This window comes from Lissotriton helveticus, chromosome 3_1 (assembly GCF_964261635.1).
Source record: "Lissotriton helveticus chromosome 3_1, aLisHel1.1, whole genome shotgun sequence".
Taxonomy (NCBI): Eukaryota; Metazoa; Chordata; class Amphibia; order Caudata; family Salamandridae; genus Lissotriton; species Lissotriton helveticus.
In genome coordinates this window covers 1,622,380,530-1,622,452,618 of record NC_136061.1, presented here as the reverse complement: position 1 = coordinate 1,622,452,618, position 72,089 = coordinate 1,622,380,530, and positions in this window count along the sequence as shown.

Here is a 72,089-nt window from a genome sequence, read left to right as displayed (position 1 = left end):
GCCTTCATCAGCCTGGATAGCTTGACTCCAGTGGTGTGGAGAGCCTGGGACTCACGTCTGAGCAAACCCAGCCCACTCGGGGTGAAAATTGCAAAAAACACAGTTGATGGACAGAATGTAGAACAATGTCATACATTCACCCCAGTACAAGGATCTGGGCCTAAATCCATCGTTTTTTTGCACTCCACACCACCCTGGGTTAGACACTGGCTATATGCAAATCAGCTCTGACCCTGTGCCTCATGGGAACAGTCCAGTCCGAACTACCAAGCCATGTCTTTCCCAGACCGGAATCAAGCTTTCAAGGACCGGTTTCTGGCTATCAGCCTTCATCAGCCTGGATAGCTTGACTCCAGTGGTGTGGAGAGCCTGGGACTCACGTCTGAGCATACCCAGCCCACTCTGGGTGAAAATTGCAAAATACACAGTTGATGGACAGAATGTAGAACAATGTCATACATTCACCCCAGTACAAGGATCTGGGCCTAAATCCATCGTTTTTTTGCACTCCACACCACCCTGGGTTAGACACTGGCTATTTGCAAATCAGCTCTGACCCTGTGCCTCATGGGAACAGTCCAGTCTGAACTACCAAGCCATGTCTTTCCCAGACCGGAATCAAGCATCCAAGGACCGGTTTCTGGCTATCAGCCTTCATCCGCCTGGATAGCTTGACTCCAGTGGTGTGGAGAGCCTGGGACTCACGTCTGAGCACACCCAGCCCACTCGGGGTGAAAATTGCAAAAAACACAGTTGATGGACAGAATGTAGAACAATGTCATACATTCACCCCAGTACAAGGATCTGGGCCTAAATCCATCGTTTTTTCGCACTCCACACCACCCTGGGTTAGACACTGGCTATATGCAAATCAGCTTTGACCCTGTGCCTCATGGGAACAGTCCAGTCCGAACTACCAAGCCATGTCTTTCCCAGACCGGAATCAAGCATCCAAGGACCGGTTTCTGGCTATCAGCCTTCATCAGCCTGGATAGCTTGACTCCAGTGGTGTGGAGAGCCTGGGACTCACGTCTGAGCATACCCAGCCCACTCAGGGTGAAAATTGCAAAAAATACAGTTGATGGACAGAATGTAGAACAATGTCATACATTCACCCCAGTACAAGGATCTGGGCATAAATCCATCGTTTTTTTGCACTCCACACCACCCTGGGTTAGACACTGGCTATATGCAAATCAGCTCTGACCCTGTGCCTCATGGGAACAGTCCAGTCCGAACTACCAAGCCATGTCTTTCCCAGACCGGAATCAAGCATCCAAGGACCGGTTTCTGGCTATCAGCCTTCATCAGCCTGGATAGCTTGACTCCAGTGGTGTGGAGAGCCTGGGACTCACGTCTGAGCAAACCCAGCCCACTCGGGGTGAAAATTGCAAAAAACACAGTTGATGGACAGAATGTAGAACAATGTCATACATTCACCCCAGTACAAGGATCTGGGCCTAAATCCATCGTTTTTTTGCACTCCACACCACCCTGGGTTAGACACTGGCTATATGCAAATCAGCTCTGACCCTGTGCCTCATGGGAACAGTCCAGTCCGAACTACCAAGCCATGTCTTTCCCAGACCGGAATCAAGCTTCCAAGGACCGGTTTCTGGCTATCAGCCTTCATCAGCCTGGATAGCTTGACTCCAGTGGTGTGGAGAGCCTGGGACTCACGTCTGAGCATACCCAGCCCACTCTGGGTGAAAATTGCAAAATACACAGTTGATGGACAGAATGTAGAACAATGTCATACATTCACCCCAGTACAAGGATCTGGGCCTAAATCCATCGTTTTTTTGCACTCCACACCACCCTGGGTTAGACACTGGCTATTTGCAAATCAGCTCTGACCCTGTGCCTCATGGGAACAGTCCAGTCTGAACTACCAAGCCATGTCTTTCCCAGACCGGAATCAAGCATCCAAGGACCGGTTTCTGGCTATCAGCCTTCATCCGCCTGGATAGCTTGACTCCAGTGGTGTGGAGAGCCTGGGACTCACGTCTGAGCACACCCAGCCCACTCGGGGTGAAAATTGCAAAAAACACAGTTGATGGACAGAATGTAGAACAATGTCATACATTCACCCCAGTACAAGGATCTGGGCCTAAATCCATCGTTTTTTCGCACTCCACACCACCCTGGGTTAGACACTGGCTATATGCAAATCAGCTTTGACCCTGTGCCTCATGGGAACAGTCCAGTCCGAACTACCAAGCCATGTCTTTCCCAGACCGGAATCAAGCATCCAAGGACCGGTTTCTGGCTATCAGCCTTCATCAGCCTGGATAGCTTGACTCCAGTGGTGTGGAGAGCCTGGGACTCACGTCTGAGCATACCCAGCCCACTCAGGGTGAAAATTGCAAAAAATACAGTTGATGGACAGAATGTAGAACAATGTCATACATTCACCCCAGTACAAGGATCTGGGCATAAATCCATCGTTTTTTTGCACTCCACACCACCCTGGGTTAGACACTGGCTATATGCAAATCAGCTCTGACCCTGTGCCTCATGGGAACAGTCCAGTCCGAACTACCAAGCCATGTCTTTCCCAGACCGGAATCAAGCATCCAAGGACCGGTTTCTGGCTATCAGCCTTCATCCGCCTGGATAGCTTGACTCCAGTGGTGTGGAGAGCCTGGGACTCACGTCTGAGCACACCCAGCCCACTCGGGGTGAAAATTGCAAAAAACACAGTTGATGGACAGAATGTAGAACAATGTCATACATTCACCCCAGTACAAGGATCTGGGCCTAAATCCATCGTTTTTTTGCACTCCACACCACCCTGGGTTAGACACTGGCTATATGCAAATCAGCTTTGACCCTGTGCCTCATGGGAACAGTCCAGTCCGAACTACCAAGCCATGTCTTTCCCAGACCGGAATCAAGCATCCAAGGACCGGTTTCTGGCTATCAGCCTTCATCAGCCTGGATAGCTTGACTCCAGTGGTGTGGAGAGCCTGGGACTCACGTCTGAGCATACCCAGCCCACTCGGGGTGAAAATTGCAAAAAATACAGTTGATGGACAGAATGTAGAACAATGTCATACATTCACCCCAGTACAAGGATCTGGGCCTAAATCCATCGTTTTTTTGCACTCCACACCACCCTGGGTTAGACACTGGCTATATGCAAATCAGCTCTGACCCTGTGCCTCATGGGAACAGTCCAGTCCGAACTACCAAGCCATGTCTTTCCCAGACCGGAATCAAGCATCCAAGGACCGGTTTCTGACTATCAGCCTTCATCAGCCTGGATAGCTTGACTCCAGTGGTGTGGAGAGCCTGGGACTCACGTCTGAGCATACCCAGCCCACTCGGGGTGAAAATTGCAAAAAACACAGTTGATGGACAGAATGTAGAACAATGTCATACATTCACCCCAGTATAAGGATCTGGGCCTATTTTGCAATTTTCACCCCGAGTGGGTAAAGAACCACTGTGAGTATGCTGAGCTGTTTGCTTTTGTCCTCTCTTGGAGCACAGCATCATCAGCCCTGGTATAAAATTGCTGCTACTTTAAAACTTCCCTAAATCAACTATTCCCCACACACTGTACCTCAGTAGTTACTTAGTTGATCTAAGTTTGTGTTGTCAGGTAGCAGGAATAGAGTGCCTGAAGAGAAGGGTGTTAAATCTGAGACACAAATTGTAAATACATAAGGAGGCAAGTGTTTTCTCTTAAGAGGCCATTTTTTAACTGATGAACCGAATATTTCAGTGGTGCCATTAGGCCACGCTGGGCTTCTAACTTCTGCTTGCCTGAAACTGTAGGAGTAGTAACAAAAATTGACATTGAAACCAACCTCTAATTGGCGTTGTGCCTTAACTGCGCAGGGGAGTTGCTCTGCTTCAGAAGTTATTGTGTAAGAAAAGGAATGAATGCAGGCACTCCAAAGTGCAACATGAGGGCTGCGTTCCCAAATATTCCTGCTTGATTGTTTTCTCTCCATCTCCTGCGAATGTGGACCTCCTGCACCACTTACAGCCCAGATGTCTCTGGAGGATAGTTAAAGGATTGTGGACATTGTGGTGTATGGTTCTGATAAGCCCTTTCCCACTGATCTTTTCCATAAGCATTTCTGAGATGTGGTGGACCTACAGCATTTCTTATTTATTTGTTATGTCCTCATTTGCCTCAGAAACTCCTTCCATAGCACGTTCTTGTGTAACTTGCCCTTTTGCTGGAAGAAAGAAAGTTTAAAACCGCCCTTCAATAATGAACTTTACTTCTGCACACCATTATCCTCCAAGCTTACTCTACCCGGTAAGATAAGTGCCAAACTGAGGTAAAGTAGGCCTAATCATCTGACCCCTAAGGATATATGACGGTACCACGCGTACTTTTACAACGCGTACCGTTACAATGCTACTTTTACCACGCAAGTCGTTACAACGACTTGCGTGGAGGGGCGCTGGATAGTACATTTTTTAATTTACTATTCCAACTCCAGTCCCCGTGGACTCTAGGGAAAGGAGTTGGATAGTAAATTAATCTATTTACTATCCTGGAGCGCCCCCCAGCGCAAGTCGTGGTAACGACCTGCGTGGTAAAAGTAGCATGGTAACGGTACCGCGTTGTAAAAAATGCGTGGTTACCGTTGTATACCGACCCCTAACCTATCCTGTTCTTTCTGAGTCCAACCACTTGGTTAGTGGTAGCCAAAAATCGTATCTTCTCTTCCTATGATCTGTTCTTTATCAATAGTATCCAATCCTTATAGTCTTGGGGGTTTGGTCTATCCACTCCCTGTAGATTTCCCTGCTTGCCAACAGTATTGCATAAAATATCAGCTTCCATTGCTCTTTATTACCTTTTAACTGTACATCCAATAATCCAAAAAAGACCAAAGAAGTGCTTACCTGAAGTTGTATCTTCACGATCTTAGATAAAGCCCTGCTTACATCTTCCCAAAATGTCTGTATCCTAGTGCATTGAGTAAACATGTGTACATCATCTTCTTTCAGTTCCTCGCATTTAGGACATGCCATATCTGCTCCATTCCTAAATTTCGATAATCTTAGTGGAGTCCAATATGCCCTATGGATCGAAAACAAATGGTTTCTTCTTAAAACGGCAGGTTTTACCACTGTGTAAAGCATAGTCATAGACACTTGCCATAAGTTCTTTAGCGGGGACTCCTGCAAGCACTTTCCCCACAACTCCTGTGGCAACGTGAATGCCCCATCTGTTGAGCCGATCACCATCCAGTACCAAGCTGTGGACCTAAAGCATGACTCTCAGGCTCGGTGACTTGTTCTTTAAACTTGAATGCTAAGCTTCTTGCTGCACCTCAATGTAATTTCCATTGAAATTAATGGGCACTCCATGATGAGCTGAGCTCGTCATGAGCGTCCAAGGGGTTAAGGAATGTGGAATAGGAGCCAAGGAGAAGTTCAATAAGGAAGAAGCGATTAAAAAGCTGAGGACACAACTTAGGACCAACTTTAGTTTTCAGCATTTGGTCTTTTGATTTTAATGTTCCGATAGTCTTCGTAAGGAAAATGTTTTTGACTGATGCCAGCAGTCCACCATGATTACTTAGGTTGTTGGTCAGTCATGTAATCTGCAAGTTGATTGTTGCAAGAAATGTAGTCTCATGAAAGGCCTTCATTTCTATGTACTTGAATAGACTACAACCTGCCTATGGGATTGTGCCCTTGATCACTGACAACATTGAATTAAAATACTCCGTTCAAACTTTGCAAGCCACACTCAATGAGCATGAAGGTTTCAGCACCTGCGGACTGATGTGACTGATAGACTGAAACATGAAAAAGGCACCTGGTATGTATCCTCCGTCCACAGTCCACAATATATTCCTATTACACTTTTCTGTCGTTTGTGAGGGATTTTCAAATCTTGACTTGACACTGGAGAAGTGTTGACAATCTAACCCACTGAAGGGATTCAACAAGAAAAAAACATGTGTGTAACAATACCTGGACTGCAATGATCCAGTGATAAAGTGTTCTCTACTAAAAGTCCTAAAGGAGACTCAAGCGGTACACAAAAACGTGCATAACAAAGCTGTATGACATTAAAGACATCAAGCAAGATGAAAACAGCTGAAGAATTTCAGTATGAAAGGCAGAAGGACGTTTAAGCAGCTATAGGCTGAGTCACTATAAATGCAGGAAAGATTCACTCACAGCCAAAATTGTAGTCTGAGAATGCAAAACAATGAGATGAGAGATGAGGTTGTACGAAAATGAGACTAAAATGGAATCAGATGCAGTAAAATATTGAGGCAGGTTTCCAAGCCAAACATCACAATAGCAAAAAGTACAATGGACTTGGGCCAGAGACCTCAGTGACTAGCAGTAGAAGAGAAAGCAGATAAAATCGAAAAAACATGTTCTTTGATCAAACAATGGTGCCCAAATCTGATATCACAGCATCATCATCAGAGGACCCTTGGCAAGGGGCACCACATCCTACTGCAATGGCCCAAGCTAAAAACAGTAACAGCTGCCAGATAGTGCTACCCAGTGGCGGCTCCTCGAGGGAGTGCTGCGGGCGATTGGGTGGGGGAGAGGCAGGGTGGCGTGTAGTAAATTACGGAATTAGGCAGAACGGAGTTGAGTAAAGTAATTAATAAATAAAACTAATTACATTGCGTGCGCTGTAATGCCAAATCGGCGATGTAGCGCGCAATGTAATTCATTTTATTCATTTATTCCTTTACTCAACTATGTTCGGCCCAATTCCGGAGTTTACTACCTCCCACCCACCTCACCACCCTGCAGCACTTCCTCGAGGAACCGCCACTGCGGCTACCATTTTACCAGAATTCTGGGAGAAAAGTAGAAGAGGAACCAAAGAAAAGTTTATCCATGAAGAATAAAATCTCCCTTGGAAAATAAAAAGAGCCCAAATCCAAGATGCCTCGGCGAATTCTTTGAAATTCTGAGTGGTGTTATAAAGGCTGACAATATTTCACAAATACAGCCAAACAAAACCTCTTTCCACGGGCATCATGTAGGGGAGTCTACTTCTGTTTTGAAATCTATTAAGAATATTAATCAGTACTACATTAACACACTATTACTGGATCCCTAAAGTCATCCTAAATTATTATTACCTATCCATGATAGAAGGAACACAAATATTCAGAGATTATATCAAATTTTTGCACAAGTGATGTCTACAACTTCGAAAGTTTTCGTCATATTTGCCCAAGGGCACGAGCCTGATTCTTAATAAGAATTAGAAACTTACTGCCGCACTCCCTCGCCTATCTTTTGAGCATATTTCAGATATTTTTGGAGTTAGGTTAGGAGCACCGCTGGGACCTGAAGGAGTCACTATTGCCCCGCTGGGGACCTGAAGCAGTCACTACTTTCCATGTGTTCTCGTACGCATGCATGTTTAACTTTTGGAAACATACAAAGTGTACAATTGTGAATGCATAAATATAAAAGATCAGTGCATTTGTACAGTATCGCCCTTTTTTTCTTCTCCAGGGGTTACATATTTTTGAAAGTGGAGAAACCTCTTCCATCATTGATTTGTGGTTTTACATTCTCCCAACATTAGCTTTATCGAAAAATAGCACATAAAATTTAAGTATGGATTCTGTCATCTAGCAGTCTTCTATTTAGCACTTAAGTTTACATTCCATATTTACTTTTAAAGGAGCAACATTGTTCATATCATACACTGCCAAGACATATCTGTCAATATAATGCACGTTTTTATTACTAAATAGCTATAAAATATATAACACATGCATTGATATTATCATAAAAACAGAGATTGCAGTTCAACCTGATTTTACATTGTGAACTACACTAAACCTTTCACATAAAAAGTTACATTATCGTAAATCCTTGTTTTTAAATTATGTGACTTGTCTCGAATAAAGGACACAAAGTCACTTATGCACCGTGCTTCAATAACATCCTCCTGAATAAATATGTACATGCAGATAAAGTCATTCTCTATACTTTTGTGGTCCGACACTCGATACAAAACTGCTTGCTTTGTCACAGTAAAAGCACTATCTTATTTCTTTAGAACCTCCTTTTTCTTGTCATGTCAATTGTCCAAGTTCTCCCTACATTCAAGTGATCAGGAAACAGTCCTTTTCATCAGGTTTATCTGACCTCAAATCTTGGACTGTGTTTCATGCAAACACGCCAGTGTCATTCAATGTACAATCACTATTCCTACTTCAGCAGTAAAGTGAACACATTAGGTGTCATGTCAATATATTCACATTTTATTGTTTAGTTTTCGTCATCATAGCTCGCCAATGCTTTTCAGTTTGACAGCCTTGCTCACAGCCAACATAATAAATCATCACCATCACACCCTAAGTACACTGTGTCAAACATAAAAAACAAACTAGTATAACAGTCTTAATTTGTACATGTCTTGGAAACTTTTAAATAATGTTGAAATCAGATGTATTTGTAAAAATGTCATACATTCAAAATAGGTTCGTTCTGTGAGTGTCTGCGCACATTGATCAGTCAGTTGTTTTGTAGGAGCAAATTATTCAGTCATTGCATGGCGCTTCCATAGTTACTCTAATATCACAACACATCAAGTCAGTTCAAATGAAATATGACAATATTCATCATGCTGGCACTAGTAGAATTAACATTAATTCTCCAGTGGGCTATCGGCATAGAAACATTGCTGCTAGAAAAAAGGTAAACATAGGATATTCTGTCTGTGCTGCAAATGCAACATATGTTGTGTACTACCCCAGTGGGCTCATGGACATATTTTGTTGTAAAAGGTGTTCACCAAGATATGAATGATTTAATGCCTTTTAACATTCAAAAAGGCCCGCTTTTTCAACCCTGTATGCAAAGAATAATACACCCAGTTGAAATACTTCATATGCTTGTCCTCATCCTCAATTGACTAACTATTTCAACAACAGTCCATCTAATTTCTCCTTTCATTGCCCTAAATTAATGCTTAGTTAACCTTCAGTGCTGAGCCCTCCTGGAGATTTGGTTTCAAAATCTGTAATGTGTCTGAATTATAATCATCCTAATTGTAGTTTTCTATTGCCTCTTCATTTATGTGTGGGATCCTGTCTATGACAAAAATTGCAAGAGTTCTTAATTTCCATAATTCAAGTAATAGGAATGCTTCGTCGCAACATATTTTCTATCATTGTTTATAATGTCTCCCATATTCCAATACCCTTTTCTTAACTGCCTGTGTATCTGTTCCTACATGATCAAGTACACTCTCTCCTTCAACCTTTTGATTGTAATCTTCTGTTCTACTTTAAATAACTCATCACTGCTACACTTTCTTCCAACTCTTAGTAGTTCACCATATGGGATACTTGATGGCTGCTGAGAGAATAAAGTATTCAGTTGTCTGCTGTGCATTTACAGTGTAGTTTGGTGGATAATAAATGATAATTGGTCCTATGTCAATGTTTCTCTTGAACATCCACATCCCTTTTTTCTCTCTTACAACTGATCAGCTCAACTCTCTTAATCTATATTACTAACATTTATGTTTCTCACTCTCTGTCTTTACAGCGCCATTCCAAGCCTCATTCCCTACACTAAAGATTCACCTCTAGCAAATTCTTGAGTGGTCCTTCATGCAGCAGTCAGGGACTGCTCTCCTCCATCCCTCCTTACATTTGTGTGTCATGGTTATTCCAGCTGTCCTGCATCTAGAATCACATACGGTAGCATGTCTTCTAATTTCTTTCATCTTCTCAACCTCTCTTCCTCTATAGCACATTGTGGGCAAGCTTGATGTTATTACCCAGTAACTTTCCCTCCTAACTCTGATTTTTATTTTCATACCTCGACTATATCACCTTTCTCTGAATACTATAATAACCAATCTACATACTAAATGTTCTCCAATTATGACTTGTATCACTGACTCTTCCCTGGCCCTTCCTTCTCTGATTTTTCCATCACCAATTTCCTTCCTTCATCTTTCGCTCATCATACTCGCCTAATTTGAGTATTCCAGCATGCATTGAACACCACTCCTCTGGTGGAAATCTCTGTGCTAATATTCTCATCAGGAATAATGTCTCTCATATAACCTCCTACGCATACTCTAGGCTCCCTTGTATGCTAGCCCATGTCCTTCACAACTGGAGATGTGCAGCGTCTAACTATCCTAATATTTCTGCTACCATTCTGCATCATGATCTTGATATTCTCATTCTAATCAAGACTTAGCCTAACCCTTTTTGACTGATCTATAAATATTATTTCTGCTAACTATTACATAATCAGAAAGGATTGCATGAGGACATTTGGGGTGATGTTGCTGTCACCCACACAAATAATAAACCTCAACCACAGTTACTGTGGATTAATACTAAAAGGATCATATATGGTGTTGTGAGCACTGGCTTGTACATAGTGAGATTATGAGATCCTCAATCTCCTCACTTGCTTCGTATGACATCAAATGACTTTTTGAAGTACACAACTCTTCTTTTAAAGACATTAAAGATCATGCCACTCTCTACTAGAAAATCCCTGAACAACAGCTCTGCTTCCCAGTGTTTCTGAACCAGCCTCAGTTTTAAAAGGTACTGTGTTAAAAGACATGAATGATATTGGGAGTTGTAAAAGCGTACTTATTTAGCTCAACCTTAAATGGAAATACTACGTCTTCAATTCTCTCAATGAAAGCAGCATGTCTAAATTCTCAAATAAACATCAACATTAGACCAAAGGAACTGTTTTAAGTTGTGTAGCCTCAAACAAATAACTCCTTGACTTCTTGTCCATGTGCTACTTTAATTAAACAAACAGAGACAATTATCAAGTTTCATAAGCAGCTTTAACGTGAGTCACAGGAACATAAGCTAGGCAGTAGCATTTCCAATTTTCTGGAACTTTCACTGATTGTTTTATACATGAAAACCAGGAAATCAAAATTAGGGCTCCCGGTTTTATGGTATTTTTTTTGGGACATTTCTGTCTGTATTTATCCATATTTATTTTTGGGCCATTTTATCCGTGTATATTCATATTTATTTTGTGTTTTGCACATAAATGAAGTTGTAAAACTGTACATTGCCATATCTATTTAATTGATAGTCGCACACTCATATTTTGATGTCTGTCGTATTTTAGCTATTTAGGATGCCAAATATCACACAACAATATATACACTGGTAAATATTAGGATCATACCATGAATGTATGTTGTCCTATGCTGGTATTTAAAGAAATGTCATCCTGTTTTTAAATTTCCCATGCTGTCCTTTAGCTCAGCTGTTGGCCCATAACTCATGAAAGACAGCATGGAGAGTCACTTAAAAAAACATGATATTCTGTATTTATCCACTTTTAAAAATAAATGCCAACAGAAAAAACAAATTGCTTTCTGTCTGTATTTATCTGTAAAAAGCCATAAAAACGGAAAACAGAGAGCCTTAATCATAATACAGAAAAGGCTATTTCTTCAACTTACTTGATGAGTTGCAAACCAGCGAAGACAGAAAGTTACACAATCATTAAGCATACAACCAGTTACTGTAGAGTAACATCTGATGATATAATACGGTGGTAGGTGTAATGACCAGATGCTGACTCCGAACCATCCAGTGCATCACCAGACAGCATTTGCACAATAACTGTCCAATCAAATACAGGAACTTGTGACTTAGTCGTTTCTCAATCCCTTGCAGTTACAACTAAAGTACAGACAATTCGAGTTTATTCAAAGGCCAATGACCAGTGCACCTTATGCAGGCTTGCTCCTAATAAGTATCACTAAATGGAACCTGATATCAAATGGATTCCACATTCCCTCCTCTGACCTCTGACTTTCATTCCTTCCCACTGGAGTGTGTAAATGTATGTAATGTTGGCAGATACAATTTTCCATCTCTATATTTCTATCCATACTTTTCTTTATAGTTCAGTGCATTAATTAATCAATAATGTTGCATTTCTGATCTTTTTCCTCTGACAATTTTAGGGAGATCTTGCAGGGGATACAGGTGACCACTGGGGTAGCTGGTATACACAGTGGTACTACCTCTTCCTGTTCTATTCTAAATTTTGGAATCTCACGGTTGTTCTCAAGTTTCTCTAACATCCCCACAACTCACAAATATTGTTAAAAGCACCCCACTATATGTCATCTGCTCTTCAGTACTGAAAGGGAGATGTGTGCAAACATAATATTGGAAACATTGAGGACAGCAGAAACTTTTATTAACAATCTAACAAACATATTTCATCCTATTTGTGGCTCAACTGAGCCTATTCCTGAGAAATACCATTAGATATTTCAGATGCCTTCAAAGTTCCTTCCATGTCACCAGTCTCTGATCTTTTCATGTGATCTTTGAACACGATGAGTAGTACTGTGGTTATTGGTGGTGATGCCACCACCCCGATACACTTCCTGGCCTGTCTTGCGGAGGTGTTAGATATTACGCGTGTCAGTGGTCAGTCATACTTTTATGCACACTCTATTGCACTCCTATCCGCTCATTGTTTGCAAAAGAGAAAGCTTTCCAGACCTTATGTTGTAACCTGTTTTTTGTCCAAATGAGCAGGCAGCTCTTCCATGGAAATTCCGATCTGTTGTTGCTGTGCCAATTGAACAGTGCGCCAGAGCAGCCTGGCAGTGCCTGCAACACCTGGTGATGAAAACAATGCCGTACCTCTGTTAGTTCTTTGCAGTACTGTGGGAGCACAGCATCAATCATCAGTGACAGGGATGGAGAATGAACAGTTTAATTAGGATGCGTCTTATTGCCAACAAAGTCAATGAACATGCCTCAATTTAAAATGGTTAGGCATTCACCTATCCACTGCATCCAATGCTTGTGGGTGATAGACACAGTGGAGCTTCTGCATCACCCTCTGCAGATGAGAAGTAATTGTAGAACCAGTTGTCTCAGTTGAATCAGTTCTTTAAAGAATCATTTGGCAAGATCTAGTGTAAATCGGTTCTCTTGAAGAGCCTTTCAATTCTGGGGCTGAACAAATGAAGCTTGACAAATGAGTCCTTGATAGAAAAAGAGTCATTGGTAAACATAATTCTACCTATCCCCTATTCTGTTTGCACACATCCTCCTTATACAATGTGGTGTATGTATCTCATAGAGGTCAACCTATGTATATTTTGGCAGTATAGAAGTAATTTCTCCCTATATTATTCAAATTGATGCTGGGAAATATTGTATCCCTAATTATAGAGCAATTGCCTAATATGTAAATACATTACAAATGTGTGGACAATGCGTTAGTTGCACACTTCATTGGGACCGATTGGATTGCAATAACAAACCATGTAGAAGGTCACAAAGAGCCATGTGTACTATCTATATATTTGTCTTCTCAATATATTGTTTAACATGACGAAACACATTTCATAATTATCTTCCACAGTGGGGGGCAAAACAACAATTTACAAATCGAAAATGTATCAAATGCATTATTTTCTTGTCTTGGAACCACATTTGCGTACTGCAAATGTGGTTCCAAGACAAGAAAATAATGCACTATTGGGCACCTGAAAAACTCAATAATGTTGAGATGGTTCTCAAGATATCCAACAAAAGGTACTTAGGGAGGGAAAAAACTGGAACAATCACCAAACCATCCTCTTATAATGTATGTTTAACATAGGACATTCATTTGGAAATGACATTGGAAAAATCCACTGATACTTTTATGGAAATATTTTTGTCACAGTTCTTGAGCCCAAAGTCATCTTTCATGACATCACCGATGCATATAATAATCGGGTTTAATACATTTCATATCTGAATGGCTAATTTAGCACAGAACAGTTGCATTGTTTCCTGTAAAAAAGCAAATTACTAAAGTTGCAGTTCGATAGCCTTGCTAATTACGAAAACTAGTATCATCTAAAAGGAAATCAGCATACCAGAAATAAACAGATGAGAACACTCTGTAATAGTCAAATATTCACACAAATCATTTCAATAAACAAATGGCAACCCCAAATGTCAGTAAAAAACAAATGTGCTATGTGTATATAGTAAGTACAGTAGGAACACAGTATGGCATCTCATTTATTTTCTTTAGTACGCTCCTGCCTAGTGAAAGTATTCTACCATTCTATCATCCAGCCTCCTCCCTTTCAATAGCTTTGTTCACTCTCATGTACTTTCTTCTTGCTATTGCGGACCGTGCCGTAGTCTTAATAGTTGCAATGAGGCTAGACGGTCTGGGGAGAAACAGGCATCATTAGTCTAGGAAACAACTTCTCCTTTTCTGCAAGCATGACGGTGTGAAACCAGTTTAAGAAAGGTACGAGCGAGGCCGGGGGACGCACCAGTCTTGGCTCATTCCCCATAGTCTGTGGTTGTCATGTGGTTAGACTTTTGCATACTACTAGAACAGAAAAAAGTAGTGGTAAGCGGAACCTCACGCTTTATATCCTTACTGTTACCAGTGGGTGAATTATTGCTTAATTGTAGTAGCACATTTGCACATCTTGAAAAAGCAGTAGCTATTTTGTTTATTTATTTTTCATATAATGTATAGTTTCTGAACCCACTGCCCAGGTTCACAACTGCCACACATCACTACTTTTACTTCTTCCCCAATCTCAACATGAGAAAACAAAACAGTGCAAGCAACACAACAGCCAAGAGTGGCCAGTGCAGGTAAGCGCGGTGGGCTGGAGTCAACAGATGATGGCGAGGTACAGTTAAAATAAAAAAAAGGAAACCACTTACCTTGCCCCTTGTTTTTATTTTTTTATTATCTTTACCATGCCGTCATCTGCTGACTCCCCCCACCCCATCACGCTCACTTGCATGGGTCGCTCCTGACAAAAGCAGATGAAGCTTGACATTTTGAAGAGCCAACCGTCATTGCATAGTCAGTGTGTAAGAAATAATCCCCATCCTCCACTCCTGTTATCATATGTGAATTATACATGCAAGTATATTCAGTGTCACTGGCACTTCAAAGCCTTTTATGATTTAGGGAAGAAGAAAAATTCTAATGGGGAATGAAAGTGAGAAAGAAAAGTTAAAGATAAGCATTTTCTTTTAACTTCAAATCGTTTTTTTTATTGAGGATAAACAAAGGAAAAAACAATATGGTACAATAAAAAAGATGACAGTAATAATCATAGAGATAATCATAGTAATGTAATACATGACAACAATGATATTAAAATGATTCTAAATGAGGATAGTTAGAATAAAATAACAGTAATAATAATAATAATAATAATAATAGTAATAATAACAATAATGACAGTGACAATAATAATAATAATAAACAATAATGACTGCTTTAGTGCCAAGTAAGACTTCGTCGCCAAGCGCATGCTTAGTAGTATCAAGTGGTCAGGACAGCCAAAATCACACAGTAGGCAAAAGTTAAGTATGACTTCAACTTGTGAGGAGTATGAGGCCTTCTATGCATCACCGTGATCGCAGGCTTATGAAGGGTTATAACATGAGTGCGAAGAGTCAAGGGAACCCCACAGTTTTCTATGCGATTTACGCCATTGAGAAGTATGCAGAGAGTCATTATCAGCACCTCTCAAAGAGAATAGCCAATCTTGCCAAATTCTAAATGCGACTTCACCAGCACTTTTCCATTTACTTAGAATGACTTTACATGCTAGAGTGAGCATGAGGTCCATCAGATGCCGGTCCTGTATGTTTACCGTGTGAGGGTCCAGGGCCCCCAATAAAATGTAGGAGAAATCTCTTGGAGGTAGGTAGTGAAAGGTTTTGTGTATATAATTATAGACTTGTCCCAGTAGGATTGCAAGGAATGTCAATAGTAGAGCATGTTAGCCAAGTTACCTATGTGAGATTTACAGTTCCAGCATGTGGGGCTATCACTGAGTTTAAGCTTTAAAATTTTCTCAGGAGTCCAGTACGATCTGTTTATTAACATTATCTTGATTTGTGAGAGTATAGGCAAAATTTTGTTAGAGAAAGGGGTCAGGTGAATCTTTTCCTAATCAAATGTGATCCTGGTGGAGTTTACCTCACTTTACCTCACTTTCCCTCACTTTCCCATGTCGACTCACATTTCCTATGCGATTTTCATGAGTTAGGAGAAAGGATTTTATATATCTTGGAGACGGTGTGCCCTGATTGTACGAGGTGTGCTAGCTTTCCAGCTAACAACGAATCAGATGGTGTGATGGAGCGTAATGAGAGGAGCGATTTAAGTTTAAGGAATTTATAAAAGTCCAAAGGTTTAAGCCCATGTTGGTTCTGTAAGTCGGAGAAGGGTAGAGGTAATGAGCCTATAAAGAGATCTTTGACTTGATTTAATCTGTTTTTAGACTAGTGATCCCAGTAAAGTGACCTGCCATCTATCATTAGACTCGGGTTGTACCATAAGGAAGCTAAGTTGGATTTATTAATTTTAATTCTGGCTTTGGATACTCGTTCTAGTCTCAGCAGGGCTCTCTTAGTATTGAGCAGAATGTATTTTGAGTGAGGAAAAGCAGAAATATCAGCTGTTAGAGGAGCGGAGAGAGGCATGTTATTAATGGTCGACCTTTCTATGTCCAACCAGACTGGGGTAAAGTCTGTTTGTGGGAGTAACCAGTTAGATCCCTGTTTACATAAATAAGAAGTTTGATAGTTACTAAAGTTCGGGAGACCTATGCGTCCTTTTTCCTTGGGCAGTTGAAGTTTACTCAATGAGATTCTGGGTTTCTTGCCTTGCCATTAAAACATATTAAAAAGTTTATAAATCTTCTTCAAGAAGTCATTCAATAGTAACATTGGGAGCATGCTGGCAAGGTAATTAACTAGAGGGGTTATCATCATTTTCAATGTTTCTGCCCTGACCCACCATGATAAGAATTTCGGAGACCACCCATCCAGCAGCGTAGATATCTTTTTGTAAAGAGAGTTCTCATTAGTTTTAAAGGTGGTGATCAGAACTTTTTCGAAGTCCAGGCCCAGGTACTTGAAGCATTTAGGTTGCCAAAGTAAGCCTGAGTCACCAATAATGTCTTTGTCACCAATGTTGTTCAAGAGTTTCACTTCCGTCTTATCTTTATTTAATTTGTAACCAGATACTATGGCAAAGTCTGCTATTGAGGACATTAGAGCCGGTATTGCGGTCTCTACATTTTCAGATATCACTAATACATCGTCGGCGTAGGCCGTTATTTTGACCGTGCAATCGTCAAAACATATCCCTTTAATCCGATGATTATTCCTAAAATGGTAAAGCAATGGTTCAATAGAAGGCAGGAATAAAGAGGGGGAAAGGGGACAGCCTTGCCTAGTGCCTTGTTCTAGCTTAAAGGAGGATGAGAGACAGCCTCTCGCTCTAACTCTGACTGAGGGAATGGAATAGAGTGCCATCACCATACGAATGAAATTCTCCCCTAATTTGAATTTATTTAACGCTGCTTTAAAGTAGGACCAGTTCACTTTATCAAAGGCCTTTTCGGCGTCTAGTGTTATTGCAACTGTTGGGGAGTCGGTGAATTTCCTTATCTAGTATATGGGCTAACATGCGCGTGTCGTCGCTAGAAAGTCTCTTTTTTAGGAAGCCCACTTGTGAAGGGTGGATGAGTTTGGGTAAGAATTTCTGAATACAATTAGCGATATTGGCATTTTCAATAGCTCACGCCAGATGCTCAGTCCAGCTATTATAAAAACATTAAACTGGCAAGGAAGAACAGTCTCGCCCAGCAGCTTGCTGAGGCTGGCAACTCCTCCAAAGAATTGTACAAAATCTTACAGGCCTTTGTAAAACCGGCAGCTTGTGAGAGTCCTGATGACTTTTCTCAGTCTCTCTGTGATGATATCTCTCTATTTTTTGAGAATAAAATAGAGTTGATTTATGACAAAATCACGAAGGCTTCCAGTCAAAGGAATAATACCTCCATCCCCACTCAAATGTCCATACATAGTGACAACTCACTAATGATGTTTCCCGCAGTCAATGATTCTGACTTTGCCTCCCTGATCAGTTATATTAAAACAGGGTCCCCTGATGACTTCCTGCCTGCTAAAATGGTTGCCTCCTTGAGCACTCTGCTTGGACCTGAGATTCAATCTGTAATAAATCTTTCCCTCAAGGAGGGACAGGTGCCTCTGGAGTGGAAGAAAGCGGTGGTGAATCCCATTCGGAAGAACACGGCACTGCCATGGACAGACCTCTCCAACCTCCGACCCATCTCCCTCCTGCCTTACCTTAGCAAGATGACCGAGAAACATGTGAACACCCATTTGTCTAAATACATCGAGGCAGCGGAAGGTCTGGACTTTTCTCAATCTGGGTTTAGACCTTATCACAGCACCGAATCCGCCCTCCTCTCCGTGACCGATAACATCAGGACGGCACTGGATGGAGGGGGCTCTATGATTCTGGTGTTGTTAGATTTATCAGCTGCCTTTGACACAGTGTCACATGAGATTCTTCTCGGCCGTCAAAGGGAGGTGGGTATAAGAGGCGTTGCCCTGCCCTGGTTGGAGAGTTTTCTCTCAGGCCGGTCACAAGGTGTCAGATTGGGCTCCCTCCATTCCATCTCTAGGGAGCTCACCAAGGGAGTGCCGCAAGGCTCATGTCTAAGCCCTACACTTTTTAATGTGTATGTGGCCCCCTTGGCTGACATTGTGAGAGCATATGGGTTCACCCCGGTGTCGTATGCAGATGACACCCAGCTTCTGTTCCCCTTTCAGTCCCTCACACCTGTAATAAAAAAATCTTTTGCTGATGGTATGAGGGCAGTATCTGATTGGATGGCTTTAAACTGCCTCCAATGCAACGTAGGCAAAACAGAGGTTATGTTGTTCGGGGAGGCCCCTCTTTTGTGGTCCCCAGAATGGTGGCCCCTGGACTTAGGGCCAGTACCAAGTCCTAAGCAGATAGTAAAGAACCTTGGTGTGCGGTTAGATCAGGCATTATTGCTTAAAGAACATGTTAATCAGGTAACTGGATCCTGCTTCCGTGTTATCGGACTCTTGAGGCGTGTGTTCCCATTCCTGCCCGATAGCCACAGAAAGACACTTGTCCAGACTCTTGTAGTCAGTAGGTTGGACTACTGTAATGGCCTTCTCATCTCGGCCAATGAGGAACAACTTAATAGACTACAAGTGGCCCAGAACACCGCGGCAAGATTGGTTCTTAACGCTCTGCCCAGGTCCCCTTCACGTCCCCTGCTGGCTAAACTGCACTGGTTGCCTGTTCGCCAACGGGTTAAGTTTAAAGTTTGCTGTATAATACACAAGTGCCTCTTTGGTTCAGGCCCTAAATATTTGGTTGAAAAATTCAACCTCTATAGTCCTGGTCGTTCCCTGCGTTCGAGCAACCAATTGCTGCTCCAGGTCCCCAGGATTAAGAGGGCTAGGCAGGGAGGTCGAGCCCTGTCCTATAAGGGCCCAATACTTTGGAACTCACTCCCCCTTTCACTGAGACAAAATATCAATTTCCAGACCTTTAGGAAATCCCTTAAAACATATTTATTCTCGATTTTCTAAGCACATCACTGTCTATAATCCTGATTGGGCACCCGTAAGCAATAGCGCAAGCACGGAGATACCCCTTCGGGGGTCGAGTCCTGCGCTATATATGAATATAAATAAATAAATAGTGCAAAGAATATACAGTTGTAATCCTTTTACACAAGGATGTAATCCATGACACTGTACAGGCCAGCTACAGGACTCCTGCAGGTCCGGCTGAAAAAGTACCTTTGATGGAGTAAGCATCGACATCAAAGACTTGATGCGTCAGTTCCGATCTGCACAGGTGATGAAGGCTTCATAAACAAACCCCTTTACGGTGCAGTCACTGCGTCGTTGTCAAGCTGCTCTGTCCATAATCATCGAGCCATGCAGTCTTTCGAAGCATGTCACACATCGGATCATGCATTGGCATCAAAAGGCAATGTGTCAGTTCTAATCCACACATAATCATCACTGCATCTATTTTGATGGTTGTGGAAGTAGAAATCCCCTCTTAAAGTCCCAGGATTGGATTGGCACCACTTGTCAGGGCAAAAAACTAAGATGGCAGAGTCCAGATGCTGTTGCAAAACTGAAGGAAGTCTTTGATGACCTTGAGACTTCATAACAGGGAGTAAGCCAGTGTCAGGCTTCAATTCTATCAAGCTTTATTGGCTTACCGATACTTGCACGGGAACAGAGATGCTTGGTCCCAAATCCCTCCCAGCAATGCTCGTAGGTCTTTAAAAGAACCTCCAAGTCATTACTTCGGGGGACGGGGGAATTGGATAAAATAACAAACAAAGAAGAGACTGGTCCAGAGCTGGCTCCTTCTGTCGGCTACTTGCTGACCTCTTCTGTCTTCTATGGAACCTAGGAAGTAATACACCGTTACTATCCTATCATTCTCTTCTCTTATCCTTGTCTTACTCTATTTCCATATCTTACCTACCCTCACTCTTCTGGACTTAAGCTTCTCTCCTGTCTTTACTCTGTGATTGGTTATAATCTCTCTCCATTAGTTGTTACTATATAGAAAGAAAATATTATTATTTTTTCCCTGTCAGTCTGCCTGGATCTTTGTTTTCTATTTATTTAAATATACTTATGGACACTTACTTCACTAATTAAATGAGTTCCTTTTTAAACTGTCTTCACTGTCTTTTTCTTCTTTCTTTTATTCTGCTATCTTGTTATTCGACTTAACTTCTTAACCTCTGTTATTTATCTCTTACTAGGTCTTGAAGTAACGTCACAATTCTAGCAGTCTCTGGTTAGTATTAATATATATACATCGTGCTGAACCGTTATTTACATTCCGTTATCTTCTCATCGACCATTGAATGGTCTCTCTCTCTCTTTGTTTTCAGAATTTATTGCAGACCAACTGTTTTTTCAGAATTTGAGGTGAGTTTAGCTCTAACTGCTCATTCTATATTCGTAATCTTTTCACTTAGCTGAATATGTCCTCTGCGCTTCCTCGCTACTCGAAAACGTCGATGCTCTCCTCAGGAAACCCTCGACACTGCTCCGGTGACTGACGCTGTGAAAGGCTCGAACTCGCGCTTGACTCTGGGCGCCGAGTTTTCCTCTCTAAAACTGTTCTACTGCCTTCAGGGTAATTACGGGGGTTGGATTATTAAATTCTAGTGACAAGGTTAACGTGGAACATGGAGCGCTACTTCATACTTCTTTACTGGCAGAAATCTTCGGTGAAGTACGCGTTTCAAAACGTGCTCGCGCTGCACCTGGATTTCTCTGCAGCTGCGGTGCAGAGACTAGACCACCTACCTGTTCTTCAAGTTTGGCGGCCATCTTAATCCTCCTACGCCGAACCCATTCGGTCCAAGTGCCATAACCTAGAGAATCTTGGCACGTACAAGGCAATTCAGCACCACACATTATTAGACCCTGTGTAGGGGTTCTGACAGCCAGCAAGCCCTTGGAGTCATTCTAAGTTCAAGAGAGAGGGGTCCAGTCCTTGTGCTCAGCAGGACAAAGATCTGCAGGCAACAGGGCAGCACAGCAAAGCAGAAAAACAGATCTTCCAGAGCGGTAGTCAAGCAGAGTGGCAATCCTTGTATCAGTCTCTACTCCTGGCAGAGTACTTCACAGGTCCAGTAGTGTACTGTCTTGTTAGGTTCAGAGCCCCAGTATTTATAACTCAGTTGTGCCTTAATGTGAGGGTGACTTCAAAGCAGGCCATTGAAGTGCATAGCCTGACTTTTATTCCCAGCCTGGCTTTGAACTATCAGTAAGGGCCTATTAATCAATCAATCAATCAATCAGAGTACTTGTAAAGCACGCTACTTATAACGTGAGGGTCTCAAGGTGCTGAGGGGAGGGGGTGCCGCTAGTGCTCGAAGAGCCAGGTCTTGAGGAGACTTCTGAAGGCGAGTAGGTCTTGGGTCTGCCGTAGGTGGGTAGGGAGGATGTTCCAGGTCTTGGCGGCGAGGTAGGAAAAGGATATGCCGCCAGAGGTTGTTTGTTGGATGCGGTGAACAGTGGCGAGGGCGAGGCTGGCGGAGCGGAGCTGGCAGGTGGGGGTGTAGAAGCTGAGTCTGCTGTTCAGGTAGGCTGGTCTGGCGTTGTGGAGTGCTTTGTGTGCATGGGTGAGGAGCTTGAAGGTGATCCTCTTGTCGATGGGGAGCCAGTGTAGGTCTCTCAGGTGGGGAGTGATGTGGCTGCGGCGGGGGACGTTGATGATCAGTTGGGCGGAGGCGTTTTGGATGCGTTGTAGTCTTCGTAGGTGTTTAATAATAATAATAATAATGCGATTTATTGAGCGCGAACAGCTACCTCACAAGGAGGTGTCCCGGCGCTCGTAGGTGTTTGGCTGGGATTCCTGCATAGAGTGCGTTGCCATAGTCCAGTCTGCTGCTGACGAGGCCCTGTGTCAACGCTCTTCTTGTTTTGGCCGGGATTCATTTGTAGATCCTGCGGAGCATGGGGAGAGTGTTGTAGCAGGAGGAGGAGATGGTGTTGACCTGTTTAGACATGGAGAGGGAGGAGTCGAGGATGAATCCTAGGTTGCGTGCATGGTTGGTGGGTGTCGGTGCTGTTCTCAGTGTGGTCGGCCACCAGGAGTCGTCCCAGGCTGAGGGGGTGGGTCCAAGGATGAGTACCTCCGTCTTGTCCGAGTTCAGCTTCAGACGGCTGTTCCTCATCTAGTCGGTGACGGCCTTCATTCCCTCATGGAGGTTGGTTTTGGCGGTGTGCGGGTCCTTGGTGAGGGAGAAGATGAGTTGGGTGTCGTCAGCGTAGAAGATGATATTGAGGTCGTGTTGGCGGGCCACTTGTGCTAGGGGGGCCATATAGACGTTGAACAGCGTCGGGCTGAGCCCTGGGGGACTCCGCAGATGATGTTGGTGGCCTCGGATCGGAAGGGCGGGAGGCGGACGCTCTGGGTTCTGCTGGAGAGGAAAGACATGGTCCAGTCAAGGGCCTTCTCTTGGATTCCAGCTTCTAGGAGGCGCGTCTTTAGAGTGCAATGTTAGAACATGTCGAAGGCAGTTGACAGGTCCAAGAGGATGAGGGCTGATGTTTCGCCGTTGTCTAGTTGGCACCTGATGTTGTCTGTGGCAGCGATGAGGGCTGTCTCGGTGCTGTCTCGGTGCTGTGGTTTCGTCTGAACCCGGACTGGGATGGGTCCAAGATGTTCTTGTCTTCCAGGTGGCGGGCCAGTTGCATGTTGTCGATTTTCGCCGACAACGGGAGCAGGGAGATGTGCCGGAAGTTCTTGAGGTCCTTGGGGTCCGCCTTGGGCTTCTTGAGGAGGGCGTTGATTTTGGCATGTTTCCAGCTTTCCAGGAATGTCGCTGTTTCGAAGGAGATGTTGATGAACTTCCGTAGATGGGGTGCGATGGCAGCATCTGCTTTGTTGAATACATGGTGTGGGCACCGGTCTGACGGAGATCCTGAGTGGATGGAGTCATGACCTTGCATGTCTCGTCGCCGCTGACGCTGGACCAGGAGCTGTTCACAGGGGAGGTGGGGTCTGGCGTAGTCGGGGTGGTCATGGTGTTGAAGCTGTCATAGATGTCAGCAATCTTGCGCTGGAAGAGGATGGCCAGTGAGTTGCACAGTTCTTGTGAGGGCGGTATGTCGTTGGCGTTGGCGCTGGGGTTGGAGAGTTCCTTTACGATGCTGAAAAGCTCTTTGCTGTCGTGTGCGTTGTTATCCAGGCGGTCTTTGAAGGAGGATCTCTTGGCTAATCTGATGAGGTGTTGATATCTGAGGGTGGCGTACTTGTGAGCAGCGTGGTTGTCCGGAGTGCGTTCGTGGAGCCATATCTTCTCCAGTTTCCGGCATGCGCATTTGGAGGTCTGCAGTTTATCGGTGAACCAGGTGGCTCTCTTGCTGGCGTGGTTGTTGGAGGGTTTCTTGAGTGGGGCGAGGGTGTTGGCACAGTTGTTGAGCCACTGTCTGAGGTTGCGGGCTGCGGTGTCTGGGTTGGTTGGGTCGGAGGGTGGGTTTTTGGCGAGGGTGGTGATCAGCTGGTCTTTGGTGACCTTTCTCTAGCAGCGGTGAGGTAGCTGTTGGGTGCGGTGGTGCGTGGTTGGTTTATTGAAGGTGAAATGGATGCAGCCGTGGTCGGTCCAGTGGAGTTCGGTGGTGTGGTCAAAGGTGACGTGGGTGCCTGTGGAGAAGACAGGGTCCAGCATGTGCCAATGGCGTGGGTGGGTGCGGTGACAAGTTGACTGAGGCCGAGGTTGGCGAGGTTGTCGATCAGGGTGGCGGAGTTGGCATCATTGTTGTTCTCGAGGTGGAAATTCAGGTCCCTGAGGAGGATGTAGTCCGTGGAGGCGAGTGCGTGGGTGCTGGCGAGGTCGGCGATGGAGTGAATTGAGCTCGGGGTCCGGGGGGGTCTGTAGATGAGTGTTCCTCTGAGGGTGGTGTTGGGGTTGGTGTGGATCCGGAAGTGCAGGTGTTCGGCGGTGTTGAGGGTGTCATCTGCGTGTGTGGCGAACTTGAGGGTGGACTTGTGGACGATGGCTATTCCTCCTCCGATTCCGTTGGCGCGATCCCTGCGGGTGATCTTGTAGCCGTCCGGGATGGCTATGGCGATGTCGGGCGCCGTGGAGTCGTTCCACCAGGTCTCGGTCAGGAAGGCCACATCTGGGGCGGAGGTGTCGAGCAGATCCCAGAGCTCGAAGATGTGTTTGCGTGTGGAGCGGGTGTTGAGGAGTATGCAGCGGAGGTGGTTGGGTCCAGTCCTTGGAGGTTTGGTGGCCCTGTCACAGGTGAAGCTGCAGGTGTGGCAGGAGAAAGGTCCGTGAGTTCGTTTCGGGGTGGCTTGGAAGCAGGTGTGGTTTCGGCCGGCATTGAGTGCATAGAGGGAGCTGGCATCGTAGCGGAGTCTGGTGTTGTGGTGTTCGCGGGGACCAGGGTTTCTGGCGTTGGGCGCGGTCCAGGCGCAGACGGGCACAGATGGGGTTGCCTTTGGCACCGCCTCCATAAGAGGGGGATATGGAGGGAGGAGCAGCTGGGAGGCGGGAGCGGGGTGACCAATGGGGATCAGGGGGGCGGCACCGCAGGGACGCAGCGGCAGGAAGGAGTGGGAAATGGCAGGAAAACAGGTGGGTGGCAGGAAGCAGGTACGAGGCAGCTGGTGGCCGTGTGGTGGCGTGGGGAGCGACCTGCCTGCGAGCAGGGTCAGAGGTCGCTCCTACACCACTGCGCGGCCTCCCTAAGAGGGGGATAGGGAGGGAGGAGCAGCAGCTGGGAGGCGGGACCGGGGTGGCCAATGGGGAGCAGGGGGGCGGGGATGCAGCGGTGGGAAGGAGCGGGAAACGGTGGGTAACAGGACACAGCCTAGTCAGGTGTAAGTGTCAACCCCCCGTCGTCTCTTCCTGCCTAAGAAGAGCTATCAGAATGCAGATGTGTTCTCTGTCACACTCACCCTTCCTATGTTTGTGGCTGCCAAAAGGGAGTGCACAATTTGTAGCTTTAGCACTAGTTAGCAGTACACTAGCGACTCAGTCTCTCTATTCATTCATGTCTTCCTTAACAATTAATCTTGTAAAAATGATGTTCTATCAAACTATCTCAGAGCTGCACACATCAAACATCTCATGAAGACAACTAATCATGATATTCCTAATGTAGAGAATTTCTGTACACAATATGGCCTCTCCAGGATCTTTAGGGCTATTGCGAAATTGTGTCTATCTCCATTGATTATACATATCCAGGAACATAACATACTGGGTATGTTTCAGTCACAGTAGAGAAACTGCTAAATTAATGGTGATCAATGACATCCTCTGCACCACTGATGATGTCCGACCCTGCCTTCTCTTCATGTTGAGGTTGAATGTGAGGTACATCAGTGTTGACCATCAAATTCCCCTAGAATCTCAGCAAATCCTATTTTTCAGAACGTCTAGGGCCTAGATGTTTTGAAAAATAGAATTTGCTTGGGGATGCAGTCCTGAAAAGGTTTCACTCTTTTATCTCACAGTTCTCCACACTTGTGATAATTGGTGCAGATCGTGCAGGGGGCCCTAGTTGCCTCTCCAAAGCAGTAGGAAGAAATAGTTCTCAAAGAAAATATAACAGAGGACGTGTCCACCATTGAAACTGGAAGTATACCAACCACAGTGAAAATATATTTCTGGACTGAATGGGGACTTTACATCTAGTAAAATGATTACATACAAAGTTACAGTGAGCTTTTTATATGAGCACTTATTTTTTACCGCCTGTGGTATATATAATATGTAGTCTGTGGCAGGGATTATATGGTCCAGTATAAAAAAACAAAGCATTAACATTTTGGGTACTGATGGAGGACTTTTGCAAAGGAGATGAGAAGTTTTATCAAATTAAATAATATTGTGAACTAGATGGCAACAGCGTGTTGCACAGCTGTGACACTGAAGGTGTTACGAAAAGGGGACGAACTACACTAATCTCACAGAAAAGAATGAGAAATAGAATATATGAAACAGTTGTTTCAACAACAACACACAGACTATGTAAAAGGATGAAAAAATTGTGTTTATGAAAATCCAGTTAACCGGAGAATGTATCCCTTACAAATAAGGTCCATGTGTAAATTCAGGTGCACTTTGGCTGCATTGCAAATGCCATCTCTCTAAAGCATTTACAGAAAATTGAATTGACATGCTAAAATGTTAACTGCCAGACAACCATTTCTAAATATGAAGGAGAAACCATCAGAAGAGATGTGTATCTGTTGAGAAATGGCCATTATTATAATTGAGTACCCAACATTAAGGTAGCTACGCTTAGTTTTCTGACGCTAATTGCTTTCCATCTCAGCACACACACCATACATGTAATTGTTTTTCATCCTTTAATTGTCACTTTTTATTGATTGCAGCCATAAACTACATCATACTTTACGTGGAATGCCTTTTGTACAGTCATCTTGAAGGTCTCCTTGTGATCAATAATAACTAATCATAAGTGGAATAAATAATTAGACAATCAAACATGGCAGGGAATAATTTATTGAGCTTGTTAAATATGACTCATCTCTGCCTTTCATGACTAGCCCTTAGTAGCTCTAAGAATAATCAGAAATTCCTAAGTCTATATTTCATCGTACAATTCAGTCCTGAGACGTTCTCCTCAGCAATGATTTTTCTCCACAGCTCGACTTTCAAAGTAAAATCTAAAAGCAGTATGTTATCTTTATAATGCATCTTCTATCACACAGCACCATTATAATGTAGGTAAGTACCACACAGCCTGTTTTAAAGGTACTTTTACAAAGTGACCTTTACCAGGTAGATAAGTTGTCTTTTGCAAATATATATGATATATATATATATATATATATATATATATATATATATATATATATATATATATATATATATATATATATATATTCACTGAAAAAACCATAGGTTTCACACCAGTTATAGTTAGCTGAACATTTTACCCATACAAAACCATTGAAATTCCCACGTTATAGTTAGTTGGACTCACTGTAACTCGCGCGCCCGCAATCCACTGCTGATGATGTCTCATATTACATCATTCATGACATGGTCAGTGACATCACTGATGACATCACTGATGACATCTCAAATGACATCACTGATGACATTATCCAGTGTCTGTGTGTTCCTGTAAAGTTAAAATATGTTTTATATATTGAAAAATGAGTGGATGTATGAGTGTCTGGATGAAGGATTTAGTAGGTGTGTGACTGACTGTATGAGTGAGTGATTAAATGTGTCTTACTGAATGCATTGGTTAGTGACTAATCTGTTTGAATGTGTGCATCAGTATGTCTGTTGTTGTGTAAGCTGCTGCATGTGTTGATCAGTAGCTATATTAGTGGCTTTATGAGTTATTGATTGGTTGCCCACGTATTTGTATGTGAGGGTGAGTGTGTGTGTGTGGGTGGCTGGGAGGTGTGTGACTCTGTGCATAGATGTGTGAGCAGTTGATTCACTTGGTATATGGGTTCAAGAGTGCATGTGGAAAGAGCTGTATGAGTGGTTGACTGTGTGCATGGGTGTGTTGGTGAGTGAATGGATATCTCAGTGCTACATGTCCAAGTAAGTCCATATGTAAAACACAGTGCATGTGAGAGTTGGCAAATATAAATGACTATACATGAGAGCCTGTGATTGCGTAAGTGACTGTATGGATCAATGTGTACTTGTATCAGTGATTGTAAAAGAGAGTAAGTATGTGTTAGTCAATGTTTGAATAAGTAAGGTTTTGTGTGTATAACTGTATAGATGAGGAAATGGGAGTGTGATTGATTCTTTGCATGACTGACTAGGTGTGTGAGTAACTCCATGAATGAGTGGCAGTGTGTGAGTGTCTGTATAGGTGTATGAGTGCATATAATAGTGTTGTATTGATGAGGGACTGTATGTATGAGTGATTGTATGGGTGAATGAGTGGATGTGTGTGTAGATTTAGGAATCAGTGAGTGCGTATGTAGTATCTGGTATTGGTGTGTCAATGGTTTCTGGAATGGTAGTCTGTATTTAACACTGGGTGTATCAAAGGTTAGATTAGAGTGTGAGGAGGTGCATCGTATTATCACATCAATGATGTCATCAGTGATGTCATCAGTGATGTCATTTGAGATGTCATCAGTGATGTCATTTGAGATGTCATCAGTGATGTCATCAGTGATGTCACTGACCATGTCATGAATGATGTAATATGTGACATCATCAGCAGTGGATGCGGGCACGCGAGTTAAAGTGAGTCCAACTAACTATAACGTGGGAATTTCAATGGTTTTGTATGAGTAAAATGTTCAGCTAACTATAACTGGTGTGAAACCTATGGTTTTTTCAGTAAATTTCAATGGTTTTTTAAATGCCAATTCCTAACTAAAACAAATGTGAAACCTATGGTTCTTTCAGTGAATTTCAAAGGATTTTTAAATGCTAATTCCTAACTATAACGATTGTGAAACTTCTGTTTTTCTCAGTGAATTTCAAAGGTTTTTTAAAAGCTAATTCCTTTGTATATCGAGTTTGTAACCTACGATATTTAGTGTTTTTTTATTAGCTGTTTTGTATAAGTATTAATTATTATTAATTTATTTTAAAAAATTATTTTTTCAATGTATTTTTCTTTTTTTTTATAATTTTTTCCTGGTGCGCTCAGGGTGAGCGCACCGGTAAGCTTACCCGTATCATTTTGACCTGGAGCGCTCAGGGTGCGCGCACCGGTAAGCTCTCCCGAGAGCGCAGCGAGAGCGCTATATCTGCGTTCGTAAAAAATATGTATGAAAAGTAAATAATAATGCACGACATTCAGTACGATGCTTATAAAAGTAGTATTTTTGATTTTCCGAATGAAAATGATTTTGCATTTCCGTAAAGCTACCAAAACGTCACTCAGGCGCGCCGCGTAAGCGCCCCCGGAAGCGCCTACGTTCCTGCCATGTAAGCGCCCCCAGGAAGCTCTCCTGTGCGTGCAGCATAAGCGCGTCAAGTCATGTGACCTTAAATTAACACTTTTCATTGGTTGCTAACAGTTTTTTTTTACAAAGAATGAAAACCTCACACATTTCCTTCACTTTTTCTTTCAATTTTGTGACTGAAAGACCTGTTTTTTGCTGCTCAACCTTTTTGGGATTATAGTGGCTGCTAGACCCACCAGTAGCAGTGAGGACTCAGATGGGTTCATAGAGGAAGAGGCTCCTCAGCCTAGAGTAAAGGAGCACTTCATTTGGAAGTTTTTCTCAATACCAGGAGATAAAAAAAAAAGTGAATGCTCCAAAGGTGGAGTGCCGAATTTGTCATACTGTCCTTTCAAGGGGTGGCCCTACCAGGAAATACTCTTTTGGAAATTCGACCATGATTCGGCACGTTCAGAGGAGGGACCCCTAGAACTATGCCCGAGAGAGTGTCAGGGTTCTGGCAGGAGAGGCTCCAAGGGATGGTGCTTCTACTTCGACTGGAGGACCAACTGAATCATCGGTGAGGGGGCGACCAGAACAGCTGATTCCAAATATTCAGCCTGTTTTTGATGGCATCACAATCAAATGCAAAGATTGTGATGAACTACTTTGTTATGGTGAACAAAGTATTATGAACATTGTCCGAACAAGAGAGAACCACCTCTGCCGTCCCCATCCCTAATTTTGATTCTTTTTTTTTGCTCCTGTTCAGCAGTTTGACATTCCCTGTTTTTGTTTTTGTTGAGAAAAAAACGAAAAAAAAGTTCTTTTTTAGAACTACCTCCAATTCTCAAAAAAGAGCTGTATTCTTGAAAAAATTAAAAAGAGTAACTGAAGTGGAGTGCAGTGAGAGAGGAGAGGAAAATGAGTGAGAAAGCAAAGAAAGGGACGAGAGGGACGAGAGGGGAAGGGAAGTGAAGTAGGGGGACTGAAAGAAGGTGAGTGTGGGAGGTGAGTGAGGAGAAGGGGAGTGAACATGGGGAATGAGGATAAGTGAAGAAAATGTAGTAAAGGAACGGGGGTATGGAAGGGTAAGAAAAGAGCAGTGATGTTGAGGAAACAGTGGAGATACAGACTGGATAAGCGTGATAGAAAAGGAGTGAGAGACTAAGAGGACGGAGAAAATGTGGATAACAGAGAGAGAGTGAGAAAAGGGGAGTGAGTAAGTTAGAGGACAGAGGGATCGAGAGAAGGAGTTACTGAAGTGGAGTAAGGGGAGTAAGGGAAGGGAAAACAGTGAAGGAGAGAAGGATGCGAAGAGAGAGGAAGGAAAGTAAAGGAGAAGGTCTGAAAGAAGGTGAGTGTGGGAGTATGGCTGAGTTATAGGGAGTGAGCGTGACAGAAGAGGAGTGAGAGACTAAGGGGACGGAGAGAATGAGGCTAACAGAGAGAGATTGAGGGAAGGGGAGTGTAGAACAAAGAGGACAGAGGAAGAAAGAGAAGGAGTTAATGAAGTGGAGTAAGAAACTGCACATTTTAGTTGGTTGTACTTTTGAACACTTTGAAAGTCACATAACATTCACCCATCCCCCCAGTGCTCATTCCCCTGTTACCATGGTAACTCCCTCCTCACCCAGCACACAGTTCAGAAGTTCATCATACTATGTTGCAAAAAAATGCAGCAAGGGTGTTTGACCTCTCAATCTACCAGCTAATCATGTGCAATGTTTCTTGAAATGACTTCTTTCAAAAAAAGCATGCACCCTAATTTTCAGTGCTGAATTTTTAGAAAGCACCAATCATTTTTTGTTTTTCAAGTGCACTGAATCTCAACCACTTTTTTACATAACTCCTACTTTCAAACTGCCATTTAATTTCCACAACTCATCTGAATACAAGCACATCTACCTTCAAGATGCCAAAAGTCTGGTTTGTGGGTCATAGCTTTGTCCACTGGAGTCAAAAATACGCAGCAAACAGAGGTATTTACAACCTTGATTTACCAAATGTGGACATTGTATGGATTGGACAGAGAGGATTGAGAAGTCACCAATTGATACCATTGGTAAAATCCTTTATGCATTTACCACACCCAGACCTCATAAATGTGCACTGTGGTGGCAATGACCTGGGCACTTTGACTGAGGTAGGTCTGGAAATGCTTTTAAAGGACATGTTATGTTAAAAATGCTTATATAGCGCATGGCTACGCCAGCAACAGGGCGTCCCAGCGCTTGCAGACAGTTTGAAACAAAACATCTTGGCCCCAGGAGAGAGCGTGTGGCAGTACTTAGGAACCTTAAGTAAGCGGAAACAGCCATGTTTTAATTTGCTTTCTAAATGACAGGTAGTTGTTAGTGGCACGCATCTCCAGGGGGATTGAATACCACAGTTTCGGAGCCAAATACCTGAAGGAACGGCCACTCGCTCTCCTCCTTCTGATTTTGATGGTACAGGCGAGGTGGAGATCCGCTGAACGGAGAGCACGTGTGGGAACATAGGAGGAACACATCTTTGGGCAATTGATGTCACTTTTTCCAAAAACTGCCTTGGTATTTTCTAATATATGCCAAAGGCAAAAATGGAACTGGTCCAACCAATTTTGTCCACAGATTGAGAAAGCAAGGAAACATGTGAATAAATCTGTTTCTGCTTTCCTCAGAGATTATGGTATGGGTTCTATTTACCACAACAAATTGCGTTACAACATGCAAGACATCTATAGGAGAGATGGTGTGCATTTTACAGATGAGGGGAATAGAGTTTTCCTCTTGAATATAAGACTCTGCATTGGTACCTACTTGTAGGTACAAAAAACACCCACATAACATAACAGCTCTTTTCAGAGCTACCCTACCTCTAAGCACTCTAAATTATTTTTTCACTCTATTTTCTTGCACTATTTTTCCCCGTGTTGCGCTCAGGGTGCGCGTACCGGAGAGCGCACCTGGGAACGCACCCAGCGCTTACCCCGCGAAAATTAAAAAAAACAACATTTTTTTTGCCCTTCAGGGTCCTTCTAGGCCCCCCTCGGAAAGCCTAGGGGGTCAGGGGGTGTCTACTCTGCCCCCTTTTACTTATTTCCCCCTTTCTTTTTCACCTCTTGTGTCTCGATTCTACCGAGACACAGGATGGCGGACTCTCCGGACTGGTTAGAATGTTGACAGACACCCGACAGCCAATCAGCTTTCCGCTCATGCACTCCCGTAGCGCGCCGGGTGCGCTCCCCGGTACACGTACTGGTGAACGCTCGGAGCGCGCCTATAGATATATATGTGTTTTTGAAGTTAATTTTCAAATAAACCACTGGAGCAATTTTCACCAAATATAGCAAAGGCACATCTGCGTACCATTCCCTACAATTTTGCCAAGTTTGGCGTAATTCCATTCAGCGGTTCGGGCTGTAGACTTGTCAGACCGTCCTATGGAAATTAACATGGGGAAAACACGTTTTGGGACCCCTTTTTTCTCAGCCCCCACTTCACGAATCCCCTCGAAACTTTCAGGGAAGGAGCGGAGCGGAGCTGGCCAATATTTTGGAAAATTACACACAAATTCCTCAACCGGCGCCAGAGTTATTCCCAATAGAATGTTGCGGATTTCCTATGGTAGCTAGGTCCTAACTATAACTAGCTACTGGCGACCGCCAGTAGGTAGTTGGGAGGATACTAAGGAAAACTTGGAAATTACTTCAATTGGACAATACTGCCAAAGAAATTATGGGCAATCACCCAATATTAACATACAGGCGTGCAAGAAATTTAAAAGATCACATGATACACAGTCATTTTCAAAGAAAGAGACAAGATGACTGGTTGAAAACAAAGGGATTTGTCAAATGCCACTTGTGTAAAGTGTGCCAGATTGCAAAACCAACGAAGGAAATAACTCTGGCGAATAAAAAGAAATGGCAAATCAGACAATGTATTACCTGCAAAACACCGCTAACAGTGTATATAGTGGAATGTCCATGCCCCATGATGTATGTGGGTAGCACCACAGTGGAACTAAAAAACAGGATTTTACAACATATGAGGGCAACAATCCACAAAGATCGATCCAATGCCATATCGAAACATATGGAACAATTTCATTAAGGGGATTGGCAAAAAATGAGATTCTATGGCATTGAAACAATTCCGAAAGGAGATCGAGGCAGAGACCGGGAGAGAAAACTAAGGCAAACAGAATCAAGATTCATCCTAAACCTGAGAACGCTGCACCCCCACGGCCTGAATCAGTCGGAGGAACTATATGTTCATCTGTAAGAGAGTAAATGCTGTAAGACATTTGAACAGACAATTGAATTAACAGCGGACAATGGGTATATAACAAAAAGTGAAGGTAACAGTTAACACATAAAAATTAAAAGACAATATAGGGCAAATCCACTCTGGTGATCAGACAAATTATCAGCCAGGATAACGAAGCCTATTGGAAGGCGGAAAATGTGCGTGGAATTGAAGCGGTAAATTTGGATTGCAAATTTGTCCAACATAAAAAATAACTTAAACCGTAGTTATAAAAAAGAGCAAACAAATACCAGCATCATATTTGAAAAATGAACAAAAAACAGTATTCAAAGGTAGTTGATATGCCCATAACACGATTGTGCAACAGATAAATCCAGGAAAATCAACAACAAATAATTAGATACTGCTGGAATGAGTTACAAAGAACTACAAGTACCATAAACCTTGGCAGCAGGATCATGTGACAGGAAATGGTCACAAACTAATGTGGAGAACATTTAAAAATATGTTGGGTGGCACAGCCCGTTGATCGTGAGCAAGGTGGAGAGACACCGAAACGCGTAGATCAAATACGCGCTGTCAGCCTATGTATGATTGAATACAAATAAAGCTGATATTGAGAACTGTCTTGGGTGTGCGACTCATTTTTTCCCTCTTCGGGGGAAGTTGTGGAGTATATATATATATATATATATATATATATATATATGAGGAGAAAGGAAGCAGTTCCCACTGCGTAAATTTGGTTTGAGTTGAATTACCATCTGCCTCCTACTTTGGCCTGCCGGAGCAAGTGTACTTCCCATGGCCAGCAACGTTTGGGACACCACTAGGTGTATGAGAATGCAGATAACTGTATCTGCACTTACAGCAGGAGGCACAATATCCCGACATGGATCGTGAAGGTATGCTGCAGTCTTAAGCCGTGGAGGATGGGCCAGTATTGTACACCAATCAGTGAAGATCTACTTAGATTTAGTTCTAGCATCCAGGTGTAATATCTTTTGAAGTGGAGCGGGCACTGAGGAAAGGCACAAGGCTGAAATGTGTCTGCTCAGTGTTTCACGAAGACAGAAAGACTTTGTTCCTAGACTGAATTGCAATTAAAGTTCAACTTTTGCCACCGAGCAGGTGTCAGACCCATTCTTTTGAGTGAGATTGGACTCTATGCTAGACTGGTAGAAAACAGCATTTCCGGGCACCCCCTTTTGTTATTGTGCAACACTCCTGGCTTACTAAGTGTGGACTTTCTTAAAAAATACAGCGCGTCACTCCCTCTGATGGTGCAAATTACTCACTGGATGTTGGTGCCATATGGGGAGAAAGGAAGCAGTTCCCACTGAGTGAAGGTGGTTTGAGTTAGATTGCCATCTGCCTCCTGCTTTGGCCTGCAGGAGGAAGTGTGCTTTCCGTGGCCAGCATTGTTCGGGGCACCTCTAGGTGTATGAGAATGCAGATCACTGTATCTGCACTTACAGCGGTAGATACAAAATCCTAACATCAATCGTTGAAGGTATACCGCAGTCATAAGCAGTGGAGGATCGGCCAGTATTGTACACCAATCAGTGAAAATCTACTTAGAGTCAGTTCTAGCCTCCAGGTATAACGTCTTTTGAAGTGAAGCAGGGACTGAGGAAAGCCGCGAGGCTGGAACAAGTCTGCCCAGCGTTTCACAAAGACAGGAAGACTTTGGGCTAGATGTAGATAATTTGATTTACTGATTCATAAATACAGAATTTTACCGATTCGGTATTTATGAATCGGTAAATCCAATGTAGGTAAAAATTCTGTAAAAATTACCGAATAGGTAGGATTCGGTATTTACCGAATCGGTATGCGATTCAGTATTTGCCATTGATTCCTATGGGCCTGTAGGCCCATAGGAATGAATGTCAATTACCGAATCGGTAATTACCGATTCGGTAAATACCTAAAAATACAAGGGTGGCAGGGTGTCACTTTGACACCCTGTTGCACCCCTGATTAGGGCTTGTGTGCCATGTGGCACACATACATTTACACTTGTGCCATGTGGCACACATACATGCCCTTAGAGCATGTATGTGTGCCACATGGCACGCACATATTTGCATTTGCATAGGAATACGTTATTTACCACCAATTAATAATTCGTGGTAAATAACGAATCCTGAAAGCACTGTAGCACTGTTTACAGTGCTACCTACATATCAAAATGCAGATTCGGTAATTTTACTGATTCAGTAATTTTACCGATTCGGTAATTATACCGAAACGGTAAATTATCGATTCGGTAAAATTACTGAATCTGCATTTTCTTATGCCCCTACATCTCAGTATCCAAATACCGGTGGTAACAGCCGAAAATCGGTATTTTCGGCCGTTACCGACCGGTATTTGGATACCTACTTTCGGGCCCTTGGTCCCTAGTCTGAATTGAAATTAAAATTCTACGTTTGTCACTGAGCAGGTGTCGGAACGGTGCTTTGGAGAGTAGACTTTTCCAGATTTACAAAACCATGTACGCCTGGGGATGCACCAAAACCCATAAATTTATTTCTCCTCATTTCTTCCTCTTTCCATGGGTTCTGCATTCTGCAAAACACATAGAAAGAGAAAACAATATCCCAGGATTTCTTTTTCACAGGAAGGTGCCCCTTCATGCAAAAAAACAATTAAACAAACAACACAGAAATTCGCACCATGGTGCAAGGGTGCCAGTGTGGGCACTAGGCTACCAAAACAGCGCCAGAGAAGGGAGATAGGACAGTAATGCACCATATTTGATCAATACGTTATATTCCTGTCCTCACCAAAACACAATAATGACGTTCCTGGTGTGCACATGATGTCAACACAAATGACAGCTTGCCTATCAAAAGCAAGAATTATAGGTTGTCAGATCATATCAAACCTAGTATCAAAACTGACTTTGCCCATAAGCTAGTGCTTGGGGTGATTGAGCCTTCAAACAGTTCATGGGCCAGCCTAGTGGTGCGAGTGTCCTAGTTAAACCTAAAGGACATAAACCTGAGATGAGGTTCTGTGTTGACAAGAAAGGCCTAAATGTAGTCTCCAAGTCTAATGTTCAACCCATCCCTGGAGCTGATGATCTCATTGACAAGTTGGGGGTTGCTAAGCAGCTAAGCACATTAGGTATGACTTCAGGTTACTGGAAGACAGACCTTACACAAGGAGCTAAGGAGCTTTATAAATTCCTGAAGGCTGCTTGCAATTCAGAGTGATGCTCTTTGCTTTGAAAAATGCACCTACCACCTTCAAAGTCTGGCGAACAAAGATCTCCATGGTTTGAAAAGACTTTCTTAAAAAATACAGCGCGTCACCCCCTCTGATGGTGCAAGTTACTCACTGGATGTTGGTGCCATATGGGGAGAAAGGAAGCAGTTCCCACTGAGTGAGGGTGGTTTGAGTTAGATTACCATCTGCCTCCTGCTTTGGCCTGCAGGAGGAAGTGTGCTTTCCGTGGCCAGCAATGTTCGGGGCACCACTATACACTTGGAAAGGTACATTGTCCACATGAAAGAAGTGCTTCAACAAGAGAAAGTACCAGATAGTGCAAAGGTCAGTTGTGTATTTGGGCCATCAAGTATGTGGAGGTCACAGACAACATCTCCAGCCCCAGATCCAGACCAGTCTGGTGTGAGAGCCTGCGAAGAATCAAACCCAGGTCAGAGCCTTCCTGAGCCTGACTGGGTACTATAGAAGATTTGTGAATGCTTATGGTCCCATAGTGCCACCATTGACACACTTCACCTCAAAGAAACAGCACAGGAACCTTATCTAGACTGGGCAGTATCAAAAGGTATTTGAGACGCTAAAGGAAACTCTGTGCTCAGTACCTGTCCTAAAGGCACTTGATTTCAGTAGTTAGTTTACTGTGCAGACAGATTCTTCTAAACATGGGATAGGGGCAGTGTTGGCACAGGTAAATGATGAGGACAGAATCAACCAGTTACCCTTTTTAGTAGGTGACTCCTCACCAGAGAGCAGCATTGGAGTGCCATTGAGAGGGAAACTTTTTTTGGTCCTTGAAGAAGCTGAGACCCTACTTATTTGGGACTCATTTCAGAGTGCAAACTGACCACAGACCTCTCAGGTGGCTGATGCAAATGAGAAGAGAGAACCCCAAATTGCTGCAGTGGTCCATTTACCTACAGGGTATGGACTTTGCAGTGGAACACAGACCTGGAACTGACCATGTCAATGCAGGTGACCTTTCCAGGTTCCTCCACTTCGATGATGATGAGACTACCAGGGTGTAGGGTAGTCGCCCCATTGGTGAGTTCAGGATTACACGCTGACAACTCAGCTGTGCTAGATTCTGATTGGGACTACAAAAGTAGGTACTTCAAGGGTTCTAAATAGTAGTAACAGTATACCCAACATGATGCCCAAGTCAAATTTAACATAATTTGTTATGAAATGCAACTTTTAGAAAGTTGCCATTCTGTTGCCAAGGTTTTCCAGTATCCATTTGCAGATGCTGGTCACAAGACAATCTTATACTCCTCCAGGTGAGAAGTGTGAACAACTTTCAGGAGCAGGACCAGTGCCATTTGAAGAAGTCTTACCTCTCCTTAGCAGGAAGCCACATGGGGTGTGAGTCCAAAAGGCAAGCTTCAAGGGGAAGCTGCCTCTGAAGAGCAAACAAGGGACACACAGGGGAGGGACTGCTTTTTTGTTCAGGTAGACAGGTTTGCATCAGGGAAGGGAGACCCATTGCCAAAATGGTTTTTCAGTGGGCATGTAGCCCAGAGGTAGTCACACCTCTAGGGAGGTCTACCAAGCTCTACACACCCGAGACAGGGATTATGCCATCTTCAGAGTGAGCAGAATAGTGCACTCTGGGAAAGCTAGTAGTCACACATTTCAGGAAGTAGTGATCAAGCAGGAAAGTTCCTGGTAGTCCATTGGCTAGTAACCACTATATCCCCTGAGGGCATTTTCTGGGCATAAGTATGTTACCCCTGCCACCCAGACCTCAAATCGCATTTGGTCTGGATAGAGGACCAGAAAGTGACTTCCATGCTATTCCCTGGACCTTGCAAGAGAAACTGCACCAACCGCTGGACTGCACATTCTCATCCTTGGGTTAGCACAGAGAGGACTGTTCCGGTGGCGCCTGGCCAGGAAAAAGCTGTTCCTGTGCCCCACATAGAAGAGATGAACTCTAAGAGTCAGTTGACTGACTTCCCTTAGAGCCTGGAACCTGGTTGCAGACTGCTTTGGTGACAAGGTAACTGTTCTGAAACTCCTTACTGGTCCCCTTCATTTCCTCCCTTCAAGAGTTGGCCAACCAAAGTGGGGAAAAATAACCAAACATACATTTTTTACAAAGTTTCCAATTTTCTACTAACAGTGACTTTTGCCAATCCATGTTTGACTTTTGAGTGAAAAGTAGGTATTTAGGTTTTACTCAAAAATATATATCCTCCAGTCAATTGTGTTCAGTTTGGTGTCTAAAAATTCATTAAAATAAGATCTATTTTTATAAATTGGTGTTGGATTGTTTTGTTTTGTGTGACTTTCTTATTTGATTGTTTTGGGACGTCAAAATGCTTTACACTTTCATTTAAGCCTGACTGCATGAAACTACAGCTACCCATAGGTGAACTAAAGGTAACAAACACACCTAACTGGGCCTATGGCGGTATTGTGAGTGTATTACACAGTGAGGTCAACCAATCATACCATATAACGCACCTCATTGCTTACAGCATTGGATAGCAAGTCTCGTCCTAACACCTTGCACTGGGTTTGTGCCACAAAAGTGATGCAAGCCTGGAAAAACTATTTGTAAGCCTGTGCCTCTGGGTTAGTAAGCACGAGTCAGTGAGAATGAGTGAGATTAAGAGTAAATGCTAGAGAGTGAGTGAGAATAAATAAGAAAGTGTGTAAGGAGTATAAAACAGTGTGAGTGAAACTCAAAAAGTGAGTGAGAGAATGATTGTGACTAAGTGAATGTGAGTGTAAGCGAGAATGAAACATGATGCTGACTTTGCTGTTGGCCCTGGCAAACTAAGATAATTATGTTCTTATAATATATTTCTTATAGAGATGCCTAGGGCAAAATACTAGTGCTGGCATACAGCAGCAGCAATTTGTAGCATCATTGACACCAATGACAAACAATGGCACTGGCACACTGGAGGTGATTATTGGCATGAAAGTACCCAATGGTAAATTACTTTTAATGTTTAGGTACTGACATATTAGAGGTCATTCTTGGCATATAGGGCACCAGTGGCAGAATGCTGATAAAGCACAATTGACGGGAATTCTTGGCATAAATGTGGATAACCCGGCACAAGGAAGGTAGCAAAGTGACAAAATGCTGGCCTTGATGTAGTGAGTGAATTATAGGTCGAACATTAGCGATGACCTGGCATATCTCTCTGTGAGGCTTTGGCAAACCCACCAATTGCCATTCACTGTTAGCGGCAGCATTCAGAAATGCTGGTTTCCTATTGGTCCATTTAATTCAAAGTCCCTCCTGTGTGTTTAGTTCTCTTTCCAGCGGTTCCACTCTGAGAACGTTTTAGTTGGCCATCACACAGTACAGCGAGTGATAGCCTCTCTTCCATCCTCCCATCTGACTATCGCAGGTCAGGCATTATTATTTTCTTTCATTTTTAATAGCGCAAACTCGACCCAAACGTATTGGAGTGCTTTAAAAGAGCACCAGTTATGTTACAGACCGACACATTCATTCTTGGATAGGCACGGTGAGATTGTTATTTTCCCAGAAGTACCGATGTTGAGTTGACGACGAGGCTCGAACCAGGTTGCCCAGCTCCAAAGACTGAGCATTTGGGTAGCGGTTTTACGGCATTAGCCTTTTTCTTTCTTTTGACGTAATCCATGGAGCCCCGTGCTCCACCCTGGACTGCACAGGAAGAGAGCGTCCTCTGCAGGGCCTATCATAGGGGCTTGCATTTTAGCATGGTGACTTGTTTGTGGCGGCGACCCCAGCAGTATTGACCGTTTCCTTCTTAGTTCGGTCTGGGTGAGGCAGAGGCAACGAGCATGTTGTGCAAGGATGAGGTGCTAGTCTGAGAAGATTGTAGGCCTCGAAGCACGGCTGGGACTGTAGAGGAATTTCAATTCAAATGTCATCCACTGCAGCTCCTGAACCAAGCTGCAGCGATGGGTGCGTGTGTGACATGGCATTTAGTGCCAGCTTCCGTCGCGCAGCGAGAAAGAATGGCTTATGTATATATTTGCTTTTGTCATTGACAGGCGAAGCATACACATTCCAAAATTCCACACTGTATATCGTAGGAACATTCTCAACGAGGTTATATGCACTGGTAACAGTTCCAAGGTCCCAGTGGGCTTGTTAAACCATGAAAGGGATTGAATATTTAATGAGTGCCCTATCAGTTCCCATGGCATTTTATCACATTTTTGTGAAAATTGGGTTTTCAAATGCGAAATTTCACCCCAAGTCTTTACGAGTTTTTCTCAGTGGAAGAAACTTCCTAGAAGAGGTCTGGCTTACACTTTTTGCTCGCTTACTACTATTCAAGGCAAGTATTATGCTCAAAACGTTCAAAGATAATGTCAGCACCCTAATATAGGTGTTATCTTAAATAGAGATTTATAAGTGCTATGCTGTTTTACTAATCATGCAGTTATTATAGTTATGTCAATTGTTGTGAAGTTAAGTTAATGTGATATGCCTTAGTCCTGCCATGAGTCAAGCGGCACCTATCTCTGTGCACCACCTGAATTTGAAATGTTTTATTATTTTGGTAAACAGTTTCAGAAGCAAAAGAAAACAACAAACCTGTTTGCTTCTTCATAGGTATTCATATGGGAACAAAATGTTTCTTCACATTCCCCTACATGGGCAGTTTTTACAAATTCACCCTCCCATTATAAAAGTAAAAATAAAAATGACATTTCCATCCAAACATCACTTGGGCAAAAAAAACAAATGTCAATCCTTTGTGCACTGTGAAAGGAAGGGAAATAGTGAACATTCGGTTAAAGTATATCAAACAGATCCGCATATTTCTTTGGATAACCTTCACAATTTTTATAATATTATAATTTATATAAAAAAACTGTGTCTGCAGTGTAATAGCAAATGTGTATTGAGCATGCAAAGAGAGTGTTTAGATTCAAACAAGCTTTTTTCATACTTTTAAAGTCCTCTCTATTCCTTCCGCCGTAATTAAAATTATACTTCAGCGTTCTTCTCTGTATGTCCAAAATGCTTAACAACTTAAAACTTCTTTGACTATTAAACAACAAATCTCGTCTTCTCTCGTCTTTTTTACGGCAGTGGTAAAAGGGAAATCTTTTCTGCTTAAAACAAATCAGATTATTAATGGGACCATTGCTAAAATGTGAACAATGTTAATGGAATAATCAATAATGAGTGTAGCCTACAAACAAACAAATTCATCTTAATTCAAATAGATAATGCTCTGTTAAGTGAAATTCCTATAAAACAAGAAAACACGAGAGAAATAGCTAGAAGCATCTTGAATGCGAACACAGGTTTTATCATGTTTAGTTATCAGTATAAATGCACCATTTAATCCTTTCTTCGACTTTCAGGTGAATGATTATTTTAAGGAAAAAAAACAGACAATTGGTTCTTATCATTAAAATAAAACTCTTCCATTTTTCACAAACCCTTAGAGACACATATCAATGAATGAACAGAATCTATGTTTCAATTAATAAATTGCACACATCGTTTCACAAAACATGGCATTTTATTTCCAATAACTAATATGTGGACTCCCAATAAAATAGTTTTTCCATATAAGTTAAATACAATTCTAATCAAAGTTTCTGTGAGAAAATGCTTTTTTTGGATTATCACTCCCTAACTTTTGGACTGATGCTTTTGTTTTTTTGACTCTGAAGCGGGGTGGGGGGGGTACCACAGGTCCCCGCATCCCCTGCGGTGTGCGGGGGCTCCGGAGCCGCAAGGGGCCCCCTATGCACAGTACTTAGCCCTGAGCGTTCCGTATTAGATCCGGAATGGGGAGCCCTCTGTGTACATTGCAGGGGGGCCCCTTAACCTTATATTACGCCGGTGCTCTGAATGTGCAGAAGTCTTTGCAAACAGGCCTCAGGGCCGGAGCTCTGAATTTTAAAAGCTATGTCTAATTGGCACACTCACAATTGATATAAATTTAAATTCTTGTAAGTTGGGCAGGGCGAACATTCTGCTCCGTCGCAGAGTTCGTAGAGTTTTTTTCTCATGCTCATATAGATAACGTTAAGTTGGCGAGCGCACACAAGCATTTGTGTCCCCAAGTGTGATTTTTGGGTAATATAACGCCTGCGACAGGTTGCGCGCATTCACGTTGAGATTTCTGCCGCTCGAGTAGAAAATCTACTTGCGCAGCAGAAAGAAGCAGCGTCCTCTGGCAGGACATGTGGTGCCATTTACAGCTGTAATACCCCTACTTGTAAGTCCCCAGAAAATGGTACAGGGGTACCCAGAGCCCGTAATTTGTTTCCCTCGTGGATTGCAGCACTCATTGTGCCACCATGAGGATGACAAAGGAAAACATGGCTCCCAGCCCGCATGTGCAGGCTTGCAGAGCAGTTTAAAGCTATTAATTCGACTTTGCCATTTAACCATTTCGCTGCGGCGCCAATTCTCCCGATGTGCGGGAAAATTCCACGCGTGCAGAAAACAGATGGCCTCCAGCCGTCTTCCGTACACGCCCACCCTGACATCAGACAGCCGTGGGCCATCCGCAGCACCGAAGAGGTTAAACTGTAGTGAAGGCAGGGTCTTGCTTGAGCGCATTGCTATGTTGGCCTAAGCTTATTAGAAGTTTAAACGCCATTTTGCCTTTTTGCCGCTTTTGCACACAACACTGCATGTAGCTGTTGTTGTAAGTTTGACTTTGTGAATATCTTCACATGAGAATGGCTTGTTTTTAACATCCCTAGACTTACGTCGCGACCTTAGTCTGCACAGTGAGGTCTGAAGCCTCCAAGGTTATAATAACAATGTTAGCTGTTATTCGGGCTGATCGGCTAACGCTTAGACACAACATGCACGCAGCTGCAGCTAACTGAAATTCTGGCGCTTTTAATATTGCACTGCATACATGATTTCAGGCACTTGGAGAAAATCAGTTTCCAGAGAAACAGAGAGCTTTTGCAGATCCTGATGTGATACACCTCTGCTGATCTTGGAGTTATTGCGTCCCCCATTCAAGCCTAAGAGACCTTCTATATTTTATAAAACATAGTTCCTAGCTAGGGAGGGCGGCATACAAGGCACTATCATTATAATATGATTTCTCCTTTTGTGTTTTATGGAATTGTAACAATGCTGATCGTATTATTTTTAATCATATGCCTGCTTATGTTAGCAAAAATACTGCATCTTAGAGCACGTTCTTAAAATAAACATTTTAAACTTTACAGTGTCTCTTTTTACCCATGTTGTGGACTGGTATGAGAATAACAAATGAAAGAGTGTTCTTGATTCCCACCATTCCTGAGAGTAACCTAAGTCGCATGTTCTGGGTTGTCTAATCATTGGTCCCTTTGCTATTGGACGAAGAGCTAATGTGACACTGATGCTAGTCGGATAGGGGTTCTAGGTACTGAGGTGAGTTTTTTGGTCCACCACAATTCACTGATTTCCTGGGTTTCTGTGCACAGTTCTGTGTGTGAGCAGAATCTCTGCAACATGGCGGACCTACCGATGTGGTCCTAATTTGACACTCTTGAGAAGTGCTTATATCAGTCCACAACACCCTCACTATTGTTTCCGGTTGACAGTGGTGCAGATTTCCTACCTATAGTTACATAGATTTTTTCGAGCTTGATGATTTAAAAAGGTTTGTACTTTGAATTACTACCCATTAGTGCTACGCTACAATTTCTCTGTACTTCTTCTCTACTGTGTCCTTATGGCTGACGTTGAGATCCCATAATCATTTGCAGACGTACGGCGTCACTGTAGATGGCATGGCGGTAGTTTTAGTGGTGAGTGCTGAAGCGGCATACCAGTTTGACCTTTTCTACTCATGGGTTACCTTTCCTGCGGTTAATGCAGATTCTGATCCGTTTCACATTTATACTCCCACGGCCGTGCCTCTAAACTACACCCCATATAGGACACTGGAGATTCCTATTTCAGCCTGGCAGCATCGAGATTGGTTTAATGGCGCCCTTCCCCAATCAGTAACGGCGGTTCAGTTGGGCCCTTTGTCTATTCCAGGGGCCACGTGGCCAGTTTTGGCAGGTTACACACTGCATCAGCGTTATCTGCAAGTCACTATAGATGAATTGCGTGTGCTCTATGCCTCCCTCGTTGGAGTGCATTGGGCTCTTGTACAATACGTATCCCGTAATCTCCAGGTGGGGCCACCTGGTGCTGCGGCGCAACCAGCTGGACAGGCCGGGATGAAAATTAATCCTGTCATGGTTAATTCGGTCATGGGCAAGCGGCCCCAGGATAAGGAGGATTTGCCTTTTTGGCTTGCTGAGAAATTTGACCAGCTGGAAGCAGTATTTCCTAATACGACTCCTGTTGAGAAACACAGGAGTCTTACGATAAGTTTGCAGTAAGACTTAATACCCGAGGTACCTGATTGTCAGACCTGGGGTAAGATATTTGCGACAGTCTATACTAAGTGTTTCTGCACTACGTCCATGGCTGTCCTACCCTCCATCATTAAGCGTACCCAAGATGAATATGGAGCGGAGGCGGCTGTTGAATTGGGAATGAGACTCGTTGGAGCGTTTGAGGTTGTGTCTGATCTGGTCCTTGCTAATGTCAAGGGAGATGCGGTAAACTTCCAGGTGTCTAATGCTCTACGTGATGTTCCCGATGCCGATAAACCCAGGCAGTTACCAAAAATCATTGCGGAGGCTTATAAGACCATTGGCCACAATAGTTTGGGTGTTAAGCCTTTTGCTAAAGCAGCACATAAGCAAACTCAGGAGCAAAATTCTAATAAAGATGAACGCCCCAAGTTTCCAAAGCAGAATTGGAATAAGAATAAAAAACAGGGGAAAAAGCAACAGAAATAGGGGTCACGTCCTTCTTCGCCAATACCTGTGTCTTCTGAGCGCACAAATGATTTGTGTGACCGCGCTAATATAAAGTCACCTGATTGTTTTCAGGTTTCAGGAACGTTGACCTCGCTCTTTGCAGGATACATCGTTCTCACCAACCGGTGGAGGAGACAGCAGCAAAGTGCGGGGTGCCCAACAAAGCCATGAGCAGCCCCGCAAGACTGAAGGTAAAGGCAAGCAGGACGACTTTCAGCGTCATCGACCCCAGTTTCAGAAGAAGAAAGTTGCTGCTTTAACGGCGAGATATGCCATGGATAGTGAGAACACAGCTTCTGAACCTGACATGGGAGCTGACGCTGCTAGACAGCGCGATGAAAATTCCAGTAGTGCGGGAAGCATTGCGTCCATATCTAAAGGTGACAGCAACTGAAACGTTTGTTGCTGTTGAGACAGCTGACACTAGGGTGACTCCCCCTGAAAGACTCTATGAAATGGTTCTTTTGATTGAAACTGACATACAACGTACTATAAAAGGGGTATTTCGGGAGAATCTTATGACTACCTATGACATTTTGTTAGCAGAGGCAGATTAGCCCCGCCTTTTGTTTTGGCCACTCCGCAAGGGGATGAGGTAATCCTCCCTGCTTTCACACACACAGTCTGAAAGGAGCAGGCCTTGAATTTTGTAGAAGAGTGGGCTTAGGTGCTTGCACCAGGAGTATACCGTACTCAATGTGAATGGGACAAATTATCCCCATACATGAGTTTCCATTGCTGTCTATGCCACAGCCTCAACCCCAATATCCCATGCGACGTGAAGCAAAAGCTCCCGTGGCAGAGATCCTTGAACACTTGGAATATCAAGGTGTGATCGAAACATGTGTGTCGCCGATGAATAATCCTCTTTTTACTGTGACCAAGTCTGATGGCTTGCACAGTTTGGTATTGGATTACCTGCACTTAAACTCCCATTGTTGGACCTGAGTGGTACAGAATACTCACAGTTCTACCCTTGTGGATAGTCTTGTGCGTAAAAGGTTTAAGACCACACTTGACACATACAATGGCTTTTTTAGCCATAACCTGTCCTCTATTAGTAGTCAATGGACAGCTTTCACCTGTGGCGGCAAAGAAAAACAGTTCAGAAGATTAGCTATGGGCTATAAGAACAGTCCAGGCATCTTTGCTGCCCGCATTAGCTCTCTTTTGGAGAAACTCGACCCTGATGCGTGCTCGTATGTTAATGACATTTAGCTCACTGACGACGAATTACGGCCGCATCTGTGTCGCGTTGACTGCATCATTTGCATGTTTGCGGACTTCGGATATAAATTTACCTTTGCTAAATCACACATTGCAGAGTACACAGTGTTGTTCCTGGGCTATGAGCTCAACAATTAAGGTCGTGGTTTGGCACCTCACTTTTTGGAGAAATGCGCTCAATTGTGCGCTCCTACAACTCTGAAAAAACTACAATCTTTACTGTTTTTTTTTTAACTTCGGGTGTACTTACATTCCCGATTATGCCCAGCGTATCAAGCCGCTTTATGCCTTGGTACAACCTAGTTACTCCAGATCTTGCTGGCTGCCTGAACATTCTGCAATTTTGCAATCTTTGCAGTCTGATTTTCTTGAATCGATATTCTTACTGACTCGTGACAACCATACCAACCTGGTGATAACAGTTGTGCCAGGCGCAGTTGGTTTCACGTGCCTGAGTTCAAATGAGAGTCGCACAGTCCCTATTGCTTACAAGTCACACTTGTACATTTCGGCTGAAAAGAGATTTTCCTATGTGGAAAAAGTTTTGACTGCAGTGCAGATGGCGATTCTGAAAGACCGTGCGCTGTCGAAGGGGAAACGCATGTTGAATGTTACACCGTATCCTGCCTTGGAGGCAGTGACAAAAGCCAGTGTACCTAATTCAAAAGCTTTACATTCTCGGTGGATACAATGGGCAACATCTTTGACGTCTCCGAATGTCACTTTTATTTTTGATTCCTCTTTGCAGACTCAGGAGTACTTGCAGTATGAATTTGTTCATCCTGCACCTCTGACCATGCGCCCGCTGGAGGATTTCCATTGTATCATTTACACGAACGGATCGGCGCAACCCGCGACAGGGTAAAAGCATGCATATTCAGCAGCCTGCACAACAGTGGTTGGTACTATGGTGAATGGAGAGTTCAAGTCCGATGTCGTGCATACACAGATATTAGGGGACTGTACCGCCCAATTGGCAGAGCTTCGTGCTCTTGGTGCTTGCACTGGAGTACACTGACCCTAGTGTGACTACTCCTATTGTAAGTGAGTCTTACTACTGTGTACAGTCTTACAACAACAACTTATTCTTTTGGACTCAGAAGGACTATCGTGATTCCAAAGGTAGCACGATTAAGCACAACATTCTATGGGTTTGAGTGGCCGAGCTTAAAGAATGACTGCCACTTGTGTTCGTAATTCATACTCTTGGTCACCAATGCATGGGGGTACACACTGTTGGTAAATGTCTTGCTGATGAAGCAGCCAAGACCGCAGTTACAACATATTTTGTAGCAGCAGTTATACGTTCCATAAGTAAGATTGATGATGACATCTTGGCAGCTATTATGGCAACAGAGATGGGAGGTAATTACCCTAGAGGTTTCACTTCTAAATACTCATTTAAGTCCTGATAAAGTTCCCTATGTGAGAATTAACAACGTTGGTGACACGTTGATTCCCAACGCGGACCGCAGGCAGTCTTTGATAACAGCGGCTCATGAAGGCATGGCCTCGGCACATGCCATTGTGTCGGCTACTGTATCTCTCCTTCAACAGCGTTACTGGTGGCGTGGATTGTACAATCAAACGCGAGATTATATCCTTCATTGTGACATATGTCAGCAGATTAAACCTTCTACTGCTGTGCGCCTGCCTCAGACACAGTTGTACATATCTAATAAACCCCTTGGGTGTGCTTATTTCGATCACTGCAGTCCTTTCTCCTCAGATACTGCATATAAGTACATCTTAGTTGCAGTAGATTTGTGCAAGCAATTTGTTTGGGTGTGGTCACAAAGGAGTGCTGATGCCCGCACTGTCGTCAGGGATTTGTGTGTCTTTGTGGGAATTTTTGCATGTGGTACCTTTCATTCGGACCAGGGTACAGCGTTCGCCTCCAAGGCATACAAGGATGCCATGCATTCATTGGGGGACCAAGTATAATTTTCGTCTCCATACAGGCCTGAGTGCAATAGTGTTGTGGAGCGGAATAACCGTGACTTAAAGCAATCCTTGAGAGCTAAGGTTTTAGGTACAGGCCGGAACTGGCTAGCCCATCTCTATAGCTTTCAAAGTGCACTTAATATTCTCCCTAGAAGGTCTCTGGGTGGGCGGACCCATACAAAATGCTTTTTGGTATCAAAAGGTTTGTTCCGCACCTTGAGGGTCTAGACATGGCGTCGACTGCCGCATCCTTTGACGTAGATGAACATTCTGATGTTTTGCAGAACCTACAAAAGACTAGAAACAGTCTTACAAAGGAACATTTGCCCTCCACATCTGATGCTGCTCTTCAGACTCCGGTAGTTGGCTGGCTACCTCATTTTGGTGTTCTGGTCCGTGAGAAGGTGGAGAACAAGAAGGAGTTTGGCCCCTCAAATCGAGCACCAGTTCATGCACTTGGAGTGCAGGGCACAAGAACAGTCATTTTACCTCCACTTCCTAGTTGCAAGGAAAACAGGTACATCTCCATTGGCAATGTCAAATTACAGTGAGTGGCCGATTCTTCTTAGTATCACACCTGTGGTCTCTTGTCCAGCGATGCTGAGAAATTCTGGTTTGGCTCTGGCACCTACCACCCGGCCTGATGTTGCCATCGAGATGCCTACAGTTACAAATACATTGTTACGTTCGCTGGCTGGTGATCCCCTCAATGATACTGAGTATGCCTACCCAACAGACTTGTCGATGCCTGATTTGCAAACGAGTGCAGTTAACCAGTCACGTTTTTCATTTGACACTGACTCTACAACATCAAGGTTCCCATCGAAAATTTCTATTTTTGCTGTTTGGTTTTAGAAAACATTTTTTGATACCTCCTTGGACTTACATTTGGCCAGTGCTTTTTTTTTATATATCTGTCGATATGATTTGTAGTGTATTTTTTCCATTTTGTAAAGTTACACTATGTTCAAGAAAGAACTTCAATTAGCCTAAATGATGGAACTTTGGCGCCCCACTCCTCATCACATAGAATAAAGAGGGACCAGACTTTTGTTAACATCACAGCTTGGCCAGTTCTAGATGGGATTGTATAGGATGCTGTAAAAATTCAGATCCATGGCCCCACAGAGGTTATAAATGTTCCCAATGTACTACGTGTTTCAATGGGGGATGTGGTGAAACAAAATATACGCTCTGATGATTAGGATTTACAAGCCGTAGAGGCTCTTTTTTCTGATTTGAAATATAATAGTTGCTTTTGATGCTGAAGATTTGTATTTGGATTCAGCCAATTATTCAGACTTATTTTTCTACCAATCACTTTCTGCATAAAGCAAACACATTTAGAAATGTGGTTAATTACACGCGATGGGAACATTGTCCTGCTCCCATTGAAGGCAGCTCGAAAAATCTTTTAAAGAAGTTTACTTACTTTACTGATTTTAATCAGTCCAATCCTGAGGCATTTTATTTTAAGATGACTGTTAAGTCCTCTTCCAAAGTTAGACTTACCCACACTAAATTATTGTATTCAAAGTCCTTCATCGACCAATTGGCTGAAGGGGGCTATGAGCTGTGGAAAGATACTGTTGATCCTAAATCTGTTTGGGGTTCTAAGGGCTGGCAGGTACAAGGCACTGAGGCTTTGCATCGTGCATGTCTCATCCCGGACCATATGTTGTTTTTGAATTCGACTATTTCATAAACCACCTGCTTTGGATTGGCTATGTCTAAAAAATTAAATGCTCCTGCTCTTCCTGATTTGGGAAAATACCCTACATGGTACAATCACACCAATAGGCCCCTTACTGAGTTACAATCTCAGATTCCAAATTCTTCTTTTAACATTTCCAGTTTTGATTCCCATGGTTGGTTGTTATGGCAACAAAGTTCAGATTTGTGCCAACATCGTTTTCTGGGTCTGGCCCCGGGCTATACACAGGTCAGGGTGGATCCTCGTTTTGACAGTGACCATACGGTTACTACCTATTCGGTAGGCAAATTATGTCAAAGTTGGCTCAAACATTCCACCTTAGCGTCAGTTAAACTCCATTTGTCCAAATTAACTGAAGATGTTGATCTAAATGATTTTGTGCAGGTGGCAGGTCGAGGAGATTTATTTATGGTGTATATGCTGTTTATAGCAAAGTGTGGAAATTATCGCAAATTGAAGCTGCATCTAGATTACGTTCTATCGACCAGGCTAATTTGGAAAAAGTGCTTGCAGTTGTTGATAACAGTATTAACACTATTTCTTCCTGAATTTACACATTGGATAATTTTGTTTCATCTGTTGTTGATATTGTGCAGGATGAAGTGTCTGATTTGTACCATGGTCAAAATCAATTATGTTCAATCATGCAATTTGCTTGGACGTTGCAAACGTTAAAAGCTGGTAAAGTTCCGTGGGACTGCATGAATACATCTTCTCTATTTTTACCATTCAATTTGACTGTAAAAAAACAATTCATGTCTATGAAAGATGCTACGTATTCACTGTTGCATATTGAAAAATTAGAACCTTTACCATTTTCCGTGGTCGAATATAATTCAGCTGTATGGCTCATTAATGGGTTAATTATGTATGAAATACTATGCCATAGGCAGATATGAATATTTGAGAAGTGCCTATCTCCCTGAAGTTTGGTCTCTGCCATTCACCTATAGATGCATGAGAGAGGGTAAAGAAGTTTATTTGAAGGGTGAGGATTGCACTTCAACACCTGATCACTCATTAGTTTGTGGAAATCCTGTTCCGGCCATAACTCTGACTTTCATGTTGCTAGCAAACGGTAGTTATGTGATTTTTAATAATAAAGATTGCTGTGGTATGCTGGCAGGGATTCCATACATTGTGACTGTTTCCCAACGTGTAGTTTGTTGTAAAAATGTGCTATTCCCTCCTCCGCATGGGAAGCTCGATGTATCCATCTGGCCTTCCATTCCGACCTTGAAAGCAGAGTTCAACAAGATGAGTCAAATAACGTCTCTTTTGGCTCAAAAAGAAGTCGCCCTTACATCTTCGCGTGAAACATTTGTCCTTCATGTGGCAAACACTCGCACCGAGGTGCATGCCCTTCTAAATACTGATCTCCCGCTGCATTTCGGTGCTTAGATTCACACTATATTCAATGCTTTCTCGACCACGTGCTTGGCTCACTTTTTTAGAGTTGTAAGTTCTGGCCTTGTCACCTCATTCCAAACTATATTTAGTGTGATACCGGCATTTTTTCATTCCATTTTTTCCAGCCTCTTCAGCGGTTTACCGTTGATTCTTGCCTTGGCTCCCGGTGTACTGCTGTTAATTTGTTTGCTCAAAAATGGCTGCACAATCTGCGGCACACGAAAACCTGCCCCGGCTGTTCCAACTTCGTAACCGGATGCTTGAATACTATGGAACGCTACCCCTGGCTACCTTGAGTGTGGCGTATGGATTATCTTTCCGGTTTTCGTACTTTACATGTGTGCAGTCGATCTTCCTTTGCCTGGATTGCAGTTTTGAATGGGCTCTGGATTTGTGTCTCTGCAATTCAGTGTCTCCTAACCCAGATTATGATCTACTAATGAGTCCCTTAGTTGTTCATGAGTTAGACTGTTCTGGTATTGGAATATTGGCCTATGCAGCGGTACACTGAGTCCTAGTTAATTGGAATATATGGACTGCAGCCCATGATTTCCTGGCACACCGTTATCTTGAAGAACACCCAAGTTGTCCTCTGATAGCGCTAGAGCCTCTGGCTGTCGAAGAACATGTGTGTTCTTTTCCATTGGTGAATTGGATGGCTGAAATGTTTTATGATGATAACAACAACTTCCTGTTGGAGGCAGTTGCAACATACTGAGCCTATACACTGTTGGATTGAAGGGACATTTTTTCTACTTCATAGACATGTAAAGCACTCATGATTTTTTTTTCATTTTTTCTTTCTACACATTACATGTGTTGGAGACTACACAACCCCTGCTGGGTAAATATCCTTGCAGCGCAGTGCAAAAAACAAAGTTTCTTTACTTTGTTGTGTGAAAGGGAGCGTAGAACAGTGGCATATCTACTAAGCTCTGGTGCACTTTAGACTGGCATGCTTGAATTCTCACACCTATGTCCCATAGTTCTGTTAATCATAAGTTTTATGTTAGTTACTAGGCCTTTCAGCACAAATGCTTTATTACTTTTCCAGGTTTATATTTGTGATGCATATTGCAGCACAATGCAAAGTTGGAACAATGTGGAGAGTTTTAAAACTTGCTCCATGTTAATTCCTGTCTTGAGTATTCATAATATTTTGGTGGTGATCACTGTGCGACGCAAAGTAGTGCTATGTAGTGCATAGCACTACTTTGCATTACTTTAGGCAACTTTCCAATACAAATCATGATCTGTGTTGAACAGTAAATGCCCCCTGTTGGAGATGGCCATCTTTTTTGTGGTACGCCGTCATATTTTTGCCTTGACTGCTTTTACTGGCTGTCAAACTCTGTACACTTTAACCCAGCTAACCAGTGTAACATGACTGTGCTCCTCTTTTCAACACAAAGAAATTGGCATACCACTAATTTAATATTTAACACACATATAAGTCCTCAGTATTAGGTACAAAACGAGATCATGGGCCTGTAAATAAAATATCTTGAGTGGACCGCAGCACTTTTTGTGTAATTAACTGCAGTGACACTGTAAACGTAAATGCAGGACTACCATTTGTAGCCTGGCTATGCAATTTTAACTTAAACTGCAAGGTCGATCTGTCAAAATAAATAACCCCTTTTTGACAGCTCTAAACTTTACCTTTAAATAATAATATGGCACCCCTAATTAGGCCTTTCTGCCCATAGGGGAGAATGCATGGTATTTAAAAGCAAGGCATGTAAAAGTTTACCGTTAAATGTGTTCCAATAGTGAAAAGGCCCCAAACACAATTTTCACTTTAGCAGGGTTAGATGTTACATGAGAAAACATTGGAATATAATATTCAATGTAATAATGTTATCATCGGTTACAAAACATTTACCAATGTAATTCTTGGATTTTTTGAAATATTTAGTATAAAAACCAAAAAGTAAAGTCAGCTTTGAAGTAAATATTTTGGAAAAAGATCTTTTAGAAAGTTACCTATTCATTGTATAAAGCCTCTGGAGGGCCCATTTGCCTGAGCTCCAACTGCCATCTGGCAGCTGAATATCCCACGAGACGATGTGTGAAAACTGACCCCAGAGAAGGAAAGTTAAGCTAAGTTAAGGAACTTGAATGAATTCAAAGATTTCTTCCCTATCACTGCAAATGTTAGCTGACACCTGGGAGACACCAATTCACAATTCAGAGTAAGCATAAACATACAATCATGAATTTGAATGGACTTCATTCTAGATTCCTCAGGCAGAGACTTGGATTTCTCTACTGTGGCAAAATAATATTATTAAGAATGCTGCCACAAAGAACGTCACATTGGACAATTGAAAGCCGCGTCAATGAGGAACCAAGTGCAGCTTGAAGAATTGACTAAAGGGGCTGCTACTGAGGAAATTTACACAGGAGTGGGAAGCGCTGTGCGTGACTTCATCAGAAAGTCACCATTTCTGTTGGAGCACAAGTAGCAGTGCACAACGGCTCCCCAGAAAGCCACGGCTGTTCACAGAATTTCCAGCATGGAGCAGCAGTTTCGCAGCTTCCACAGAGCAGCAAGGTAGAAAATGATGCTCTACCGGCAAATAGTAATATTGAAATACTACATGCAGGTCAGAGGCAGTGGAAAATATTATTCAGTAAGCATGTAGGTTTCACACTCACTCCCTTGGCATCAACTTAAAAGCTAAGCAATGAAAACAGTGTCATAACGGAGGTGCAAAGCAGCAGTCAGTTAGAAGAGCGTTGGAAATCATAAAGCAACCCCTAATGTTTTTGTTACTTCCTCAGCTTACTAAATTCTCAGTAATACACCATCAGCAGGAACCTTAGCTTAAATGGCGAAAATGTCCCTTACGTATAGAGGTTGACTGTAGCAGTTCATATTGGAATACTAGTTGAGGGAGGATGGTGTTGCTATACCCACACAGTCAAAGACTCATGTTGCAAGTGTTGTAATGAAATATTATAAGAAGGGTAGTGTAAAAGGCAGCTCCAATTACTCATATCTCACACCATCACAGTTACAGTCAGCTGCCAGTCACCTGCGAATAGAATCCAGTTTGACAGTTGGATACAGGAAAGATTCCAAGGAGATGAAAAGGTGAGGGGAAACAGAATTGGAATAAACCATCGGAGGAATACTACAACTCTGTGGTTCTACAGTGACCTACATATTTAGGTACTGTTGTGCAGTCACACCTAAAAAGTCAGACATTTAAATTAAAAATGCAAAATTCCTTAGTTATTGCAGTCTGACAGCAGACCACTGCTGCAAACTTGAAAACAATTTGCTGCTAATCTACAGAGGGACACTCAAAGGAAGAAAAGTTCTCGCTTGAAGCTACCGGCTCGCTATTATTGTCTCTTTGAGTCATACAAAAGTTTTGAAATGCCCATGGTAATCCAAAAAAGGTAATAAAAATGTAGGAAGCCATCTGATTGGCCACTCAGGATACATCACTCTAACAACAATCAAGAGGCTTCAGAAAAAAGGCCAAAGGAAAATTTCTGAGCAACATTAGCACATTAGTGTTTTACAGAGGAAGAGTGCTGTTGAAAAAATCCAAGTCCATTATCTCCTCGGGAAATGCTCCAACACCAACAGCCCCCTCCCACACGGTCGGTTGACCCTGTTACACATGGGACATCACAGGATGACAATATAATTGCACTGCTATCAACATCTGAAGCAGCATAACCAACTAGGACAGATAAGGGATCACTGATGTGGAAGTAAAGTTATTTTCATCATACCCAATTGGGCAAGAAAAAAAGTGAATGTCCAAGATGCATCTTGCGCAACCAGGTGCTAAAGGGGGGTAAACCTGGACAGTATTCTATGGATATAAGCAACATAAGAAAGCACCTGCCGGCAGTTCAACCACATAACTTGTGCGAAGCTGGAACCATCTCAGATAGCAACATAGTGAGATGACATTGCACCAAACAAAGTACAATGTCAACAGGCAGAGGAAGACCACAACAATGTAATCAATATTTTGCAATGTGCGGAAAATACTATCTCACGGTCATATCTTCTGGTGAGCCAAATAAAATAATTTTGGGGTAAGTCACTTTAGGACTACATCAAAAATACCATAAAGACTTGTGCAAGAACCAAAATAGGAAAAAATAAAGGAAATTATCTATACAGATAAAAAGGTAAAAAACACATAATTCAAAAATGTTAGAAAAATTAAAATCTTTAAAAAAAGTGTATGAATGTTTTAAAGCAAAAGAAGCTATCAAAACCTATTTGAAAAAACTATACAAAAAATTTCAAAAATATCAGATTGCCCATAGTCAAAGCCTTGCTAACTCCTCTGCACACAAGTAGCGATTGTTTGCATGAGGGATTAGTTTTAGGTTTGATACTTACCAATGGTTGGGGGCAAGGTCAACTTGGAGACAAGGCCTTGTTGAAACAACCACTGTGGATGTCTTTATGACATATGTAGATGGGTTGCTCACCCAAAGATTTAGCATACAAGCGGAAAAAAACAACCCAGAAATTCAGTGAACAAAAACAAAGGTTAACGCAACGTTACACTTAACATAACCAAAACGAAGAAATTAACTGAACAAAGCAAAGGCTAAAGCGATGTTATAGTTAGTTGACAGAATGACACACAAGCTAGTATTTACAACTTGTGTTTGCGTCATGCACATTTTATGACCTCATATATTATATTACTTGTGGCACGTTAACTGACATCACTGATGATATCATCTGATGATTGTGACAGTGTTCTTTAAACTTTGCGTACCCAATGTTCGCTCACCAATCAAGAGATAATGGCCATAATCTTTTGTCACATGGACATATAGCATAACTCTGAACTCATCCACATTTGCTGGATGTCACCTTGTTTTTACTGGTATATGAGCTCATAACAAACACAATGCCTGCATACATTTTATTCTGGCCACCAACTTGTTAACCCTTGAACACCCTACTAATTAGTGATAATTTGCTAGCCACCTTAAATGGACCGCTCTCTTAAAGACTTCAAAAGACCCTCATTTTTGAGTTTAGAGTTTGACAGGCATGCATTTGCACTGATAGGACACCTTCAGCCAGGGGCCATGGACAACTCTCGGTAGGTTGAGAAAATACAAGGCACTCATTCCTGAGGTGACCAGAATGGCATACACTCTTAGAGCCATGGTTAGATATACACTGTGGGGCATATTATCAAGGGGGTTTATCTCCGCTTTTTTGGCTTTAAAAGCCAAGAAAGCGGAGATAAAATTATCTCCCTATTACCAAGCTGTCGCTAACACCAGTTAGCGACAGCTAATAGGAGATAGCGACCATCTTGGGCCCCGCTTTGCATGTCAGTGATATTTATCACTAATGACATGCAAAGTGGGCGTGCCAAGATGTTAGCGACTGGAAACAGTCGCTAACATCGCTATCTCCTATTACCAACTTTTGGAGATATTCGCGCTAAGCGCGAATATCTCCAAAAGCTAACACCTGCCCTGAGCAGTTCTTAGCCATGTTAACCAATGGGAGGTGGATAACATGGCTAAGAGCATTTGCTCGATAATGCATGAATATCGCTGACTTTTCAGCGATATTCATGCATTGCGGCCGTTTTTTATCGCATTTGCGATAAACCTTGCTAATAGCAAGGTTTATCTGCGATAAAAATCGCCGATGTGCGGCGATAATTTTTGTCTCTAAACAAGTTAGAGACAAAAATTATCTCTATTGGTTGGTAATATGCCCCTGTGAGTTAAACAATCGCTAAGAGGGTCACCCATATATGGTACATTATTTAACTATGCGCAATGTCTCACAATCTGCAAATAAATATCCTCAACTTATAAATGTCTACTTTCCATATAATTTCTCTATAGTATTGTATACCAACTACTTTACATGGGCATATGCCTGGACATCAACGAGTGGATATTCTATAGTGAACAGAAGCTTTAGTTTTTCACACAGATTTTAGACAATAGGTTTTGGCCTTTAGCCACAAGCTGCTTAGAAATGTAACCCACACCAAGTGCTTTGTTTGTTTAGCATGGACTGCCGATTGCTCCTTAAACTTTGCTGGTTGGCAAATTGTGCATACAATAACTTTCCCCATGTGTAGCCAGACTCAGCTTCAGACCCTTCTCTATTTCTATTCTATGCATCCACATGTGTACACACAGTCACTCTACAGTGTATGAGTCCTTTACTACCAACATTTATTTTTAATGATGTTAAGGTTTATGGAGTAAAAAGAATAGCAGTATCATGGATGTTGTCATCAGTGATGTCCTCAGTGTTGTCATCAATAATATCATTTGAGATGTCATAAGTGATGTCATGAATAATGTCAATTAACTTGTAATGATTGACATGATATGTGATGTAATAAGCAGTGCATGATGGGAGCGCAAATTATTGTTAGTTGACTAACATTTGCTCTTGTAACCATGTCTAACCACATTGTCAAATAGGAGCATTTGGTGTCTTTATGGTTGTCAAGGCTAAAGTATGCTCCCAAGTCAAGTTTTATTGATTCATGACTTTTGAGAATTTAAAGAGAAAAAATAAAAGAGAGCCAGAATAGTTGTCACAGGTACTTTTTCCGCAAGAATCTATCACTTTTGATATGTTTGTAACCTTTCGCAGAATCGACAAAAACCTGAATTTCAAAGGGCTGGATACAGTTGAAATGAAAAGGTTGTGCCCAAAGGGGCTCTTTTCAGGTCTGTCCGAATCCAGCGTCAGAGTTGTTTGTGCTGTGCATCAAGATGCTTGGCATTATATTTACCTATGATGTGCAAGCGAATATGTTCACAGAGTTACAGTGCTTTGCAGTTCTATTCTAATCATTCAAAACGACCTTATTGCCTTAAGGAGGTATGTCACGGTCAAGTGTTTTATTGGATGTAAATATGCATAACTTCTTTTTAAATGTTTGCCATGCTACTAGTACAGAAGCGAACTTAGGGCCTGATGTACGACCATTCACTTCAGCGAGTCTCAAATTGCGCCAAATTGCGACTCGCAATTTGCTGCTCACTAGAGTGAATGTACAACAGTGTCTCAGATACGCTTTGCGATTCCCAATGGGATCGCAAATTGCATGCCTCATCAATATTCAAGCGGCAAGCGCAATTTGCGACCCCATTGGGAATGGCTATCACTCACAGGGATGGTGGCCTTGTAGGGTCAGCAGACCACCATGTCTGTGAATAAAACAGTTTTTTTTTAAATAAATGCAGCCTGTTTTCCTTAAAGGAAAACGGGATGCATTTAAAAGAGAAAAATTTAACTTTAAGGGCAGGCAGTGGTCGCTGGGACCACTGCCTGCTCTTAAAAAATATTTTCGCACACACTCACAAAGGGTAACGTTTGCGAATGGTTTACCGCCTACTTAAAGTACGTGGTAAACTGCGAGTGTTTTGCAACCGCAAATGCGGTCGCAAAGCAATAGTACACATCGATACTCGCTATTAGGGAGGGACACCCCTTCCTAATAGCGAGAGTCGCAAACGCTATTTCGTGAGTCAGTGACTCGCAAAATAGCTTTTGTACATGCCTGGACCCTTTTGTGCGGTAACAACTGGGCTGTTCTCCCGTTTGCAACCGCAAAAAGGAGTCATACATCTGGCCTCTAATGTGGTGAAATGACTTCATGTTTCTAAGTAGAAGTTACACATTAGAAACCACTATTTTATACTGTGTGTGCATCTGCCCAAGTCTACCTTGGTGTCAATTATTCGGAATGTAGTGGATTTATTTTGAAAGAAGAGAGGGGATGCGAGTTTTCTTTTGAACATACTGAGAAATCGTGGCAGGTTGTCCTCCCAGCTGTCATTGAATGGCATAATTAACTATGACGTTTTGCATGATTAGTGCCATGAACTGCGTCTGGTTACAAGAGGCTGAAGCTGCATCCTCCTCCCCTTGATTGTTGTCATTAATGCAAAGAATTTGCTGTGTGGGGTGTGTCTAAGTGGACTGGGGCAAGGGGACGATAGGCACGTACAGGAGGGTGAGGTGAGGTAGTATGGAGTGGATGCCAGAGGCTGACAGGTGTGCAGTGAGGCCACTGTGTGCACGTTCGAGCCGCCAGCCGAAGAATGGTGGGAACCATATGAAGTGATGCACTATACTTGTATAGGCTACTCCAGAGGACAATGGGCGGTGGCTGCTTGTATTATCTGTGCGCCAGAGGACAACATGCACCAAATTAGGGTCTGTGGTGCACATGTCCAGAATTCGTGCCAAAGAACGACAGGCACTTTATTGCAATTCGTGCTAATGAGACATTCTTATCACGGGGTGATTGGGTGCTGTCTGATTTGTATATTAATTAGTTAGAGTGATTTCTATTGTTTGGCGATTTGTTGTTGATTGATTTGTTAAGTGTTTGTTGGAACCTCCCGCCTCTGGAATGAGAGAGGTATTCCGAGTATGTGAGAGAGACAGAGGGGTTGTAGTGGGGGCGCATATTATGAGTCACTTCACTTGTTCAGCTCAGAGCCATGTTTTTTATGAGCCTGTTGTGTGTAAAGTGAATTTGTAAGATTTCTCGGAGTTATGGCTTAATTTCCAGGTTGTACAGCTGGAAACAGTACTGAGGCTTTGTCTCTTTCTGTTTCTGAGCTGTGCCGCCTAAAATTATGCACTAAGAACATAAAGAAATATCAGGTTAAATTAATTCACTTTACACACAGCAAATGCTTAAAAACAGTTCTGTGGTGAGCCAGAGCGCCCCATCATGATATGACCCCCTCTGGACAGACTTATCAAAGCTTTGTTCCAATTTACAGTCACACAGAGTGACACAAACAGGTGCAAAGTCTCAAACAGGTATGCCGTTTCCAGCTCAAAACCTTTTTTGCATGAGAACGTTGCATTAAAGTGACAGAGACAGTGCTTTGAGTTGTTTTGTGTTACTTTACATCAAGGGGGTACCCTGTGGGTGGTACATGGGCATTCCCAGCTGACCACCGATTGTGTTTGATACAACGTCCTATATACTAAAATTGCTAATTAGGGCTTCGATTCAAAAACAAATGCCTCCGTGAGACAGGCATTAACAAATAAAAACATATGTTCCCATACTGCATGTGTGCTGCACTGTAAAGCAAACCTAATACATTAAAACTTGTAAAATTAGTCTAAGCATTGCATTTTGTACTGGAATTTCAGACTTCCAGTGCAAAACCTATACTAAACATCACACATACACCTTCACACTATTGTGCAAAGGTTTGTGCATTAGGCTCCTGTCTGCGCTCCACCTCTAAGGAAGAAGCAGAAGTGCTAATTCTTAGTAGATAAGGCTCTGAGGTGCCCTCTCTCCAATGCAAAAGAGTGCAGCAACTCTACTTGCTGTATTGCATTGCACTATAATTTAATACATTTTCCCCCAGGGCTCATGCATGACGTGCATGTAGTGTAATACGGTGTGCCTGCAGGTCCTTTACAGCACTGCCACTATTTGGTGCACAGCAATCATGGATTAAAAATGTACTCTGTTGTTAGAAAGGATGGATAAGGTTGCCATTAAGGCCTAGTCTGGAGTTAGATGAGTGATAGAACCTACAGGAATTCGAATGGATGTCTGCCTGAAGGGAGGTCTCTGAGTAAGATTTTTTTTTAATCTTCTAAAGGGCTCGAGTTAGTTTAGAGTTTTTGTCAAGGAGTCCCTAAGGAGCTCTGTTGACTGCCACATCACCGAATGTGGGAAGGGAAGACAGTACTCTTTATGAAGGACCAAAGCATGCAGTGATCTGTCATGGATGACACAGATCTCCATTAGAGATCTAAGGTCTGAATGACTAAACATAGGGCTAGTAATGAGACACCAGCATGCAGATGAAGAGGAATTGTATGGACTTCAGATCTAACAATTCCTAACAGCGGAAAGAGAGCAGAGTTGAACGTCACAATTTGAAAGATCTACAGACACTGATAGGTGACATGTGGCAACGTCATTTTCCTGGGTAAAAGGCATGCCTTAGATATGATAGTAAAATAAATCACAAACTTTATGGTTCCTGGCATGATAATTTAGACATGTTAGATTTTCAGAAGACTCTTTGGGCTCTATTACGAGTCTGGCGGTCCACGGACAGACAGACTAGCCGGGGTGATGCGATCTTCCAACCTCCCTATTACAATTAGGGTGCTCAGCCCGCCATTGCCCCACCACAGCTGCCAGGGAACCATCGTTCCCTGGAATGTTGTGCCAGTCAGGAGGCAGAAATATGCGTGGCGGGACTGCCATGGTTCCGCCAAGGATATTTCGAATTTCCTCTCCGCCACAGTTTCCATGGCGGTTCCACCACCGTGTAACAATGGCACAGTGAAAACAAAGAGGGCCGTACAGGGCCCCCTGGTGCCTCTCACCATGTGGATGCATGCGCCTCCCTGTGTGCATGTACCCCAGTTCCTGCACAGCATGGACTTCACAGGCCATGCCGTGCATGAACAGTTTTTGTCATTCCCATTGTGGTGCCCATTTTTAGGGCACTGTCGTGGTAATGTTAAAATAAAAAGCCAGCAACACATGAGAAATACTCGTAATCTGGTGGGCGGCCTGCTGTAGCCTCACCCTCAGCAGAATCAGCAAACTGCAGGTCAGCCCCAGAACACACAGCAAGGGCAGTACTTCTCCTGTTTCTTCCGTTGATCTCCTTGTGCAGAGGTTCCTCTTGTTTGTAGAAGTCTAACTTTACAAGGGTTTCAGCACAGCTACTTATACCGCAAAAGTCTTTGTTTCTACATGTGTTAGGGGTCCAGGATCCAGTTCAAACCAGTCATGGGTGCCCTCTGCCAGGGCATGTCTTCTTTCTTTGTGAGGGGAGGCCAGGGCCATCAGACACACCGCAGGAGGTGGAGCCAGCATTGTGGAAGGTAGGCACATCCCTATTCAGGCCAAGGTACAACTCCTCCCACCACTCTAAGTGCAGATAGGTCTATTCAGCCTAGTGCTGACTCACCCAGCCTCCTGCACCCACCCCCAGCCCCTGTCACTCACAAACCAGACAGTCAATACACAAACAGGCAGATGCACACAGAAAGGTTGAAGAGGAAAATAGCCACTTTCTAAAAGTGCTATTTTCAAACACGGAATTTAAAAACCGCCCTGGCACACTTTACTAGGGACCTATTGGTAAAACGAAAATGCCAATCTTGGATAACCAATCACAGTAATAATTTAACCAGGGAGCACTTGCACTTTGGCACTGATCAGCAGTGTTAAAGTGTCCAAAGCATCTAAAAGAGAAAAACAAAATCCGTCACAGTGTCGAAAATATAGGAGGTAGAGCCAAGAAGTCAGGGGAAACCACGCCAAGGATGCTAGGTCTAACAGGCATGCTAAAGGGTTCAGGGCCCATGCAGGGTAGAAGGAGCATCCCTGTTTTGGGCCTTGCTTCATATCCCATTTTCTGAATTAGTTGTAGCCTACATTGGCCCTAATTGTAAGAGACTATTGTTTTATTCTGTTTATTGCCCAACTGATCCTGATGTTTTATTACTGCTCCTGATTTGGATGGATCACTGTCATAATACCGATGCATACAGTATGGAACCCCAAAATGGTGGGGAAAAAAATTGTTAACAAAAATATTGCTTTCCTAGACGTGACCAATATAACCACAAATATCGACAACACAAATGTCATTGTTAAAAATACAGATTTTTACTCATATCGAAAATGCTAACATCAGACCTGTCTCCTTTGAATAAAAATATAATGTCAAAAATATTGATTCACACAATATCAATTAAAATAATATTGGCAAAATAATTACAATATCATTAATAAATATAAGATTTTAGATTAAACAAATATTTAGAACAAACATGAAACTCTATTTACACAAGCTTCCTGCGGGTTGCAGTTATGTCAAGTGTAGGGCATCAAACAGATGCATTTCGGCAGGAACTTCCTTTTTCAATGGTAATTGAACTTAAAGTGAAAATCATCTTGCTAGTCCTAAATCAGTCTTAATAGATTCCCATTGGTCCATAGTTTATGGCCAACAAAAACAGACTGCTCGTTCACCTTCAGTTGGTAAAATGAGACGCCATCATCATTATGTGTTTTTCCATTCTTGGTGATCCCAGCAGTTATTTTGTCTTTGGTAGAAATCACTCACCACAGTGGACAGAGGTCACCTCAGTATATCAAAATCATTCCATGCACAATGGATAATCTTCAAACATTTAGCCATTTTTTTAGGGAGTGCTTTTTAGGGAGGCATATCCTAGCAACCGGGCCTTCCTCAAGTGCAGTAAACCAGTAATACGCCCGTCGTTCTACCAGAATGTTCTTTTATTATGGGCTGCAAACCCAAAAAGCACCAGTTACAGTAACCAGGGCATTTTCATTATAGTAATGTCCTGACTCGTGTCAACAAGTATGGCATTCCTTCTGACAGCAGTGGTTCAGGCAATTGAAGTTACACACAATATTTCAAATATAACATAACTCATGAGTCATGACATGTTCTATGACATCATTGGTAACAACCCTGCAACATCTGACATAATTAATGACAAAAGTGTGTGTGGATGGTCAAGAGGGTTATTGTTACTTTATTTTCATAAGTCATAGTTACTCAACATAACTAGAAACTGGTGAATTTCAGTGATTTTGTTTATTTTAAACAATAGGTGTTAAAGGACATTATCACCTAATCATAACATCCTTTTAACCTTTTTTTTCCCCGAAAGTAGAACAATAATAATATATATTATATATATATATATATTCGTTTCACAACAGAACTCCTTCCGGGTCCCTTGACCCATGAAAGGTGGCGTGGACGTCGGCGGAGTGAATCCGACAAGAATATGCAAATAAACAAAGTCCATTAACCACGCTCTCAGGAAGCAACACGGAGACACCAAAATAAAGCCAGTGCTGTTTAATCCACAACGCGTTTCGCCGACAAACGGCTTGATCACGTGAATTAGCGTTACCGAATCAGTGCCATATATCACATAACGATGGAAATGAAAAGAGGACTGGTATACAAAACATTGTAAAAGTAAAGTTTCTCCCTTAAGTTATATCATGAGGACTAACTTGTACATTCTCTAAACAGTGTGAAAGACATGTTAAATAATCACATATTCTACACACAGGATTGGCGTTATAATGAGACAAAGTAATAAACATCCATGAAAATACATACAAATGTCAGCACCTAAAACGCGGCATTTATCACAGTGAATAAAGCATATTAAAACCTGTGGATACCCTTCCTCATGCCCCCAAGTTTCACCCTTATCACACGCCCAGTGCGCGAAAAAAAGGGGGGGGGGGGAGGAGGACTCTCTTTGCGCTGCTTTATTCACTGTGATAAATGCCGCGTTTTAGGTGCTGACATTTGTATGTATTTTCATGGATGTTTATTACTTTGTCTCATTATAACGCCAATCCTGTGTGTAGAATATGTGATTATTTAACATGTCTTTCACACTGTTTAGAGAATGTACAAGTTAGTCCTCATGATATAACTTAAGGGAGAAACTTTACTTTTACAATGTTTTGTATACCAGTCCTCTTTTCATTTCCATCGTTATGTGATATATGGCACTGATTCGGTAACGCTAATTCACGTGATCAAGCCGTTTGTCGGCGAAACGCGTTGTGGATTAAACAGCACTGGCTTTATTTTGGTGTCTCCGTGTTGCTTCCTGAGAGCGTGGTTAATGGACTTTGTTTATTTGCATATATATATATATATATATATATTTTAAAAAAAATCACTGATAAAAACATAGGTTTTAGGGGTGTTATAGTTAGCTGGACGTTTCACTCGTACAGAACTATTGAAATTCCTCCCTTATAGTTAGTTGTATTAACTTTAACTCGCGCACCCGCAATCCACTGTTGATGATGTCACATATTACATGATTCATGACATGGTCAGTGACATCACTGATGACATCACTGATGACATCTCAAATGACATCACTGATGACATCACTGATGACATCGCTGATGCCATCATCCATTGAATGTGGTTTGGTTCCATATTTAAATATGTATTATATATATAGCAATCTGCGTTGAAGAATGAGTGAATGTATAAGTGTCTGGATGGAGGATTTAGTAGCACTGTGATTGACTGTCTAAGTGACTAATTTAAAATGTCTCACTAAATATATGGGATAGTGATTAAACTGTGTGAATATCTGTTTCACAGTATCTCTTGTTGTGTAAACTACTACATAAGTTGGTTACTAGCTATGTGAAAGTCTATATTAGTTATTAATTAGTTAAGTGAGTATTTGTATGGAAGGGTGAATGTGTGTGTGGTTTGGTGGGAGGTGGGTGACTGTCCAAAGATGTGTAAATAGTTGATTTAGTTGGTATATGAGGTTAAGACTGCACATGGAAACACTTGTTTGTGTGAGTGAATCTCTTTGTGGGTGTGGTGATGAGTAAATATATTTCTCAATGATACATGTCCAACAAAGTAGAAATATAAAAGGCAGTGTATGTGACAGTTGTTGTTTATAAATAAGTATACATAAGACTCAGTGATTGTATGAGTGACTGTATCGAAAACTGTATACTTGTAATAGTGATTTTATAACACACTAAGTATGAGTTATTATCTATATGAATAAACAAAGTGGTGTTTGTGTAAGTGTGTAGCTTAGTAAATGTAAGTATGATCAATGGTCCGCATAAGTGAGCAGGATGACTGCATAAGTGAACAGGACGAGTGTTGGTGTGTAATGTTGATGCAGGTGTATAAGTATGTTTGATAATGTTCTATTCATCTTTGTTAGCATGTATGAGTGAATCTATAGGTAAGTGTTTAGATATAGGATTCACTGAGTGGGTTTTTAGAAACTTGTATTGGTGTGTCAATGGTTTCAAATATGGTACTCCATATTTTATAATGAGTGTTGAAAGGTTATACTAGTGTATAATGAGATGTATCAGATTGTCACGTGGATAATGTAATCAGTGATGTCATTGTATTATTGTATTTTAAAAGTTGACTTTTTCACATAGAATCACCAATGTTATCCTATGGGAAGAAATTCCCTTAGCAGTTAAGTAGTGTTATTGTTACTTTTTCTTACTCAGTAGTGGTTCCTGGATCCAGCACTGGTGCATCTCCTTTAAACAGTTGAAAGAATGTGTTTAAGTCATACAGGAGATTTGTAAGGAATATTTGTAGTTTGTGAAAATAGACACTAAAAACTTTTCTGGTGAAAACCAGACAATGGATTCCTATGGAAGGAAATACAAGTTACTAGTAAGTACGGTTAGAATTACTTTTCACGATCAGTACTGGGCTCAAAGATGCAGCACTGAGGTCTCTCCTGATAACAGGTGAGTAAAGCAGAATTTGTAGTTCGGCTGATTTTATAGGAGTATTTCTAAGTTTCAAAAATCAACACTTAGAAGAATTTCCAAGTGAAACCAGTCAATGTTAGCCTATGGAAGGAAATTCACTTAGCAGGTAAGTAGTGTTATCATTATTTTTTCTTACTCAGTGGTGAATCCTAGATCCAGTACTGGTGCATCTCCTGTAAACAGTTAAAAGAATGCGTTTAATTCATACAAGAGATTTTTAAGGAATATTTGTAGTTTTTGAAAATAGACACTTATAAACTTTTCTGGTGAAAACCAGACAATGGATTCCTATGGAAGGAAATACAAGTTACTGGTAAGTACGGTTAGAATTACTTTTCAGGGTCAGTTCTGGGCTAAAAGATGCAGCACTGGGTTCTCTCCTGATAACAGGTGAGTAAATCGGAATTTGTAGTTCGGCTGATTTTAGAGAAATATTTTAACGTTTCAAAACTCCACAATTTCCAAGTGAAACCAGTCAATGTTAGCCTATGGAAGGAAATTCAAGTTACTGGTAAAGTACGGTTAGAATTACTTTTCGGGATCAGTACTAGGCTCAAAGATGCAGCACTGAGGTCTCTCCTGATAACAGGTGAGCAAATTGAAATTCGTAGTTCGGCTGATTTTACTTTGGTCCAGTATATATAGAGCCACTTTCGTACATCATCCCCTCCCTTCATCACTGTGCAAATACGCTCTGTGGCTCGTTTTAAGTTGGGAGATTAAGTCCCCTTGAATCCTGAGGGTCCTTAGGGTCAAACTAGCCCACTAGGTACCTCCAATAAGCACCACAGAGCTGTGTTGCAGAGAGGTGTAAAAAAGGGGCGTGGCCTCTGAATATCTGTTTGCAACGCAGCTCCCTTGCGCATACTGGAGCTACCTGTTGGGCTATTTGGCCCTCAGGGACCCTCAGTATTGAAAGAGTATTAATTCCCCAACTTAAAACACGCCTGAAGGTAGGGGGCATGGCCTGAAGTGATATGTCTACAAACACGCCCTGTGGCGCATTTTCAGTTACAGAATGAATTCCTCCTGGGTCCCGGGGAGCCAACTAGCCCACCAGGTACCTCCAATATGCGCCAGGGAGCTACATTGCAGAGTGGTGTTCAGAGGCCACTCCCCTTTTTACAACACTCTGCAACGCAGCTCCATGGCGCTTACTGGAGGTACCTGGTGGGCTAGTTGACCCCCAAGGACCCTCAGGATTTACAAGGAATTAATTCCCCAACTTAAACCTCACCACAGGGTGTGTTTGCACACATGTGAACTTAGGCCCCGCCCCCTCCCTTCACCACTGTGCAAATTCACCTGTGGTGCGTTTTAAGTTTGGGGATTAACTCCCCTTGAATCCTGAGGGTCCCTGGGGGCCAACCAGCTCACCAGGTACCTCCAGTAAGCGCCACAGCGCTGCATTGCAGAGAGGTGTAAAAAGGGGCGTGGCCTCTGAACACCTATCTGCAACGCAGCCCCCTGGCGCATACTGGAGGTTCCTGATGGGCTAGTTGGCTCCCAGGGACCCCCAGTATTCAAGGGGAATTTGTTACCCCTCTGCAAATGCGCCGGGGGGTGCGCGTTTGCATAGTGCTACTATAAGGGGGCGTGGCCTCCGGCGTGATGTCAGTCTTTTTCTTTTTTTTTGGTTTAAGAAGGGGGGCTGTGTGCCCCCCTTATTTTCCTAATATTTTGGCCGTGAGTACCCCATCCCCCAGGCCTGCCCCTAATTAATTTTTTAAAATAAAAAATTTGGGAAAGGGGCCGCGTTGCCCCCCTCCCAAGGCCATAATCGGTCCAGGGAACCCATCTCCCCCATGGCCCTTTTTAAAAAATATTTTTCATATAGGAGGGTGGCTGCCTTGCCCCCCCTGCTTAGGCCATGTATGGCCCTGGGGACCCCATCCCCCGGGGCAGGCCTTGTTTTATTTTATTTTTTATTTTTTTATTTTACATTTTGGGTAAGGGAGCGCATAGCCCCCCTTTCGGGCCACTTGAAGCCCCAGGGACCTCATCCCCCGGGGCTGGCCCTCTTCTTTGGGGACTGTTGGGGGGTCCCCAAACCCCCCACGGTCCCAGCCGGCTCCCCACGTTCTGCGGGAGCCAGCATTGCTTTTTCACATGGGGAGCAGCTAACATGCTGCTCCCCCGGTGGAAAAGCAATGTGCTTTGCACATTTGGAAGAGAGAACAGGTTTCCTGCTCACACTTCCAAATAGCAAAGCAGTTTGCGATGACAGGGTGGGAGCCGCGAGGCACCCCAGGACACTGCAGGTGCCGGCCCTGGGGGGTGGCGGTCCCCAGGGCCATCAAGGGATCCAGGAGGGGGGCCTCGTGGCCCCCTTACCACCATTTGAAAAAAAGCCCCCTGGGTGGTGGGCCCCGGGTCTTGGGGGTCCATAATGGACCCCCAAATTAAAAATGTAGGGCCCCTGGGTGGTGGTGGTCCCCCGGGCGTGTGAGCACCCCACACAGGTTTCTTTATTTTAAAAAAAGCCCCAGGGGGTGGTGGTCCCAGGGGCTGCGGGGGCCGTGACCCCCACATATATTAGCAAAAATGCCACAGGGGGGGTGGTCCCTGGGCCTTGGGGGGGCCTTTGAACCCCCCACCCTCCTATGTTGAAAGACCCGGGGGTGGCAGTCCCCGGGGCGGGGGGCTATGAAACCACGCACAATTTGTTATAAAGCCCCAGGGGGTGGCGGTCCCTAGGGCTGGGGGGCCCCTTTGGGTCCCCCACCTATACTATTTCATTGCCCCCGGGATTTGCCCACCCGGGGGCTAATCCCGGGGGCAAACTAACTAATACAGCACGGATTTTGCCAATTTAAAAAAAAAATGGGGGGTCCTGGGGGTCGTTGTGGGACCCCCTGAGCAGGCCTAGGGGGTCACGGTGTTTCTACCCCGCCCCCTTTTTGCATATTTTTGTTTTTTTATCTAGATTTCCTGTGGCTGCCAACACTTCCTGATTTGGAGTGTTTTTAGCCAATTAGCATGCAGCTCTTGATCGGGTGGGTGCGCCGATCCTGCGGGCCATATATATATATGTGCCTTTAATTGTGATTTTCTCAGGAACTACAGAACGGATTTTCACCATTTAAGCAAAAGGCACAAGTCTGAATCAAGAACTACCTCTTTGCCAATTTTGGTTTAATTCCGTTCAGCAGTTCGGGCAGTAGCCGCGATGAACGGTCCCTATGGAAAATTGCTTGGGGAAAACATGTTTTGGGACCCCCTTTTTTCCCGGCCCCCACTTCACGAATCACCCCGCGACTTTCAGGATAGGAGCAGACCGGAGTGCCCCACCAGTTTTGAAAATTTCGGAAAGATTCATCAACCGGCGCCAAAGTTATTCTCAATAGAATGTTGCGGATTCCCTATGTATAATAGGTCCTAACTATAACTACCTACTGGCGACCGCTGGTAGGTAATATATATATTCAAACTACAGTTATCAAATGGAACCAACAACAACAACAACAGGGACCAGGATCCAACTCTTTTTTAGGGAGAGGCCGGTCCTGGCAAAGGGCCAGGGCGAGATACAACAATCAGCCATGGGAGATGACCACTCGCAAACAACATTACAAAAATGAGTGGTTTCTTCTATTTTCAATTTATCCAACAGACAGCTGACTGACATCGAGGAAAGTATTCTTGCGAAAGGACTTTCTTTGGTTCCAACAAAAAGAACGGATTTCGTCAAAATGAAAACCGAATATATAGAACTCTGCCGCAAATTAAAATTGAAGACGTTTTCTTCAGAAAATCAATCATTTCAATCCCTAGAAGTGACAGGACTTCGAAAAAAATCCACTTTCTGTCCACCTGGCAATAAAGTACCAAAGGAGATTCTAATGTTTGAAAGAATAATCCTCTCTGCTATCTCTGAAATGGAGAAAAATAAGAGCTATATCAAACATAATACTTCAAGAGAAAAAAAAAATGCTTTGGCAAAATTAAAGGATGATAAATCCATTGTTATCAAACAGGCAGACAAGGGGGGATCAATAGTGGTGTGGGGAATATCCGAATATACCACAGAGGTAATGAAACAACTTGATGACCCCACCTGTTACAGAAAAATCAACAAAGACCCTACAGGGGACCTTCAAAACCAATTGTTTGCCATCCTAAAGGAAGGTATGGAACAAGGTTTTTTAGGCCCAAAAGAGTATGAGTTTTTGCAGAACAGACGCCCGAGGATTCCGGTGTTTTATGTTCTGCCAAAGGTTCATAAAAACGAAAAAAAAACACCCGGGAGACCTATAGTCTCCGGGTGTGATTCATTGATTGAACCCATGTCAAAATATGTTGACTGTTTTCTGAAGGAGTTCATGTCCCATGTAGTGTCCTATCTTCAGGACACTACGGATTTCATAAATAAACTTTCAGAAGTGAGGTTCAACAAAGCGAAAGAGCTGATGGTGACACTAGATGTCACCTCACTTTATACCCAAATTCCACAGGACGAGGCAGTGGCAGTACTTCACCATTACCTTGAAAAACGAACCAGACCAGTCCAAGTGCCCACTAATTTTATAGTAGAATTAGCTGCATTTGCTTTAAAGAAAAATTATTTTTCTTTCAGACGCGATTTCTTTTTTCAAATCAAGGGAGTCGCACTGGGGTGTCCTTTTTCCCCTGAGCTGGCAGTACTTTTTATGTCGATGTATGAAGACACCTTTATTTATAACAACAACCCATTCTCAAAGTACATCACAAAATGGCTACGCTTCATAGACAACATTTTTCTGGTGTGGACAGGCGGCGAGGAACAATGATTGCTATTTTTTGACTGGTTAAATGCAAGAACTATAGACATCCAGTTCAGCATCTCCCATTCGGCACCCGAATGCCTTTCCTGGATGTAGAAGTCTATCCTGCCGATGGAGGACT